At 37.9% G+C, this 71,153-nt stretch overlaps 7 protein-coding genes, 1 long non-coding RNA gene and 1 pseudogene across 11 annotated transcripts; 3 read left to right on the top strand and 6 right to left on the bottom strand.

Annotated features, from left to right (window-relative positions):
- The first annotated feature begins 4,272 nt into the window (after positions 1–4,272).
- On the top strand, positions 4,273–6,174 carry LOC143534389 (exocyst complex component EXO70A1-like). Its single transcript, XM_077028893.1, has one exon. It carries the CDS (start codon positions 4,341–4,343, stop codon positions 6,162–6,164), a length of 1,824 nt encoding a protein of 607 aa, XP_076885008.1. The 5' UTR covers positions 4,273–4,340; the 3' UTR covers positions 6,165–6,174.
- Positions 6,175–6,968: 794 nt separating this feature from the next.
- On the bottom strand, positions 6,969–9,042 carry LOC143534331 (sm-like protein LSM1B). Its single transcript, XM_077028842.1, has 5 exons — positions 8,974–9,042; positions 8,481–8,549; positions 8,265–8,380; positions 8,105–8,167; positions 6,969–7,158 (listed from the first exon to the last, which is right to left on the bottom strand). Exons 1-5 carry the CDS (start codon positions 9,032–9,034, stop codon positions 7,081–7,083), a joined length of 387 nt encoding a protein of 128 aa, XP_076884957.1. The 5' UTR covers positions 9,035–9,042; the 3' UTR covers positions 6,969–7,080.
- Positions 9,043–11,338: 2,296 nt separating this feature from the next.
- On the bottom strand, positions 11,339–13,709 carry LOC143534352 (protein DEEPER ROOTING 1-like). Its single transcript, XM_077028858.1, has 5 exons — positions 13,515–13,709; positions 13,342–13,417; positions 12,247–12,794; positions 11,468–11,642; positions 11,339–11,358 (listed from the first exon to the last, which is right to left on the bottom strand). The coding sequence occupies exons 1-5, from the start codon at positions 13,518–13,520 to the stop codon at positions 11,339–11,341; spliced, it is 825 nt and encodes a 274-aa protein (XP_076884973.1). The 5' UTR covers positions 13,521–13,709.
- Positions 13,710–30,986: 17,277 nt separating this feature from the next.
- LOC143534330 (uncharacterized) lies at positions 30,987–32,118 on the bottom strand. The gene is made up of 3 exons (XR_013135535.1): positions 31,988–32,118; positions 31,443–31,553; positions 30,987–31,139 (listed from the first exon to the last, which is right to left on the bottom strand). It is a non-coding gene; the product is annotated as an uncharacterized LOC143534330 (long non-coding RNA).
- A 4,197-nt stretch (positions 32,119–36,315) lies between these two features.
- LOC143534329 (uncharacterized) lies at positions 36,316–40,308 on the bottom strand. Of its 3 annotated transcripts, XM_077028838.1 has the most exons (11): positions 40,066–40,308; positions 39,738–39,950; positions 38,617–38,902; positions 38,243–38,513; positions 38,004–38,160; positions 37,847–37,924; positions 37,653–37,753; positions 37,372–37,539; positions 37,085–37,159; positions 36,868–36,975; positions 36,316–36,686 (listed from the first exon to the last, which is right to left on the bottom strand). In XM_077028838.1, exons 4-11 carry the CDS (start codon positions 38,342–38,344, stop codon positions 36,465–36,467), a joined length of 1,011 nt encoding a protein of 336 aa, XP_076884953.1. In that variant the 5' UTR covers positions 38,345–38,513; positions 38,617–38,902; positions 39,738–39,950; positions 40,066–40,308; the 3' UTR covers positions 36,316–36,464. The 3 variants fall into 3 exon arrangements, with proteins under 3 accessions (XP_076884953.1, XP_076884955.1, XP_076884954.1); XM_077028840.1 differs by lacking the exons at positions 39,738–39,950; positions 40,066–40,308 and having other exon boundaries at positions 38,617–38,733; positions 38,813–38,849; XM_077028839.1 differs by lacking the exons at positions 39,738–39,950; positions 40,066–40,308 and having other exon boundaries at positions 38,243–38,733; positions 38,813–38,845.
- Positions 40,309–50,900: 10,592 nt separating this feature from the next.
- Positions 50,901–52,388, bottom strand: LOC143534327 (small ribosomal subunit protein uS14z/uS14y/uS14x). 2 transcript variants are annotated; one of them, XM_077028837.1, is made up of 4 exons: positions 52,261–52,388; positions 51,191–51,290; positions 51,092–51,111; positions 50,901–51,050 (listed from the first exon to the last, which is right to left on the bottom strand). In XM_077028837.1, the coding sequence occupies exons 1-3, from the start codon at positions 52,320–52,322 to the stop codon at positions 51,103–51,105; spliced, it is 171 nt and encodes a 56-aa protein (XP_076884952.1). In that variant the 5' UTR covers positions 52,323–52,388; the 3' UTR covers positions 50,901–51,050; positions 51,092–51,102. The 2 variants fall into 2 exon arrangements, with proteins under 2 accessions (XP_076884952.1, XP_076884951.1); XM_077028836.1 differs by having other exon boundaries at positions 50,901–51,111.
- Positions 52,389–53,940: 1,552 nt separating this feature from the next.
- Positions 53,941–58,729, top strand: LOC143534388 (uncharacterized). The gene is made up of 7 exons (XM_077028891.1): positions 53,941–54,688; positions 54,783–54,980; positions 55,087–55,359; positions 56,522–56,624; positions 56,947–57,065; positions 57,429–57,605; positions 57,783–58,729. Exons 1-7 carry the CDS (start codon positions 54,377–54,379, stop codon positions 58,515–58,517), a joined length of 1,917 nt encoding a protein of 638 aa, XP_076885006.1. The 5' UTR covers positions 53,941–54,376; the 3' UTR covers positions 58,518–58,729.
- Positions 58,730–59,584: 855 nt separating this feature from the next.
- LOC143534351 (exocyst complex component EXO70B2-like) lies at positions 59,585–61,156 on the top strand. Its single transcript, XM_077028856.1, has one exon. It carries the CDS (start codon positions 59,585–59,587, stop codon positions 61,154–61,156), a length of 1,572 nt encoding a protein of 523 aa, XP_076884971.1.
- Positions 61,157–61,456: 300 nt separating this feature from the next.
- On the bottom strand, positions 61,457–64,167 carry LOC143534326 (putative disease resistance protein RGA3; annotated as a pseudogene).
- Positions 64,168–71,153: the final 6,986 nt, after the last annotated feature.

Here is a 71,153-nt window from a genome sequence, read left to right as displayed (position 1 = left end):
AAGAATTCCTGCTTCCACGCGCGAAGACTGCGCTCGGTGTCGCAAATCTTCAGACCCTTAATACGGGTCGTCAGGGTGTACCACCCTTGGATGCACCTCCAGGTATAGAAGGTCATCAGGCGGTCCACATGGGGCTCGATGCCCAAAATCCGGCACACCCACTCAAAATGGCGAATCTTGGCGATCGCCATGGGGTGCAGCTCGGTCAAATGAACACCGTGCCTCTCAAGGACACGGTAAACAAATTTTGTCAATGGGAATCTAAGATTCCCATAGACAAAAAATGCAGCATAAACCCCGATCTTGCCACTGGGGGCATCGTACACGGTCTGGTGGGATTCAGGAAACTCAGGCTCGAGATGATCGAGCATGAACTTCCTGACAACATACCGGTACTGATCGCCGGGCAGAGCACACTGGCACTCACCAGCAGTACCCCTGTCGTCAGCTATAGCTTCAGCATCACGAGAGGACATTTTTGCAGAAAGAAGAGTGATTTCGGGAAAATGCTTGCCTGAAAAAGGGGAGTATTTGCCGGAAATCACTAAGAAGAAGAAGAAGAGTGAAAAGTGTGAATTGCAAATAACCCTCTCCCTCTTTATATAGTAATCGCAATTAATGCGGTGAATTTAATGCGGAGGAGAGAGAAATCAAAGGTGCAATGAAACTATGACACGTGGCAAAAAGCAAGCTGGCAACAGCTGCTGAAAGGACGTGTGCCAGTAATTTCGCGGCCACGCGCCCGAAAAATCATGCCCACGCGCCTGAAAAAGCGACTGGAATGACCATGTTCTGTCACGTCACCATAACTTCCTGCACGTCCTGACACAGTCAGAAGAAACCGTCACACGACGTTTCAGATGTTTGGACTGTTCTTATCCTCACCAACCTTTCGAATTTCAAAATTCAAAATTCAAAAAGATTCAAAGGTAAGCGGGAAAATACCCCTTACCTTGGCAACCAAGTAACCATAAGACGGATGCGGGTACAGTGTTAAGGCAAAACCTTCCACATACCTAGCACCCGCAGGGAATTGAAGCCAAGAATACCCCGGCAACAAAGTAACTATAAGACGGGTGCGGATACAGTGTTAAGGCAAAACCCTTCACGTATCTAGCACCCGCAGGGAATTGACGCCAGGAGTACCTTGAAAGTAAAGTAACCGTAAGACGAGCGCGGGTACAGTGTTAAGGCAAAACCCTTCACATACCTAGCGCCCGGCAGGGAATTGAAACCAGGAAGGATCTTCTGGGCAATGCTTGTGGAAACGGAAATAACATCCCCGCATAGCGGGAACGTCGAGAAATACATTGTTTGAGGCTCCAGGATGGAATTGGTGGTTTAAACATAATTGATCACTATGTTCAAAACCACTAAAACCTCAAGGAGAATCCACACAAGTGAGACTCAACGCTCCTGACTTGCGAGAAGGTTACATACCTACCCGCATCATACCCAAAGATCAAGCAAAAAAATCGGGAATTTTTGCAAGTGACATTAGGAAACCCGCGGGAAGAATCCCCACGGAGAACCTTAAAACTAGAAACCCCTTTTCAAAACCCCTTGCTCAAAGTCCAAAAGTTCACCTCACTTTATTAAACATTCATGAGAAGAACATTGGACTGGGGGGACTTGAAGAGGTAGGTCCCAGCAGAGATCAGTTGGTCCCGCAAGACTCACCTTGAACAGGGACATCTGCGCAAAGGCCATCTGCTCCCGCAGGACCCACCATGCTCATAGGATCTTACGCGCAGTACACAAGCTGAACACGCAGGGAAAGCCTCCCAATGGTGAAGTACCCCGCCTGTTCCCGCAGTTGCGGATACAAGCCATCAGGGAAGGCTACCCGCAGACAGCAGGGCTATACGCACAAGACACTAGCTACTTCAGTAGTCACATGAAGGAATGAGCAAGGCGGGAACAATCCCGCCTAAATGAGCCAGTCTGATTCTGAAAGATCTTTTGTACCATACCTACCAAGGTATGGAAAGGACAGACGATCTGACCAGAACAGCCCATGAGCCAATCACAGGGTGACAGCTCATCGACAACAGGGCGAGGAGGAGCACCCTCTAGTACTGTTTGTCACTATTAGCCGCTGCCTCCTCACCAACCCTTACTGAGGAGCATGCGCGGCCTACAGTTGGTGGAATAGTGTTACTGTTGGCCGTAACCTATTCACCAACCAGCATGGCCTGCGTACAATCCACAGTAAGTAGGACGTGCATAAACTACAATTGGTGGAATAGTGCAGCCGACTTTGTTACTGTTGGCCGTAACCTACCCACCAACCAGTATGGCCTGTGCATAGTCCACTGTTGGTTGAACAGGAATACTATTCAGCCGGCTGTACCTTCTAGGAAACCTACCTTCGGCTATAAATACTCCAATATCTTGGAATGGTAAGATCATCTGCTATCCAGTTATCTAGCAATCTCTTAATATACACTTATATTCAGAGCAACCTAGTCTGATTCTCACGCCGGAGGGTGGTCACAAGGAGGAACCCCCCCCCCCCTTCTCAGTGACGAGCTTACGGTGTTTGTTTTGCAGGTCTCCTGAAGAACAGCCTTCTCAGCTAGACCTCATCCGTGGGAAACATTACTTAACCCCCAGATTATCTATAATCTGTACCGGGTCACTTAGTGTTTCTTAAAACTCGATGGAGTATAAATTAAGAAAGATAGAATGGCACATATGTATTGACAATTTGGCATTGGGTGGCTCGAATCGATTGTGGTATCATGTGTCAGGCAAAGTGCACGCATGGAGGCACGTGAATTCTGACTCTTACATGTTGACTTCTATTCACTCGACTCATTTCAATTGCTCCAAATTTTGTACCACTCATTCAATAATCATTATACCCTATGCAAACTAATTAATTTATTAATTAGGTTTTATTATTAGTATTGACAACTAATTTCGGCCTAATAGCCAGCACATACATCTTCATCACTCTCAAATGAATAAACAAACACGTCACATATACATTTATTAATTAGCAATATAGTTGAGATAGTAGTCTAGTACAAATTTCTCAAGTAGTTTCCAAATCAAATTTCAAATTTGTTTTTGTTTGTGTTACATGCTAAAATATATAAAATATAGAGATTAATCTGTCAAGGACATAATAATCAAGACAAGTATCAAAGTAAATACGTGAAACTAAATAGCTATTTAGATAAAAATAGTTAGTAATTTCAATGTTATTAAGCTACTATTTTGGGTAATTAGATTTACTTGAATAAACCAAAGAACCTTTAAGGTTATATGGGGTGAAACCCCTAGTCCATGAGAGTTTCAATTGAGGGTTGGGGCTGGCATCTTGTTGAAGGATGCATTGTGAGATTTAAACTCAATATCAATATTGTTTTAATATTGAGGATGCTTCTAAAACCTATGATGAAACCATGTCATCTTGTGATGTTGGTTTCTAGAAGAAAGCCATAGGTGATGAGATCGATGAATTCTATTATTCACAATGATACTTGAAAATTGATGGATCTTCCTCTCAAATGTAAACCTTTAGGTTATAAATGAATCATTAAGAAAAAGACATAAGTAGATGGTACACAGACAAATGATCATCAAAGTTATTGTACACACGTAACAAACTTGTGCATAAATAGAAAACACGTACATAAATAGTAAACTTATACATAAGTAACAAGTTTGTGCAATTGAAGTGAACGTCGAATGGCAAGAGAAACTTGTACTTTAGTTGCAGCTTTGTACTTCGGTAGCAACTTTGCACTTAGGTAGTAGTTGTCACTAATAGTGCTACTGGTGTAATATCGGCACAGCTACTCGTTGAACACACGTCACATTTCACTCAATAGTTGTATCAGTTTCACACCTATACAAGAAATATATCATAATATGAAAATCTAGAATCTCGTTCTTAGATAAAACCTTTGTATTCATATACTCGTACTTTAATAAAAAAAAAAAAAAACGAGATTATATGATAAAGAAAAAAGTATCCAAGTAATACGGGTTTCATAAATCTTACAAAAACTAACTTTGTTAAACAAAGATTGAAACATCTATATTTAAAAAGTTGTTAATGTTACCAAAATTTTATATTTGGTAAAAAGCATTATCTTTAGTCCAAACATAAGCAAGTTTGAAAAACAAAAGTCGTTGTATTTTGATGTCATAAATAGTAATAAAGTGATTGAAGAAAGTTGATTGGGCTATCAAACTAAACTTGTTCATACAAATACAAATCAATCAAACCTGTTTGTTATTAGTTATTACCTTCTTCCATCATCTCTTCATCCTTCATATTATTCATATTCATATTCATATTCAATTCAAACCCTTAATTAATTTACATGGAGCTGCCGGAGTACGATTACGAAACCGCCGAACAAACCATTCTCCGGTGGGACACCACAGCTTCCGAAGACGCCAGGACTCGTATGATCTTCGATTCCGACCGTCACGAGATCGATCTATACCTACAAGCCGTCGATCGAATCCACCTCTCCTTACAGTCAACCACCCTATCATCAGACTCCGAGTCAAACAAAGTCAACACCGAAGCCATTCGGATTGCCATGTCCAGGCTCGAAGACGAGTTCCGTCACATCCTTATTACCAGCTCCATCGACACCGACTCACTCACTGAGTCCATCCAGTTGACTCCGCGTAACAGCAACTCGTTCTCCGAGTTCTCAGTTTCTGAAGACGGTGACGGTGACGGTTCTGTTACAGTTTCCGGTGAGAGCAGTAGAGTGATATCTAGCTACAGATCTATGAGCAGTATTCGTGAAATAGATCTGATGACGTCAGACAGCATATCGGATCTACGCTCAATCGCTGAGCGTATGATTGCTAACGGTTGCTTCCGTGAGTGTGTTCAGGTGTACGGCGGTGTACGGAAGTCTACGGTGGGCGCGAGTTTTAAAAAATTAGGTATCGAGAAGTTAAGCATCGGTGATATCCAACGGATGGAGTGGGAGGCGTTAAATGCGAAGATCGGGAAGTGGATTCGCGCTGCGAAGCTTTGCGTTCGGGTGCTTTTCGCTAGCGAAAAGCGCCTCTCTGAGCAGATATTCGAAGGATTAAGTGATTCAAGTCAGCCTGCGGACGAGGCGTGTTTCATGGAGACGGTCAAAGGCCCTGCGGTCCAGCTGTTTAACTTCGCGGAAGCGATTAGTATTAGTCGACGCGCTCCCGAGAAGCTCTTTAAAATCCTCGACTTGCACGATACGTTGTTTGACTTGTTACCGGATATAGAAGCTGTGTTTGATGGATTGTCGGCTGAGTCGGTTAGGGTTCAGGCGGCGGAGATTATTTCGCGGCTGGCGGAGGCTGCGAGAGGTATGCTGAACGAGTTTGAGAATGCGGTTCTGCGTGAACCGTCGAGGGTTCCGGTCCCTGGAGGAACGATTCATCCGTTGACTAGGTATGTGATGAACTACATTAGCTTGATTTCGGATTATAAGCAGACGTTAGGTGAATTAATCGTGTCTAGACCGGTAACTGGTTCGAGATACTTGGATGATGTTAGTATTCCGGATATGGATTTTACGGACCATGAAGAGCAGTCACCATTAGCACTGCATTTAATCTGGATTATTGTGATTTTGCAATTCAATTTAGAAGGTAAATCCAAGCACTATAAGGACACATCATTAGCGCATTTGTTTGTCATGAACAACGTTCATTACATCGTTCAGAAGATTAAAGGCTCACCGGAGTTGAGGGAAATGATAGGCGATAGTTATCTGAGGAAGCTTACAGCGAAATTCAGACAAGCTGCAACGAGCTACCAACGGGCCACATGGGTCGGGGTGTTGTATTGTTTGAGAGACGAAGGATTACACGTGAGTGGAAGTTTTTCTTCTGGTGTTTCGAAGAGTGCGTTAAGAGAACGGTTTAAGGCCTTTAACGGAATGTTTGAAGAGGTTCATAGAACGCAAGCGTTATGGCTGATACCGGATACTCAACTTCGTGAGGAACTAAGGATTTCGATATCGGAACTGTTGATCCCGGCTTATCGATCGTTTCTTGGGAGATTCAGGACGCATATAGAGAGTGGACGGCACCCTGAGAATTATATCAAGTACTCGGTTGAAGATCTTGAGACCGCGCTCTTGGATTTCTTTGAAGGGTATGCTGTTTCGCAGCATTCAAGAAGAAGATCACAGTGATGGGATGGGATGGGATGGGATGGGATGGGATGGGATGGGATGGGATTTCATATGATTCATAGGACACCATTCTTTGATTTTAATTTAAATGTTTATTTATTGGTCTCTTGATGATGAAGCAAGCAAGCAAGTAATGTTGTTGTTAATCAATCTTCTTTGTTAAGATTTTGTTTGTATGGGAACTTTTGTACATGTTTTATTCTCTTATATTTGTTACATGAAAACCACTATTCTCATATCACAAACTTATAGAACTTTGGTTGACACACACACTCATACTAAATTGAGATTTTACTATCATTAGCAATACAGAATATGCGACACGTTGCAATTGGCCTTCTGGTTTATTGATATGGGAGTAATGTTGAGACTTTGAATATTTATGGTGTTCCTTATTGAACGTCAAAATCAGTATAAACAATTGACACTCCATCTCATATTGATAGTAGTTTCAAACGTGATTAAAATAAAAGAATATTGGTTCATAAAGTTGTTAATGTTAGTCATAAAGTGGCTCATAGCTTTGGTCCACAACTTAGGGATTTAAGAGTTGCACATGTTTGACCACATTAAATGGAATTGGTCAAATTGACATTGATTGCTTGACCTTCTCTTCCATGGCCATAAAGAGAAAAGGATAGACCAAACCTATCTTCTACTTTGGTCAAAATATCATCAATAGTCATAGCTATAGTGCTTTGAAGCCCAAAAAATTCAATGGAGTTGCTAAGCAAATTGCCCATGCTGAAAACAAAATCTGCATACTTTATTTAACATCCCAAATACAACATAAAATTAACCTTGAGAAAAACAAAAACTATGCAATTTAAACATGATCCACCACACCCAGGCCGCGATAATATTTGCGGAAGGAAGATATGGTATAACATTAATAAACAAACCAACATTTTTATAATCAATCCATGTCTAAGAATTCCATCCTTTTTCTCATTGTGCCCTTCAAATCTGTAGCCTCTCTTTCCACCTTCTGAGCCTGCCCAACACATGATATTATTAACGCCTCGATCACACAATCAATGCATATATAAGCAGTACAAGATCATATTGCTTCACATGGGTAAGAGTTCGAGCAGTTATATACTCCCCGGTAATGCTCACGAGCCTTATAAAGCTTCCGGTCATTTTATGTTCTTACCGTTTGTATATATATATGTATGAATATTTGCATAGCTACCATGCTTTCAATCGAGTCAAGTTCAGCACGAAAGTAGCCAACCTTGAAAGTATCGTATCGATTATTGCTAAACTTCACTAATGTTATTACTAATATTTTCCAATAGAGTTACCAAGTCAAGTTTGAAACTATCCGTTAACTGACCAAGCTTTGTAAATACAGGCCTGATAAAAATCGAGCTAAGATTCAAGCTCCCAGTATATTAATATTATAAACAAACTGAGCTTGACACTGTCAACTCTGGTCAACACTGCCAACAGCTTTAACTTCTTTGCTTGCTAGCTAGAAAATTGAAACACTACAACACAACAAATTATCTTGCTTTATTTTAATGATTTAATCACACTAAAATGAAACTATCACCCTTTTCTCATTGTATCGAAGAAAAAACTGTTTATTTTCATGGTATGACATGCTACGGAATTTATATTACCATGGTATCAAATAACAATCTACAGTAGGTAAAAAAGGTGACATCGCACACCACTATAATTAAATATAACTATTGTCACATCCTCGTTTTACCTGCTATAGAAGGTTATGTATAATGGTAAAAAAAACCAACATGTGTTACATCCCACAGAAATGAACATTTATCTTAAATACAATGAAAAAAAAGTGTAAGTTACGTTTTCGTGTAATCAACCATACTTAAGTTACCAACAAAGAAAGCTCATTCTACACGTGCTAAGAATATCCTACACTTATATGTAAATAATAGAAAGGTATAAAATGTATCAGTTACCCTTTTAATCTCAGCTTCAGAAACTCGAGTCATATGAGGTGGAAGTTCTTCCTTCTCTATTTCCTAAAGATTATATAAACAAAGCAGATTAATTAACAGAACCAATAACTCATTTATCAAAACAATTTTATAAAGACTAGAAGAATGACGGAGGTCGAACCAGCTCGCCAATTAGAACAACATTTTCGCCACGAATTACATATAAACCTAGTGGGATGTCACAATAAAGATCACCAACAATTACTCGCTCACAAGCACCTTCAATAACCGCATTGGCTGCAGGTGACCATCAAACAGCATTTTAAAGTTATAAAACCAAAATTATTATTACTAAAGAGTAAAGACTAAGCTTGATGATTAGGAAAAATTTCAGTACCAAACTGATCAAATGACCGAAGTATCCCCAATAGCTTCCTTCCATCTCGTAACAATACGAGAAGCTTCTCTGTATAGAAAGTGAATGTTCTCATAAAATTAATCGAGAACCCTATCATTAAACACCCGTGTTTGGGCCAGGTCCAATGGCGACATATTTTACAAAACAAACGCGTGCACACACTTGCGGCAGCTTATCATGTTACAAATGTAATGTAAGATGGAATACACACACCCTACACTGCACAATTGTCTCATAAGAGGCTTTATGTCATAAAAATATAATTTTTCTAATAACAGGATAATTCAACATTAATTTAATCTACACAAATACAAGTTATCAGTTCACAAGCAAAACAATAATTATGAAAGCAATATATATATATATATATATATATATATATATATATATCTTTGCATGCTAATTACAAACATAACATCTGCAAGATCCATAAACATACAACCACAAAAACATCTTAAAAAAAAAAGCTTACTGTCAAGATAGCTAGCAAGTGAAGTGGAGAGATAAATATCTTCTGGGCCTGCCCACGACATTGAATTCATATATTATATTTTCTGTCAAAATTGCAAACTCTAATTATTAAATCTATAAAACCAAACCAAACCAAACCAAACCAAACCAAACCAAACCAAACCCTAGATTGATTAACTCAACTCAACTAAAGTGTCCCCAAATCTGTGGGTGTTTGGAACATCAGATAGATGGCGTAATGTCACTTTGACCAAAACTTCAACTATAGTCATGTCATTTTACAGTTTTACCCTCATTGGTCCTTTGAATTATGGAGTACTTTATATGATTTTTTTTTTATTTTCTTAAATAATTGAAATTAGTTATAATGTAGTTAAACAAATGGTATTCACGTTTGATACTTGTGTTAAACGTGTTGTTTCTAACATTTTAAACCTATTAAGATACAAATTGTCAGCCCTGGTTATTTTGTAAGTAAAATACTATGAATAATTTACATCATTTGACCTATCGATGGTTTCCGGGTGTCAGTTTCAAGTAATAATTTTGTATTTAAACAAATAATGTGTTAAATACACATAGGGCTTTGGTTTGATCGTGCTAGGCTTAGGTCTCTTAGACTAAGCCTCAAACAAGCGTCATATATCTTTTTAGCAAAAGCAAACATGTAAGTTTATAAATAGGGAAACTTTATTGTAACAAAGGTGATAATTAGTCCATATGATTTGTCATTCACTCATGGATAAGTTTATTATGTTAACATAAAACCTTGAACTCGGTTTATTTGTGACTTGGGCCGTAAGCTTAGGCAGTCATATAGGGCTTATATACATGCTACTTAGGCCAGATCTTTGTCTGATTTTGGGCCTATACTTTAAACAAACACCATTTAATTGGGCCACGAGTAGGCTAATTGGGCTAACATCAAGTTAAGCCATTACGATCAACGGATCAATACAAGTTGCCTAAAAGGAAACCAATTTCCAAGTTTAATTATTCTTAACATTTTTATAGTTTAGTGTAGAGGTGCACACAGAAACCGGTTTCTAATCGGTTTATACCTGATTTCGTAACCGGTTTCTAAACGGTCCAATCCTAATTTAGTTACTAACCGGTTAACCAATTTATGCATCATTTAAGACATGCCTATTTTTCAATTTCTTGTGTGAAACCGTCTACTATGATAAAAAAAAAAAAACAAATACCAACGTAACATAGTTAATGTTAGTTTGTGTAGTTTTATTTAAATATCAAAACTTTTATACCTAAAATTTAACATAATCTTGCACTTATAAGGACTTAAACCCACAATCACAGTTATGAGGTCAAAAGCCTTACCATCGCACCAATTGACCGAAGTTTAGAAATTCAATGAAAGTATTATGATTTAGTTTTGATTTACAACGCACCAATTCTATATATGATTTAATTGGCATCCATAGGATCCTGATCTTGACCATATGATGGTAAGATCTCGATCTTGTTTGCCCTGAATTTATAAACTTCTATCAGTTACTTGACTAATTGTCAAAATAAAATTGAAAACCAAATGAACTAGCCAACAAAAAAAGACGGATCGATAAGAGTAAAAGATAGTGAAATGACTCTATTCTTCTTAATGACATTTTAACAAGCTAAATCGCTATAAGTTATATTGCATTGTTTGTATCATGTTTAAAACTTTGAATTTGTAACTACGAACAGGCTAAACATATGAAAAAAGACTCAACGTTTGAGTGATATGACGGTCCGTCTAATCTTTAATTGTAAAGACTAAAAGGATCCTGGTAAGGTTTTGATGTTAAGAGCCTTACCTTTTAGGTCTCAATGCATGCGAATTGCAAAGCATGCATCAACCTAAAATAGGTAATTTCGTCATGAACAAAACTGAGTGTTCCAATTCAGATGGTACTAGTTACATATAACGCGTTTAAGTTAACGTTACCTTTTCCCAAAATAGAAAGTTTAAAGATTTTACCATATGCCACTTGCATTAGAGATATTATTTTCAATGCCTAACCATTAATCCGGACATACATGCAGATTTAATCCAGAATATAACACTTACAACAAAGTATTTTGAACCCTTAACATGTTACATATTGCATCCAACCATAAAAAGTGGACAATAAAAAAAACAATGGTACTTGAAGCTATTATATGTCCCCCTGATTTAGATGAAATTATTAAATCCTTTGCAGCTAGAAAGGCATCGGTCCAATCGTCGCCATCTCCTCCTCGATCGATCACAAGCAAGTCAAGCTCAGTGTTGTTGGGAGACAAGTATACAAATAGTAGAATAATTGATCATATAATATAACATATGTGATTCATATCCATAAATCTCCAATTTCATGCTCATATAGTCATATCTCTAAGACAATATCTGAAAGTTAAACTTTGTAAAATAAGAAAATGCGGTTATGAATTATGAATGAAATACCTTTTAGTTTTTGGTAAGTCATAGGCTAGTAGTTAAATATATATGAACTTACATTCGGAATCGGTTTTGACCCATTTAGATCCATCATTTGCATCTTCATCATCCTTTTCTGTTGCTTTAGCTTTGCCCTTCTTGGCTGATTGGCGATTATCGGTTAGTTTCTTTGCAAATGATGCTCTAGAAGAATTTTGAGGGTTTATCTTATTCTTTAGAATTGCCCTTAGTAACTGCACTTAACAAATTAACCAGGATTAATTAACTGTACATAGCTTTAGTTTAAGCTATATTTTGGCTAACATTTTTTTACTCAAAATGGCTACTTGATTAAGCTCTTACAGTTCTCCATATTGGAAAAATTTTCATACCTTAGCTTTTATATTTACAAAATGTTGGCTAATATATAAATTGGATAAAAGTGTTCACAAGTTTTAGAAAACTAACTACCTTAATTTAACAAAAATATTGAGAAGGATACTTATTTTATTTCTCAATCCTTATATTTACTTTTCATTTTATTATTTATTCGTTTGAGACTTTCATATCAGAATATCATATCCCTTAATTAAATATAAATATTTTAGGGTTCTTTTTCTTGAAAAGTTGACTAACCTTTTATTATTTGTATATAAAGGTAAGCAACTTTATATTTTGTTTTTACTAATGTAGATAGCTAGCTAAGCCAACTATCAATTTTTCCTTTTTAAACTTCGGTAGCATTACCAAAAATAGTTTGCACTAAATTTACTAGTTACACTTGTTAGAAAAAAATGAAAGTTTTATCATTTTAAATCCTTTGATCTAAAAGGAAGGGTAATTTAAGTTAAAGTTTACCCTCTCCATTCTTGATTCTGGAAGTCGATCATGCAAACCAGGCATTGGTGGGAGTCCACTGCTACACACAAACATTTTCTTCAATAAAAATGAAACTGACTTCTTCCCAATTGCTTTCTTACTATTATTTTCCTTGCAAATATCTTTGCATCTCCCAAGTATCACTTTTATTGTCCTGTCAATCTCCTCTTTATCCTCCGGATTCGTGATAACCGTCGTTGAGAGCCGACGATCAACCTCTAAGCTCGATGGACAGTTAAGGAATCTATCCAATGGAAGATCAGTAGTAGTAGTTGTTTGATCTCCTTGTTTAGGTTTCTTGGATAATAGTTTTGTCAACTCTTTTTGCAGTTTTCCAATCTCTTCGGGTGTGAATTCAGATAGATCTGGAGATGATGTTGCCGTACCGTTAATATTATTTTCTGTACATTCGATTTCTTCTTCGGTTTCTGTTGGTAAATGATCATTGTTTCCAAATGTTCCGATTGCTAGAAACCCGCACGGCCAATCGTTAAATTCTTCTTTATGAGGGTCTTGCTTCATGTGATCTGCATGATATATATATTATGTTTAAATAGTTAAGAACAAAGTCCATTAATCTTAAAACAATGGATGCTTAAGGACAAACACTTGTGTAGATAAAAGGTATAATAATATTCACTAAAAATATAGGAAGACAAGAACACTTTGCATGCGTGCATTAAACAAACATATATAAAAACACTCCAACATTATTTCATATTTTAAGAAACTTGTCTTTGATCTTCAAGATCCAAATTAGCTGATTTCTACTTGAACTTTTGGAGATAAATTAACTCAATTAAAACCTTCAAGTGATCAAGAACTATATCAAATGCGCGCAATGAATTAAGAAAGTTGTACGTACGTATGTGCATCCGATCTTTAAAGAAAAATACATGATCTTGTAACTAAAAGCCTCCATAGTATATTTTTTTAAAGAAACATACTCATGCAAAGCTAGTTTTATTGATAGGGTATTGGATCTAACCTTTATGAAGTATTTTACATAAAGGTTATCAATATTAATCTCAATTACAACAAACTATTAGTTGAATACTAAATGGTTATACTTACGGGTAGACGAGGTGGCGGTTCCTGAGTTCTTATGCCCTTGTCCACCATTGAACTTGTTTTGCATCCAACCAAAGAACTGCATCCAACATACATAAGTCACACAACTCAACTTTGTTTTAAAAAAAATTATTCAATAATAGAAAAAGGAATTAACACCTCATATATTATCTTACCTTCATTTTGATACAAAAATGAAAGAGAGAGAGATAGAGAGAGAGAGAGTAGATTGGTTCTCAAGAGTGGAGTCTTGAGATGAGTGGAAGAAGACCCTAGAATAAGCCAATGAGAGTTGGGATCTTGGAATTAATAGATACAAGGAAAGCAGCTAGCACACAAACACAAACACTTTGATTAACTAAGTAGCTAGCTAGCTAGTAGTTGAATATTGTCTGCTGCTAAACCTTAAAGATTTAGCAACTTATTGGTAGAAATATATCACAATATAATCTCAGTGATCACTTACTCACTACCCCCTAATTGTGCATAAGAGTATATCAACTTTTCCTTATGTTTTAAAATAAGATCAGTTTGATGATAATCCCCATGCATATATATATATAAATGAATTAGTCCATATCATATATATATATATATATAATAATAATCCGTTGATGTTCCCTTGTAATAATACATGGCCAACAATGTCTAGTGCAGAGGTTGAAGTTGCACACGTAGCACTAGTTTACTCCATTGGATCCATCTTGGTACACTCTTCTGCTCCATCATGGACTTCTGTACTAATGCTAATAATATTACTGGCTACAATATTATTATTGTTATTTAAATTTCCTAGCTTCATAAACAGTGGTCAATTATGTACGTATGAATTTTATTCAGTTAAGTCCATACTCTTTTTCTATCTTTCCAGCGAAAACCACACATTATTATTTCATTTCTTTTCTCACTACAGAATATTGATAAACCATGCTATTTTCCCGACACCCATAACCAACCAAACGAAAGAGATTAAAATGATAAGACAAACACATTTTCTTTTATCACCTTTTTAGTACACTCATGCGAACAAGTGGCCTCAATATTTCTATAGTACTTCACTAATTTCTTAACATATCATTTACATGTGCCCATGAGGTGTTTAGTGACTTATGGAAGGGTTTTTGATTTGGTTATATTTTATTTTTAATGGGTTGAATGTTAATAACTTTCACAAGATTGTGTCGGGTTAATTGGGTCGATCGGGCCAGTTTAGAGTTATGAAATTTGGGTTAGTTAATTAAATCTATGATAGCTAATTAGCTAGATTAGTTGATAAACGTGGGGGTTTTATATATAGTTTAATTAGGAGTTTGCGTTTATCTCTAACTATACCGAGTCATGGTCTATATAATTTAATCGAAGTTGTGATTATCGTTAAATGTGTTTGTAATCAACTTTAGAGTTATATTTTTCTGGTTATAAGATTGAGAGTTATTCAATCCATATTCATCATTTTCGTTTTGGTGAGTCATATTAATTCGTTCTTAAAATTATTATTTTATTAATAAATTATACTATTTATGAAGTAATATTAATTTAACATACTAATTATTCATAATATTCAAAACTTTTACCTTTTATTTTTAGATTGAGAATGGATTGTTAAAAGGGAAAATCACCATAGTAGCCATGTTAGACTAAAAAATATATCAAAATAGCTATGGGATTTGCTATGGCCCAAAAGAAATGGTGACGCACGAGAGAATGGTGCATGAATTTAAGTTGGCGCAAGAGATTCTTGTCGCTGACTGATATTAGCACAAGAGATGATCATATCGCATGAATAGGAAAATAATGGTGCGGGAGGCATAGGAGATGAAGTCACGAAGGAGCAAAAAGTTAATGTTATTTTATAAATAAAAAAAGTCAAGATTAATTTAATAATTCTTTTGATTTATTGGGCAATTATGGTGATTTTGGGTCCTTAAAAACTTGAAATTATTTTTGTGGGGATGAAATTGTTATAAGATGCATCGTCATCAACATGTATATTTGTGAAGAAAAAAACACAACGAAATTTAGAGAGGGCCAGGTCTAAATCATATTGTTGGCACCTGTTTAAATGAATAGACAGAGCATGGATATGATTCATGGTGTGGAAGTGGAATTAATTAAGGTATATGAAGTCATTGATGTAAAAGATTGTCGTTATCAATAGTGAAAAATAGCGTTGTGACCAACATCAAATTACAAAACATATAATATAAGTACATGTCAATTAGTTATTGCACTGATTCCTCACTTCTATCCGCCAATAATTACACAACAAATATTACTGTTCACTTTGTCTAACAACATACGTGTATTGATGGCTAGTGAGGAGGTAGGTCCCAGCAGAGCCCAGTTGGACCCGCAAGACTCACCTTGAACAGGGACGTCTGCGCAATGACCAACTGCTCCCGCAGGACCCACCATGCTCAGAGAAAACCTTACGCGCAGTACGCCAGCTGTACCCGCAGGGAAAGCCTCCCAATGGTGAAGTACCCCGCCTGTTCCCGCAGTTGCGGATACAAGCCATCAGGGAAGGCTACCCGCACTAATAGCAAGGCTACACGCACAAGGCACTAGCTACTTCAGTAGTCACATGAAGGAATGAGCAAGGCGGGAATACTCCCGCCTAAATGAGCCAGTCCGTATGCTTCTGGAAGATCTTTTGTACTATACCTACTAAGGTATGGGCAGAACAGACGATCTGACCAGAACAGCCCATGAACCAATCACAGGGTGACAGCTCACCGACAACAGCACGAGGAGGAGCACCCTCTAGTACTGTTTGTCACTATTAGCCGCTGCCTACTCACCAACCCTTATTATGGGACGTGCGCAGCCTACAGTTGGTGGAACAGTGCATAGCCGGCAGTAAAGGAACAGTGTACAGCCGACCTTGTTACTGTCGGCCGTAGTCTATCCACCAACCAGGATGGCCTGTGCGTAGTCCACTGTTGGTAGAACAGGAATACTATTCAGCCGGCTGTACCTTCTAGGAAACCTACCTTCGGCTATAAATACTCCAACACCTTGGAATGGTAAGATCATCTGATATCTCAATCTTATCTAGCAATCTCTTAATATACTCTTATATTCAGAGCAACCTAGTCTGATTCTCACGCCGGAGGGTGGTCACAAGGAGGAACCCCCCCCCCCCCTTCTCAGTGACGAGCTTACGGTGTCTGTTTTGCAGGTCTCCTGAAGAACAACCTTCTCAGTGACGAGGCGGCTAGGTATTTGGCAGTCAAGGGTAAACTTTGACACCTCATCCAACTCTCACCCTCTTGTTGGCGGAAGAAATAACACACACCCTTCAAGCCAAAAACACAGGTGGACGCCACTCACCAAAATCGTCACGGAGATATTTGCCACTGAAAAGCTACCATGGCCAAAAGCTCCAATGATCCGGCAGCGACCTAATGCGGATCAGAGCAAATCCTGTGACTTCCACGGGACAAAAGGACATAGTACGGAAGAGTGTACATCCTTGAAGGATATTGTTGAAGCATTCGTCAAGGATGGAAGACTTGCACACCTGGTGGCATCAATCAAGAAGGGAGGAAGGAACGATAACCGGTACCGAGGCAACGGACGAAAGCCCGTTGACATCAGCATCAACATGGTTCATGGTAAGATCAGAGGAAGAAAAAGGCAAACGACAGAACCATGCGCGTGGAAGGAAGCTGAGGTGCGCTTCCCGCGAGTGCCAGGAGGACCCAGCAAAGAAGGCCCTATCGTCATCAAAAGCCAGCTGGGGCACTACATCACCTCTCGCACTCTTGCTGACAACGGCGCCTCGTCAACGGTGATGTACAGGCAGTTCTTCGACAAGCTAGATGACGAAGACAAGGAACGCCTGGAAACGATCTGCGCCTCGATGGAAGGGTTCGATGGCAGCACAAACACCCCCCTGGGTATCCTATCTTTCCCCGTCACTCTTACGGACGGGAATCACTCACGCACCGAAGACGTGGATTTTGTCGTAATGAGGAAGCCACACCACACATACGACATTCTCTTCGGAAGAGACGGGATGGCAAGATTCAACGCCGTGGTATCCTCAGTCCACGGCATGATGGGATGGCCAACAGCTGAGGGTGTAGCGATGATCACCGGCATTCCCCAGGTATGCATCGCATCTGTCTCATCTAAACCCAAACCAAAGATGGCTAAACCAACCATCACCGAACCAGAAAGATGGGCCTTCAACGGCAAATACCCTGACCAGGCCGTTTCCATTGGCCCAACAGTTGTTGATCCCACACGCACCTTACTCAAGCGCTTATTACAGAAAAACGCTGACATCTTCGCGTGGACACCAGCTGACATGACTGGTGTACCCCGAAGTAAGACAGAGCATAAGCTCAAATGCGATCCGGCTGTTACGCCAATCGTACAAAAGCGCAGAGTAATGGGGCCAGAACAAACTAACGCGTGTAGAACCCAAGTCAAGGAACTCCTTGACGCAGGCATCGTACGCGTTAGTAGATATCAAACATGGGTTGCAAATCTCGTTATGGTACCGAAGAATAACAAACAATGGCGCATGTGCATAGATTTCAAAGACTTGAACAAAGCATGCCCCAAAGATTGTTATCCGTTACCCGAAATTGATCTTAAGGTGGATTCGTTAGCACCGTTTCGCCTTAAATGCTTCCTGGACGCGTATAAGGGGTACCATCAAATCCACATGGCCGTTGATGATCAGGACAAAACCGCTTTTCGGACGCCCGATGGCACATTTTGTTACCAAATGATGCCATTCGGACTTAAGAATGCCGGGTCCACATACCAACGCCTGATGGATAACCAGTTTCATGCCCAAATTGGGAGGAACTTGGAAGTCTACATGGATGACTTGGTCATCAAAAGCCCTGACGCAGAAGCGATGTTGAAAGACATCGAAGAAACTTTCAACACGCTCAGGAAGATAAACATGAAGCTCAACCCGAGCAAGTGTGCCTTTGGAATGGAAGAAGGGAAGTTCTTAGGGGTCATCGTCACTAAAGATGGCTTCAGAGCGAACCCTGAAAAGGTCGAAGCCATTATCAAAATGGAATCACCTACTACCATCAAACAGGCTCAGACACTGAATGGACGACTAGTCGCACTTAATCGCTTTTTGGCAAACCACGCGGATAAGTCGTTTCCTTTCGTGTCAACGTTGAGAAACTGTTTAAAGAAAACGCACTTCCGCTGGACACCAGAAGCGGAAGCAGCTTTTCAGGAGATTCGGTCACGCTTGATCGAACTCCCAACGCTCACGGCACCAGAAGCGGGGGAGGGGTTAATCCTATACCTTTCCGCAACAGATAGAGCAACCGGGGCAGTCCTGCTAGTAGAGCGAAAAGGCATCCAGATGCCAATCTATTATGTCAGCCGTATCCTAATAGACATAGAAACCCGGTACTCTACCCTCGAAAAATTAGTCTTAGCACTTATACACGCTTCACGCAGGTTAAGACGATATTTCCAGGGTCACACAATCACCGTCCTCTCCAACTTCAAACTTGCAAACGTTCTAGGCAAACCCGAGTTATCGGGACGCCTAGCCAAATGGGCAATTGAGTTGGGGGAGTACGCGATAAAGTATAAGCCAAGACCAGCCATAAAAGGCCAGGTTTTGGCCGACTTTATTGCGGAAGTGCCTGCATCGCGGGAAAAAGAGTGCCAGGAAGAGGCTCAACCCTCTCCAGCACAAGACATCAATGATGTCTGGCGACTCTACACTGATGGAGCAGCCAGTAACGAGGGTTCAGGCGCAGGGCTGAAACTAACCAACCCAGCAGGCCAAGAATACACCTACGCTATTCGACTGGATTTTCCAAGTACGAATAACGAAGCCGAGTATGAAGCATTCTTGGCTGGGCTGAGAATTGCGCGTAAGATGGGAGTGAAATACTTGGAAGCCCACGTGGATTCCATGTTAGTAGCCAATCAAATCAACGGGACGTACACGGCCGTGAACGACACAATGGCCCTGTACCTCGCACAAGCGAAAACCCTTATGCGCGATTTCAACGACTGCAAAGTCATACACGTCAAGCGTAGTGAAAACAAATCTGCGGATGCGTTAAGCAAGCTTGCATCATTAGCCTTCACCCACTTGGGAAAGGACATCCGCATTGAACTCCTTGAGGCACCTTCGGTCCCGCACAAGGAAATTTGTGTCATCCAAACCGGCACAGAAACGTGGATGACACCAATAATAAAATACCTTGCGGCAGGTACACTACCAGAGTCAAAAACACAGGCAAGAAAACTACGCTGTAAAGCACTGAATTATCAACTCATCGATGACATCCTTTACATACGTAACTTTCTTGGCCCACTCTTAAGATGCGTGGACAACCAAGATGCTGACTACCTCCTAAGGGAAGTACACGAAGGCATCTGCGGAGTACACGCAGGTCCACGCGCTGTTGTAGCTAAACAACGCGGGATACTTTTGGCCGGGGATGCATACGGATGCGCTGGCATACATCAGAAAATGCAGGTCTTGCCAGCTCTACGCACCCAACACGCACCGCCCGAAGAATGAACTTGTCCCAGTCACCTCTTCATGGCCATTTCAGAAGTGGGCCATCGATGTGACAGGCCCATTTCCTACAGCAGCAGGAAATGTTCAGTTCCTAGTGGTAGCCATCGACTACTTCACCAAGTGGATAGAAGCAAAACCCTTAGCCCAAACAACCGCGAAACATATCAAAAAATTTATTTGGGAATTTATTATTTGTCGTTTTGGACTTCCACAGAATTTGGTGAGCGATAACGGCACCAACTTTGCTGACAAGAAGCTACAACAGTGGCTGAAAGAACTTCAAATCACCCACACCTTTACCTCAGTGGCACACCCGCAAGGTAATGGTGAGGTGGAAAGAGCAAATAAGAGCATCGTCGAAGGCATAAAGAAAAGACTCTTGGAACACAGATCCGGCTGGGTGGACGAGCTTCCGCACGTCCTTTGGGCAAACAGAACGCTGAAGAAGGCCAGTACGGGAGAAACCCCGTTTAGTCTCACTTATGGCACTGAAGCCATGGTCCCGGTCGAAATTGGTTTACCCTCACCAAGGGTCTTGATTCAGCCAGAAGACAATGATGCGGAAAGACGGTTAGACCTTATGCTAACCGAGGAACGCAGAGACTTAGCCGCAGTGCGTGAAGAGAACTACAAGCGACAAATGCAAAAGTACTACAACACGCGGGTAAAACTCTGCAACTTCAACGTAGGAGACTACATACTGCGTAACAACGAGGCTTCGAACCAAGAACGCCCAGGAAAGCTGGCCCCGGTCTGGGAAGGGCCATACATTATCAAAGAAGTTCTGGGAAAGGGCGCATACCGGCTCGAAAGGCTCGATGGCACTCCCATCCCAAGAACATGGAATGGAGCTCAATTACGCAAATGTTATATGTAGATCAATTCCAAACTTGTAAAGAAAAGGCCTAGAGCCACTTCTAATGGAAATGATTCTCCTTTCACAATGTGTTGATAGCCTTACCTTTATACTTATGAACTTCCCACACTGATGTGCCGGTATTCACCGCATAAATAGGGGAAGAAGTAAGTCGTTACGTGTGGAAGGCGGCAAAACCCGCATAAACACAACGGTAAAAATTTCAAGTTAAGGAAAACCTCCACGCAGGTCAGATGTAAGTAAAGTTTAGCTATCCTTGTAAGTGCAAGTGACGGTCTTACCCGCACAATCACGAACAAGGAGGCAAAACTTCAACCTATTATCTACCACGTCCAAAGGTTAACTTATTCTGAACACTTAGAAAATTTCAAAGGAAAAGATGAGGAAAACTTCCACGCAGGACAGATATAAGTAAAGTTAAGCCATCCTACTAAGTGTAAGTGACGGTCATACCCGCACAATCATGAAAGAGAAAGCGAAACAAACTTATAATTGGCCACGTTAAAAAGTTAACTTATCTAAGTACTAAAGAAATTGCTAAGTTAAATCAAAACATGCGTAAAATAAACAAGGCAAGGGATTAACACAATCTTTATTCCATCAAATTCAAATATTACAAAGATTGCTGGGTGCATACCCGCATACAAAAGAAGCTATACAAAAACAAAAATCTACGCTAATGGTGGAGAGGGATCTTCAGGATCATGCTTCAGGACCACTTCCACTTGGACCCGCACCATCAGTAGAGCGTGGCGGTTCAAGGAAAGCTTTAAGAATAGCTAGCCCATCATCAGCAGCAGCGACTTCGTTTACCTTCTCCACCACCGGATGCGGGAAGGCGGCATACTGATTCACTGCTTGGTCATAAACAGCTTCAGTATCCACGTTATACAAAGGGAAGTTGGAAGGCGGGATGCCTTTCTCAACAAACCCTAGACCAAGCAGGAAGCCGGCCTTTTCCCCATCCTCGTGAGAAGCGTTGAGGGCTGTGCTCATAGCATCGTCATAAGACGTGTCCGTGAAGACCCGATGCACAACCTACAAAAAGAAAAATACAAGTATCAAAACCTTTTCTATTTACAAAGAAAAGCGTAAAGACATGAAAAGCTTACCTGAGACAATGTTTCTCGAAGAAGCCATTCCTTGGCAACCAGAGCTTCTTGGAGGGCGGCTTGAGCTTGGGTACAAGCGCGTTCGGCTTCACTTTTATTGAGGTTGGCAAGCAACACTTCCTTTGCAGCAGCCTCTTCGACGCCCTTTAGCTTCCGCTCAGTGTGGTCAAGCACGCCCCTCTGGTCCAGGATCTCTTGGAGCTTCTTCGCGTCCTCCATCGCCAAGGCATCATGAGCCTGTTGGAGCGCCTCTAATCTAGCTTTAAGTTCCTCATTCTCGAGGCGTAGAGGCTCAGCAACAGCTTCAGCCTTGGTGGCCCTTTCAGTTGCGTTCCTAGCAGTTTCCTTAGCCAGCCGAAGCTGTTCGTTAACAGCTTGGGCAGCCTTGGAACGGGCCTCGAGACGGGCCTGAACCTCAATTTCAAGGGCCTTGAACGCCTTCTCCTTCTCCGCAGCCGCGGCGGAGAGCCTCCTATTCTCCTCCCGGACAGCCCGCGCCTGAGCTACTTCTTGAATGTGAGCTGCTTTTAACTTGTCGTTTTCACGACAAAGCAGCTCGACGCGCGGCTGCATCCGGGCCAGGAGAACCCGAAGCTCATTGGTTAACCTACCCTCCTAGTAGCTAGCCATGGCTTCCCCCAACGCACCACTGGGAGCTGCGTGACGAGCCCACTCCACGCACTCCACAGGTGTGCGAAGGGTTGTTCCTCGGCGGATGTTCCATCGTGGAACATACACTTCATTGGAATCCGACACTGCAAAAAACAAAAAGCAGTTAGGAAAAGATGATATAAAAAATAAATAAAAATTAGGCCAAAAGAACCCTACGTACCTGTAGGGTCAATAACAGGCCGATAGCCGCCAAACCCATCACCTGAACCTAAGGGAAATCCGTCCAAAAGGTCAGGTAGATGGGAAGGAGGCAGAGGTTGGCAAGAAGCCCCATGCATACCTGAAGGATCGGCCGTCATTGCCGATGACGGATGAGGCATGGTGAAGGCCGCCGCGGACGCCGCGGTCGCCGTTGCGGAATCGGCAGCAAAAGTAACCGCCGGCTCAGTGAAAGATGCTGTAAAAATGGCACTGACAGCCGGCGGTGATGTCATCACAGCTGGAACAGTTGGCTCAATGGAATGAGCAACTGAACCAGCGGAAGCAGGCGCAGCCGCCTGGGTCGTCGCCTCAGGTAGGCTGACCAAGCCTACCGTCATGGGCGGGGGGGTACTCCTCCCCGCTCCACCCTGGAATGCGTCAACATCCACGCCTGCACAAAGAAGAAGTATTAATGATGGAAATCTATGAAGTTAAAAATAAAGTTTGTACTTACGGGTTTTCTTGAGCCTAAAAGTGCGGACTGGCGGGGATGAACCCGATGGAGCCGGCCTCTTCACGCCGGTCACCGTTGTCATCCTGGGCTCTCCGGATGTGACAATCGTCGCAGCCTCCGGAGCAGTGGTCTTATCACCACCGGGGTTCCCCGCCACCTCCTCGCTCTCGGCCTCTGAGTCAGACCGAGGCACTGGATCGGCAGTGGAGGCCACCTTCTCCTTCCCCTTCCCGCCGGCAGCCTTCTTCTTCCGCACCAACGGAGGACCATCTGCGGATTCCTCATCAGAACATACGATTAGAGGAATTCCAGCAGAGGTTTCAACATTGAGGGGTCGAGGGTTGAATAGCGCCTTACCTGGCCGCCTGGCGCTCAGGATCTCGTGGCCTAGCGGGTGGACCTCCACGAACCGATCCGCCGTTTGTTCTAGGATGGGCAACTCGTTCTCGTCTAGAGCGCGAGTACCCATCCGAGCGGGACTGTCAGCCTCCCGCGGATACATGAGCGACTGCAAGTCGTTCCCCTCTGAAATAAACAGGAAAGAAGTTAGAAGAGATTCTAAATCAACAAAAAGAAACAGAGCATACCGTAAGGAACAGAGTTCGAACCGTATTCAAGGACGATTGGGATCTTTTGCGCATCCGCATCCTTCCACACCCGGCTCATCCCAAGCATAACCATCCCGGACTCCGCAAACCGGTAAACCGGAGATTGGACTCGGGATATCTTCGAGAACCATTCCGCCTCCTGGTAGTTGGAGGCGTGAAGGCTGGGAAGTGCTTGCCCATTCTTGAATTTCATGGCAAGGGGGATGGCGCGAGCGGAGATGTAGAAGAACTCCCGCTTCCACGAGCGAAGACTGCGCTCGGTTGCGCAAATCTTCAAACCCTTAATCCGGGTTATCAGCGTATACCACCCCTGGATGCACCTCCAAGAGTAGAAGGTCATCAGGCGGTCGACATAGGGCTCAATGCCCAGAATCCGGCACACCCACTCGAAGTGGCGAATCTTCGCGATCGCCATCGGGTGCACCTCGGTCAGGTGCACACCGTGCCTCTCCAGGACACGGTACACAAACTTTGTCAATGGGAACCTAAGATTCCCATAAACAAAGAATGCAGCATATACCCCGATCTTGCCTCTGGGGGCATCATACACCGTCTGATGGGGTTCAGGAAACTCAGGCTCGAGAGACTCGAGCATGAACTTCCTGACGATGTACTGATATAGATCGACAGGCAGAGCACACTGGCACTCGCCAGCAGTACTCTTGTCATCGGCAAACACCCCAGCCTCCTGGGCTGTAGATTCGAGATCACGAGAAGACATCTTGCAGATGAAAGAAGAAAACGATTTCAAGAGAATGCTCGACTGAAAGGTGAGTATTCGCCGGAAATCGTTTTGAAGATGAAGAGAAGAGTGAAACTGTGGATTACAAAGAACCCTCTCCCCCTTTATATACTAATCGCAATTAATGCGATGAATTTAATGCGGAGGAGAGAGAAATCGAAGGTGCAATGAAACTATGACACGTGGCAAAAAGCAAGCTGGCAACAGCTGTTGAAAGGACGCGTACCATTAATTTCGCGGCCACGCGCCCGAAAATCGCGCCCACGCGCCTGAAAAAGCGTCTGGAATGACCAGGTACTGTCACGTCACCATAACTTCCTGCACGTCCTGACACAGTCAGAAGAAACCGTCGCACGACGTTTCAGCAGTTTGGACTGCTCTTATCCTTTCACCAACTCTTCGAATTTCAAAAAAATTCAAAAAGATTCAAAAGTAAGCGGGAAAATACCCCTTACCTTGGCAACCAAGTAACCATAAGACGGGTGCGGGTACAGTGTCAAGGCAAAACCCTTCACATACTTAGCACCCGCAGGGAATTGACACCAGGAATACCTTGGAAGTAAAGTAACCGTAAGACGAGTGCGGGTACAGTGTCAAGGCAAAACCCTTCACATACTTAGCACTCTGCAGGGAATTCAAACCAAGAAGGATCTTCTGGGCCATGCTTGCGGAAACGGGAATAACATCCCCGCATGACGGGAACGTCGAGAACTATATTGTTTGAAACTCCAAGATGGAATTGGTGGTTTTAGCATAATTGATCACTATGTTGAAAACTACCAAAACCCCATGGAGAATCCACACAAGTGGGACTCAACGCTCCTGACTTGCCAGGAGGTTACCTTACGCGCAGTACGCAGCTGTACCCGAAGGGAAAGCCTCCCAATGGTGAAGTACCCCGCCTGTTCCCGCAGTTGCGGATACAAGCCATCAGGGAAGGCTACCCGCACTAATAGCAAGGCTACACGCACAAGGCACTAGCTACTTCAGTAGTCACATGAAGGAATGAGCAAGGCGGGAATACTCCCGCCTAAATGAGCCAGTCCGTATGCTTCTGGAAGATCTTTTGTACTATACCTACTAAGGTATGGGCAGAACAGACGATCTGACCAGAACAGCCCATGAACCAATCACAGGGTGACAGCTCACCGACAACAGCACGAGGAGGAGCACCCTCTAGTACTGTTTGTCACTATTAGCCGCTGCCTACTCACCAACCCTTACTATGGGACGTGCGCAGCCTACAGTTGGTGGAACAGTGCATAGCCGGCAGTAAAGGAACAGTGTACAGCCGACCTTGTTACTGTCGGCCGTAGTCTATCCACCAACCAGCATGGCCTGTGCGTAGTCCACTGTTGGTAGAACAGGAATACTATTCAGCCGGCTGTACCTTCTAGGAAACCTACCTTCGGCTATAAATACTCCAACACCTTGGAATGGTAAGGACATCATCTGATATCTCATTCTTATCTAGCAATCTAGTCTGATTCTCACGCCGGAGGGTGGTCACAAGGAGGAACCCCCCCCCCCTTCTCAGTGACGAGCTTACGGTGTCTGTTTTGCAGGTCACCTGAAGAATAACCTTCTCTGCTGGACCTCATCCTCGTGGGAAACATTACTTAACCCCCAGATTATCCGTAATCTGCCCCGGGTCACTTAGTGTTTCTTCAGCTAGCCTTTTTTTTTCTTTCTATTTTTCTTTATTTTTTACATGATTACAAACTACTATATTACAATAACAATTAAACCGTCGACATATCAAACAATTCGGAACCTATACTTACAACAAGAAAGTTGCTAATATTTGCTAATGTTAACTAGAATGTCCTACAAACACATTATCGACCATGTATACTTGGCATGCACTTTTAAGAAATATTTCAACACACGTCTTGTTTTAAATTTATAAATAAAATGATTTGTACGTTAACCATAAGGCTACACGATAGGGCAATAGGTAAATGTGTCTACTGTGGACTTAATATAGTATCAATAAAAAGAAAGTATCAATCCAAATCATTTTTGTTCATTTATTAAATGAGTGAATATAAATAAATTTCTTGCATTTCTTTACACAACTAGTTATAATTATAATATAACATAAATCCCATGTAGATTATGTATTAAAAGTCAAATTAAAACGTTTTTCATAGACATATATGATAATATATAGTAGGGGTTAATTATGGGCAAAATTCACAAATTGTGCGTTAGTAAGAGTTGATACGTGTCGTTAGCAAACAATCATGATCTTCTACCTCCAACAACACGTACAGCTCGTTGAGGATCAATGGTCTCCTTCTAAGAAAACCGTTCCGTAGTAACCGCATTTGGTGTAATTAACTAATTACTTTAAAGAAAATCAATATAAAATAACATGATTATATATATTGATATTTTTCATATTAAAGAAGCTTTATGATCATAAATTTATGTGTTTTCTTTCTGATGAAGTTTGGTACCTCGTTTTTCTAGTGAATAACCATTTTTTTCTACGGTGTTTAGGTACATTCTCGTCACTTGAGGCCCCGATAGAACAACGTTAGCCTTGTCATTGTGAGAGGGAATTTCTTTTCATAGCCAACCTCCAACATGAAAATAAGTATTCATATATGAGAGATCAAGGTAGTGTACATATAAAAGTGAGAGAGGCGTTCTAACCTTTTCCTTTGTGTTGGCAGAGTATATTACATGTTTAATTATGCCAAAACCCTGATGACACCTTTTGATTCAGACATGGTTTTGGGTATTTATACCTATTTTGAATGTTTCAAGTCTATAATATTTTCGTCGGGTTCGGGTTTCATTTTGGTTTATATGGTTCAGATTGAACATTAAAAATAGTTTTTACTCGATCAATAGATATAAAATGAAGTAAAGCCGATAATCTAACTAAAAGAAAGTTGTTATATGTGAACTGGCTTGGCTTGCATAATATAATTAGACTCCACGCTATGGGAGTGACACCCCCCCCCCCCGACCGGGGGGGGGGTTGCGAAGGGGGGCGGCTTCACAACGATGGGCGTCGTTCTCTCTCCATCTCTCACACATATACATATATATGTATATATAGGACGCTAAAGGGGCTTTTAAACCATAGCGGAACGTTATAAAGAAAAACTTCGTAGTCCCTTTTCTAACTGGCGATAACGTGGAGAGGCTATGATGGCCCACCATATGAATAGCCTTATTAGCATTAGTAGTTGTATGATGAAATATGAATAGACCAAGCCTTGGCTTATTGTCTATCCCATAAAGATTAGGTGGATAAACATGGAAAAGTAAGCCAGACCGGACCCACTTGCTTTAGACTTCTTCTATTACATTCTTCGAGCCTCTAGAATGGAAGTACACTCCCACTAACACTTATTTAATTACTTTTTACATTTACGGAAATAAACCCATGTGTGGGAAACAAGCATGAGAGATCTTGGGTCAACAAATGCATCGGCATCGGTTACTTAAACTTTCCATATTTGGAATGTTATCATTCCTTGCTTTCATCCATAAAGTGCCAACCACCGGAAATTGTGTAAGAAAATATATTCACCCCATAATCATATCATGCAACCACTCTGCTACAGTGTTATTATGCGTCATTTAAGTATGTACCTTGGTTTAGTTTACACAAAATTAGTATTAAACACAGCTCATATATATGACTTATTATAACATTAACATCTTGAAAAAACAAAATTACTTTTAGTTATTTGTTTTTTAATCTAGAAAGTAAAAGATAAATATAGAGCATGTAATTGGGAGTTTTTATCATATGGTACACTTTGATTATATATGGAATAAAAGAGAGTTGATATACATATTTTGATGTTTGTTTCAATAATTGAGTGGCTCTCCTTTTGTATATTAACCTAACTAGTTGCTTAAAATATGCGCACACGTCCTGATGGGGACACGGTGGGGAACTTGATCGGATGAGTTCGGTTTGTCTAACTTAATCAAACTTAAGAGATACCAATTAATAAATTTGTGAGGTTAATTGTGTAATTAATGAAATTTGGAGATTATTATATTAAAAACTTGTTGGGTTAATGATGTAAGTAATTGAAACCTAAGGAGTACAATATGTAATTACTTTGGCACATAATTCAAAACAACACTTTTAACATATAGTAAAACTAGTTGTTTACCCGTCCGGTGGACGGGAATATTAACTCAGGAATATGATAACATTAATTCAGTAACATATGCGGCGGTTTGGTTGTGGTCCAACGCATTTTAAGAGGTACGGGTTAACGGGAATAACAAATAGAATTGTATTACTTCATATCATATTTATATATATACTCTTTTTTATTTGAACTAAATGATTTAAATGAAAGGTATAGACCCTAATGTTGTTTAATGTATAAAAAATGTGATAAACGTAATAAGTAACATTTGTATTGCTTGTAAGCCATGTTTTAGTTATTAATGAAACTTTGTAAACAAATGACGCATCACCCGTAAAATGTTTAAACCTTAACATATAATATAGATTTGAAAACAATTACCATAGACATTTAGAAAAAACTTGACATACCAAACTTATAACATAGAGTTAAATAAAAAGAACATGCATACATTCTACTAATGCTATTATAAAAAGCATTCAAACTCAAACAACCCTGTTGCGGCTTAGGAGAGTAACTCTTGGAATCTTGGAATTTGCCAGGTGACTTGAAGCTGAACCACCGCTATCGTCTTCTTCATCCTCATCATCAGCGTTAGAAACATCAATAACCTGGTGCCATTTCTCATCCTCGGTGCTCAAAACATCAATTACCACATCCAGTTTCCAATGTGGACTAAAGTGTAGGCTGCACTCGATAATTTGAAGACTGGCATTGTTTTCCTATTATTAAAAAAAGAAACAGGATTTGAGGATTTCAAAAAATAAACGATTGATTTACTTGACATTGACTAAACTTATGAATACCTTAGTGTCGCCACAAAAAATCAAAGATTATAAAATATTATTTTGCATATGATATTGTCAAGAAAACTGAACTCGCTTAACACTCTCATTAGCTCAGTTAACAATTTCATTAGCTGTTTTTTTCACCCTTACAAAAAGTTAACCCATTTGGATTTTGCATGTATTTAAAACAGAGTCGTACCAAACCGAACATATGGCTTTAATTGTTAATAAATTTTATGTAATATAGTAATATATATACCAAACCAGAAAACTAACCGACACGTTTGAGGTACAGGCTTTGTTGATATTCCTTGGCTTTTTTGTAGATGTTTTAAACTTGCGAAGTGCAATCACACGATTAAATTTGAAACATACAGCTAATCAACTGAGGAAGACACTTTCTAGGACTACACCATTACCCTGTGTGGAAAGTAAAACACAATTGAATACCACATTTACTTACAAAGAGAGAAATTGCATATATCTCAAATCTTACTAATGTAACCACATAAAACCTATGGCAAGTGTAAACTCTGAAAAAACAGCTCATATAAAAACCACTTAACAATCACAGTAAATACAAGATATAAATCCTTTTATCATGTAACAAAGCAATTGCATAACATAGAAAATCACAGGCCTAAAAATCGTTTTGGGATCGAGAGCGATGACGGGAAGAGTTGTTATCCCAATTGTTATGTTAACTGCAATCAGCCCATCCTTTTCAAGTAAATGTTAAGCAGTTTGGAATGCCCTGATTGAACACATATTTGGGTCGGTGTTATAATGTAGCTGCAACATATACCTTTTTTCACATTTAAATCCACACATCAATTTCAATAAATTATTATGACATCTCTATCAAGTAAATCCAACGTTGAACACAAAAGTATCATCATCCATTTCCTTACCTTTCAGTATCTGAGTAAAAAATCAAGATTATTTAATGTTTCCAAAGGTAACCAAACATGGAAGTCAAGTCAACTTTTTATAACGAAAAAATAAAGAAAAGAAAACCACCTTTTGAAGAACACGAAGTTTTTCACAAGCAAGCGACTGAAGGGTTCTCCATAGTTCCTAGTCCTTGCTTCTTAATCGTAAAATACTTGCACAAATAGCTATATCAAATAGGAATTGTCTTTATATGATTTCCAATGAGATCATAAAAGAAGTAAGTTGGAAGGAATCCACCGGCTAAACGGAGTTGCCCGGAGAATGAACTCCGGGAAGGTCGAATAAAAAAGAAAATCAAAATGAATAGAATATGATAAAATATGAGAAAAGAAAGTAGTCAAAATAAAAATGATTACTTCACTACCGCATATTCTTCCACCATATTTGCTTGGTTGAAAAGAGGTTAAATGAGCACATTGATTTTCAAACTATCCCAACATGTGACTCATGTATTATCCCAACAAAATAGAAATGAGCACATTGATTAGAAGATTTATAATCTCTTAACTTTCAAGCTAGTATTGCATAAAAGATTTGTAAAAGAATTTAATCATACCTTAACCTGTCTATAAAGTGGAGGAGTAATGAACTTGAACTTTGGAGCTTTAGCATGAAGCTTATCATCTTCTCCTTTTGCTCCACTTCATTAATTCAGACATACATATATTGCCATTACCTTTGTTCTTGAAGGATGTTGTTGAAGCTGTAACAGTTGTTGTTGAAGCCTTCTTTCCCTAAATTAGGTATCCAATTAGCCCTACTTTCGTCAACAAAGATCGAAACCAAATTCACACAAATCAATCGCACAATATATCATACTGCAAAAAAACTAACAAACACAAACTAAACCTATAACAACTAAACCAAAATATGAATTGTTATCTGAACACCCTATAAAAGTCAGGCGTCTAAATGTTATCAGATTATTACACAAGAACCTTTTTATTTTATGGATTAAAATCATAAACTATTAGATGAAAACTATGAAATATTTAGAGAAATTGATGTACGAACACACGATATATGGCGTATGATACCTATACACGTCGATTATGGATTCAAAGAAGTGAATCGAGCAAGTCACCGGTAAAAAGTGCTTGAGTCCCTTGCTTCACTACCGCATTTTCTTCCACCATATTTGCTTTTCCCTGCAATTAGTAACTCGACTTATCAAAAATTATGAATAACACAGATATAGCATCAAATACGCAATGCTTATGAAGAGAAGAACTGAATATGATTATATGAGATCCTAACATTATTAACAACTTCAACTCACAATTACAACAAGATAATCAGTAAATTTTAGAAACTAATCAACTAATTTAAAATAAAATCAATGAAAACTACCAACTACTCATCATTCTTGAATCTATGAATAACTTACAATCAAATTAATATAGAAAATCTCACCTACACATTTTCACAAACACTTGGTGGGCAGACTTTTTAAAACCAAATATATATTAAATTCTATGCATAACTCAACTTCCCGTTTACAAAATCAAAAACCCTCTATTAAGATTTAATCGAGCAGAAAAAAGTAATGTGTGGCTATGAATCAACAGATTTTTAACAATACCTTGGTTTTGAACAGATGGTTCCAGAGTCTGATGGTGGTTCTGCCAATTCATGTAGGGTTGTTTGTGTTGTCGAATTCCATTGATCTTAATTGTGTTTGTTGATAGTGTGCATGTCGTGAATTGGATTTTCTTGATAATCCGAAAATCAGACATTGATGGAAGAAAATTATCCAATGATATATGAACTGACCATAACTGCAGGAGCCTACGTGGGAGGGTAGAAACTGACAGGAGCCTACGTGGGAGGGTAAAATTGGACCATGAAAACCGTTACATCAATATCAATGGCCATCAGGTATTTTCTATGGCTCAGATTGAAGTTCACTCTTCTCTGGCCATATAATATATAATTACTTTTACGGTTATAAATAAAAAAACAAGTCTATAGTCCAACGCCATATTACAATTCACGAAGAGTACAAGATAAAAACTAAAAATATGAAGACTTGTTGAAAATTTGTTGTAACATGTCAAAATTTTAAAGTAAGTATTTATTCACGAGTGGGTTATTGGTTACCCCTGCATATTTTTCGAAAGTGCAAGTTCATTGCAAGACGACACAAGCGACCTCTAATATAAGCAGAAAAGAAAGGCGGGCCCTCGGGATCCGTGAATGCTACATGGTGCAAATGAAGACCCATATTTGCCATATTCTTTTAAATGTATAGGTTTACTGTTCATAATTATCATGCATCCAAGCACTTGCTCTTTTTTGGGCATAAATGATCTAAATCCCCATGATCCACACAAGGCAAAACTATATACATGTGAAAGAAATATAGTGATACAATAACATGTTAACTGTCAAGAATCAAGATTAAGTTCCAAGACAACATTTTATAGTTTTGCATACTTTTGTGCCTATGTTTATAAGGTAGACTGGTTCTCATAGAACAAAGAAAAACATGGGTGAATATACATAACTGTCGAAACATGAAATGAATCTGACCTGATCCATGACGATGTTCCCACGGATTTTCGAGATGAACGAACCACGTCTTGATCTTCTTCTCCGGTTGCTTGAGATCTGCGATGGCTTTTCGGGGGTGTGGAGGTGACTGCTAAGAAATCTCGAGGATCTCTTGTTTACAGACACAAAAATAGTATGATGGTGGCTCTTATTGAGAGCAACAACCAACCCTTAATAAGGAGGTGGAGATCTCCTTAAATAGGGAGCCTCATGGCCACCATCATGGTACCCTAATGGGCCTAGCCCAGTTAGGGTTACCTCCACAAAACCCCCTCAGCCCAATAACATTGTATTAGTCCATATAATAAAATAAGCCAAACATGATAAATTTAGGGTCGTAAAACCGGGTTTAGTACCATACCCCTACAAGCCCCCCAAGTCCAGTGTTGCTCCTAGGCGTGCAAGCGTTTAGGTGGAGCGCTGGACTTCGTAAGGTGTGTTAGGATATGAGGCGGCTTTTTCCCTTTTCTTCGGCCTTGTCTTTATTGTCTTTGAGTTTTGAGAGGTTTTCTCCATGATGGTGACATGTTGTGATCCTTATGATAATAATGGTGCACTGGCATGAATAAGATATAGCACGCATCATAACAATAGTGGCGCGGGGCCTGATAAAAGATAGAGCGCGCATCTTGATAATAATGTAATGCAATTTGCGCGCGAGGTAGCTTACGAGCTATAAAAATAATGAAGCTTGCGCGCGAGGCGACTTACGAGCTATAAAAATAATGAAGCTTGCGCGCGAGGCGACTTACTACGAGCTATAAAAATAATGAAGCTTGCGCGCGAGGCGACTTACGAGCTATAAAAATAATGAAGCATGCGCGAGTTGCGGCTTATGAGCTATAATATGATGATAATGACTGGCCCACCAGGGCCTCTTCTACGCAGGATGACTATCCCAACTTGTTTTCGAAATAATAATGGAGGCACAAACGGCCAGATAATAATAATAATGTCATAGGTGCTTGTGCGACTCGTAGCCGAACCTGCAAAAACATATCAACTAAAAGTGGATATATTACAAGGTTCCCATCCTCGGGCAAATTATGAGGTGTGCCCAACCTACGTTGGCGTGTGGCCGTTTGGGATATTATTAGGTTCCCGCCCTAAGATTCGGATGTCTTCCATCGCGATAGTGTAGTGGTGGTATACCACGATAGTCCCCTAGTTCATTGAACTTGTAATATAAACTTGTTAATAAAGTTTTAATCACAAACGTGTATCGATAGTCCCCCAGTTCATTGCTGCTAAATAAGGTTGTCCTTATCCTGATTTGGATTAGACTATTGTCTCATTTGTTGTGTCGCTTACGCGTAGGTTTTGGCTTTGTGTCATGCGCAGATGTTTCATGCGCTTGCGCATAGGCTTTGTGTCATGCGCAGATGTTTCATGCGCTTGCGCATAGGCTTTGTGTCATGCACCACGCGCAGATGTTTCATGCGCTTGCGCATAGGCTTTGTGTCATGCGCAGATGTTTCATGCGCTTGCGCATAGGCTGTGTCGTACACCACGCGCAGATGTTTCATGCGCTGATGTGATATGCGTGAGCATGTGATGCGTAAGCATATGTAATATGCGTGAGCATATGTGATGCGTGAGCATATGTGATGCATGAGCATATGTGATATGCGCCACGCGCAGATGTGATATGCGTGGCGTGCAAGAGGTTAGTTGGAGTTCTGGACTTATTAGGGGTGCTTCGGGTTATAAGAGGTTTAATTATGATGGCGTGTTGAGCGGAGCGGAGCCGCGTTCGGGCTTGTATTTGGCGCGAAGCCGTATGGGTTTATGAGGATTCGCAACCTTTAAGTTTGGCGCGCGGCCGATGGCCGTATGGGTTTATGAGGATTCCCAACCTTTAAGTTTGGCGCGCGGCCTTATGGGTTTATGAGGATTCCCAACCTTTAAGTTTGGCGCGCGGCCTTATGGGTTTATGAGGATTCCCAACCTTTAAGTTTGGCGCGCGGCCTTATGGGTTTATGAGGATTCCCAACCTTTAAGTTTGGCGCGTGGCCTTATGGGTTTATGAGGATTCCCAACCTTTAAGTTTGGCGCGTGGCCTTATGGGTTTATGAGGATTCCCAACCTTTAAGTTTGGCGCGTGGCCTTATGGGTTTATGAGGATTCCCAACCTTTAAGTTTGGCGCGTGGCCTTATGGGTTTATGAGGATTCCCAAACAAAGTTTGGCGCGTGGCCTTATGGGTTTATGAGGATTCCCAACCAAAGTTTGGCACGTAGCCGGGAGCGCGCATGCATGGCGGAGTTGAGCGCGCATGCATGGCGGAGTGTAATCGCCGGGAGCGCGCATGCAACCCGCTATGGCGGAGAGTAATCGCCGGGAGCGCTCATGCGACCCGCTGTGGCGGAGAGTAATCGCCGGGAGCGCGCATGCAGAATCTGAAGCTGACCCCCAAGGCTTTGATTGCGCCTTGCGGGGAGCTTTGCTTGCTGAAGCTGTTTGTGAAGATGCTCCAAAGATATATTCATAGATTTAGAGATTTTGAATATCCACATCAGGCAGGTTTTATGTAAAAAACCAACAGATGTGAGAGGATTTAAAGGTCTATGAATATGAAAACGTGACTATTGCTCAAACGAACCCAGATCTGAAAAAACCATAACTAGATCTGGTATATTTCACTTAGAAAAGCACAGATCTAAAGGTTTTCCCCAAAGTTTGGTGGTATTTCTCCTTGCATATTTCTAGATCCGGAAATATTTTTAGATCTGCGGTTTTTTGGACTTCCATAGAACAGATCTGAAAGAATAAATCATAGACTCTAGAGTATTTGATGAACAGATCGGAGGACCGAGACGAAAATCGAAGGTAGCTCGTTGCCGTCCCACGGATGGCGCCAATGTCGAAACATGAAATGAATCTGACCTGATCCATGACGATGTTCCCACGGATTTTCGAGATGAACGAACCACGTCTTAATCTTCTTCTCCGGTTGCTTGAGATCTGCGATGGCTTTTCGGGGGTGTGGAGGTGACTGCTAAGAAATCTCGAGGATCTCTTGTTTACAGACACAAAAATAGTATGATGGTGGCTCTTATTGAGAGCAACAACCAACCCTTAATAAGGAGGTGGAGATCTCCTTATATAGGGAGCCTCATGGCCATCATCATGGTACCCTAATGGGCCTAGCCCAGTTAGGGTTTACCTCCACAAAACCCCCTCAGCCCAATAACATTGTATTAGTCCATATAATAAAATAAGCCAAACATGATAAATTTAGGGTCGTAAAACCGGGTTTAGTACCATACCCCTACAAGCCCCCCAAGTCCAGTGTTGCTCCTAGGCGTGCAAGCGTTTAGGTGGAGCGCGGGACTTCGGGGGGCTTGTAGCACATATATATAATTTCAGTTTCTCTATATCTTTACCTATAACCTATCTCTTAACACAAATCACTACAACAATCACACAATTCACAACAGCAATCGAGGCATTGAAAACAAGCAAGGGCGGTACATAGTTGTGTGAGAACAATGGCACATTGATCATTCATTCTAGAGCATGTGCGGATGAAACACACGCAACAACATCGATCAAGAAACATGCCCCAACAAGAGGAAGCCGCGCTTGCATCACTATTCCTGCAGGCTCGCTTAATTCTAAATCTTGGATTCCTGGAGGTAGATTATCAATCGTTGCCTTCAAGTTACCAAATCCAACACTTATATTCCGTAGGTACAACGTCTTGTGATTCTCTAACTTTGAACACTTCTGCAATTCAATTTATATTCAATAAATTATAAGACTTACCAATTAGTCCTGCCTTTGACAAATACCAGGTTTTGACTTCAGAAGTAAAAGTATGAACTATTAGCTGCTTTTCCATTACTCGAATTAGGATTATAGTTTAGTTAATTACATTATTACATTATGTATACATGTAAGGATGTACCTCTTCTGGTAGAACTGAAACGAGGGTTAGCTTTATTTTGTCGCTTTGAACTAGAACCATGCGGGTATATTCGGAAGGAACTCCCATTTGTAGGCTCATATTTGCAATCTGTGACCGATAAAACAGTTTAATTAACTTAAATGAACATATGATGATAACCACAAATGCCCCTAAACATTTGCAATGAAATTTTAACGGAATATAATTAAAAATAAACCTTTTCCTCCATCTGTGTATTTTGCTCTAACCATGCACGCGCTGTGAGTGCATCAATCACCCTTCTTGCACAGACCTGGATGGGATATTTGAAAGATTTAATTAGTCGTAGAAGAGTATTTCAATGAACCCGACCTTTTTCGTTCACCATGACAAAATCCATCTAAAAATTTAAAATTTCATATATGTACCCTTCTGAATTTCATAATATATACACCAAATTTTCCTTTTTAGAAAGCTAAAAATGAAGTACTGATATATATATATCAAATTAATGTAATACATTACCCTGTCTAAAGGTATGCCCTTTGCTTTCTTCACTTTGACATCAATTACACAAGTGCTCATATCAGCCCGGAAGCCTCTAGCTATAACAGTATCAGGGAAATCCCCATGGTATCGACCGAACACAATCAACGGACTTCCAAACAAATCTGGAATACGAAACGGATACAACTGCAATGATTATAATAAAAATTATCAGATATCATGAATGAGTTGACCGCACCATATGTATAGTTAGCATCAAAATATTATAAATATAACATATGACGTATCACGCAATGTACCTCAGTTGAATCAAGATTTTGTAAGGCGTCAAGGGTTACATTTGTGAGTATGGGAGATAAAGCGTTATTAAACATTCGTGGTAATAGGTCACTAATTAAATCTGGTCAAAAAAAATTATTTGACATTAGTACTATATATGTGTGTACAAAGACAACTTTGATTAATTAAGATAATGGTACTAGACAGAACTGACCTGCATCATATGCAGCATCATAGCATCCCCTTCCCATATGTGCAAGCATTTGCAAAAAATAATGATTGCAGTATGAACCTGCGAATCTTGAAACCGTAAATAAGAAGCCACAATGTACACCCGCATAACATTAAGCTCTAAGAAGTAAAGGCCTCACCTATGCCAAACGTGCAAATTCGAGGACCATTACGTCCTCCATCCATTAACTTATCTTTAATTATATTACAAATATCTTTTTCATCTTCAACGGCACCGTCAATAACTAGGAAAATGAGAGGAAAATGTTCGCCCGTTTTACCAACCATTTCCAACGCCTGGATATTAAGATCATTAAAAACAATCGTTCATATTAAAATAAGATTGGAAGTTTGGAACACATCAAGACATGAAAAATACCTTTTGCAAGGGATTAAGAAGGTTTGTACCGCCTTCAGCAATAAGTTTAGTGTTCATCCATCTAGTGGCATTTGTGATTGCTTCGTTCGTTGCTAATTCCATTGATGATGAGAATAACTGAATATCTCCATTGAACGCTATAATGTTAAAAAAAATCTTCTTGATTAAGCTCTGAAAGGCAACCGATCACCGCGTCTTTTGATTTCTCAAGAGGGTCATCTTGCATGCTTGTGCTTATGTCTAGTAGAAACACCACTTCCCTTTTCAAAGGCTATGCAAATGCAAATTAACCAAAAAAATGAGGTTAGTTATAGGGTGTTCGGGATCGTTTTTAACACCTTATTGTATTTTTTTAAACATGTATTTCCACTAACCTTAATATTTTTGTTTCTCCCAGGAAAAAGATAAAAGCAAAACATATCTCTCTGATCAGAATCCTGTAGAGATGGAGACTGAAGTAGTACACCACCAAAGATATCATCGTCGCAGACCTACAAAGAAATGTTAGTTACTAAAACATATTTGCATATTTACTCGTTTCGACAGAGCTGAAAGATATGAGTCTCTTACAGAGAAAGAGAAATAGAAGTCTTGAGTAGACCATTTCTGGACATCTGCTTCGTATGAGAAGCCTAATTCGCCAGCCTGTCGTCTAGTTTCCTTTCAAGCGAAACGAGAGAAGTATAGTATCAGGAGACATTAGGCACAAACTAGAAATTAATATGATATAGAATAGGGCAAACTACATGAAACACGAGCGACTATGCACTATTTGTCGAATTTAACAAACAAATTAAATTTAGACACAAACTAGAAACCAACTAATGCTTTGTTACTAGTATTACCAACCAACCTCCTTTTATCAGTTTATTGATGATGTGTCATTTGTTAAAAGGTATTTAAAAATAACTATTGGATGTACTACAAGATTCCACATGGCATATACATATACACTAAAATGACAAATAAGACTAGACCAGCAATTCTTCTGAACCTTGCAAAAGAAAAAAGAAATTGTCCACAAGCAGTTGAACATGTCGCTTGTTGCTTTAATAGAAAATAAAATGTGATTTGACTGTTAAAATCAATAAACAAAATGTGTTCAAAATACCACTTAAGTTGCAAACATTATTTAGTTCAAATGATTAATTTGTGATATTTTTCATACATACAGAACAAATATATAGAGAGAGAGATCAAATAAGTTGATGGCCGGAAAAACTTCAGGGACTAGTGGAGCCAAGTTTGAAAGCTGGAGGGTTGTATGTGTCAAGGAAAAAAAGTTGAATAGAGCATTTCAATTCTAATTTGTTTTGTCTAAGATTAAGATCTCAAGTGTTCTTGAGCACCAAATCCTAATTATGAACTTTTAAGTAAGAAGCATGTGATTCAGCTCTTTTTTGACCAAATGTAAACATGCATGGTTTCTGTTTAGTACAGTTTGTCCTAAAAAGTGCTTAGCTAAAGTTTCAAACTTTACATTTAAATAATATACCTTTAAAGGATGAGTAGCAAAATTGCACATGATCTCTTTATCAATACCAGAGTTCACATTCAACAACACTTTTTCCTTCATAGCACTTCCCTTAACTACTGGCACAACATAAACCGGAAAAGTGAAAGGAACACTAAGACGGAACTTGTTGTCTTGGTACACCAGTTTCTGAGACCATCTAACATTAACATGGATGTATGATCCTCCATCAACCTTGTAAAAAATAAGCATCAAAAAGTAAGCAAATTGATCTTAAAAAAAAAAAAAACAAAAAAAAACAAAATGTTGAAATGTTGAATCATAATAATAAGTTGTTGGGAAAAAAAACCTGAAAAATCTTGTACATGTATGTGTTGCCTTTCATTAGGTAACCATTATTTGTCTTGCTTGATTTTTCTATATCCTTTTCAGATTGTGGATTTGTGAACTGAGTAGAATATGATCTTCTAGGAGTCTCCACCTCAATACCTAGAACTGAACCCTGTTAGCCAAACCATGTTCTTTTCAGAACTAACTAAAATTTAAAATATTTAATTGTAAATTGTGAAACCGTTTTAAATTGAATGATCACATACACAATACACAACAAAGAACAATTCAATTCAATTGTATTAAATTAGGTATTCCTAATTACTACAATTAGAATTTATTTAGTCCTACTTTTGTACATAATTATTCCTAACTTGCATAACCAGTATGATGCCTATTCAACTAGGAGTCTTGGAGTGTAAACAAGCCTAGCCTAGCCGAGCTCGGCTTGTGAGTAGTTTTTCAAGCTTGAGCTCAGCTCGTTTCAAGCTCTATTTCTAAAGGTTAAGCCCAGCTAGTAATTGTTAAAACTCGAACTCGACTCATTTGTTAATTATATGTATTTATTTATACTTATTATTATTTTTATATATTATATATATCAAGTAAGAGTGACTTGCGATTCTCATCCCCATGGTTTGTTCAAATTTGTTATTTTCATCCCTATGGTTTCATTCTCATTGCAATTTTTATCCTTTTCGTTAACATATTTTGGACTCAAGTAGTAGATATTGCAAACTACAAGGATGAAAAACGCAACGAATACGAAACCTTATAGACGGAAATTGCAACGTAAATTAAATCTTAGGGACGAAAATAACAAATTTTAAACTTTTGGTCTGAAATAGCAAATTTAAACAAATCACATGGACAAAAACTACAATACTCTCTACATATATTATTTACTTATATTATTCAGAACTTTATACATAATAATAAGTTAATAACTATATAAATTTATATATTGATATATTATAATTATATAAATATTAGGCTTACGACCTTACTTGAGCTCGACAAGTGAAGCTCGGGCTCGTTTAGTAAAAAACAACCTTATTTTTAAGCTCGAACTCATTTAAGCTCAGCTTAGTTTAAAATCAAAGCTTTTAACAAACCACTCTCGAGTAGCTCACAAGATTCAACTCAAATGACGTCGTTAATATTCTATATATTATTTCAAAATCACCATAAATAGAAGTTAATTAATTAATTAATAAATTAATTACCTGGTCACCCACAGTGCACTCACTGCAACAAGTATGGCCACCATAGAAGGGATTACTGGTACAATGATGAGCCAACTGTCACGGTTGCTACAGAAAATGAGGGTAACCAAGAAGATGATGAAAAACTATTCATGGCCACAACATATGCTGAATCACGTGGTAATGATGTACACCTTTGGTTCTTGGACTCAGGGGCATCTAATCAAATGACAGGAGCCAAAGATTGCTTCTCTCAACTTGATGAAAACTTCAAAGTCAGCGTGAAGCTGGGTGACAAATAGGAAGTAGTCGTTCAAGGAAAAGGAACAATCAAGATCACAACCCCAAATGGTAACACTAATTTCTTGATGATGTCTATTTTGCACCTCAAGTGGGTTATAATATGTTAAGTGTAGGACAATTGATGAAAATGTATATTCCCTATTGTTTGATGATGATTAGTGTGTCACTACTAACAAAACCACAGGATGTATATTAATAAGAGTACCAGTGTAAGTGTTGAACAACAATATGTTTCTTCTGGACGCATCCAAGGAAGGAACTAATCACTATAATAACACCGGCACTCTCATTGATGAAGTCTCAAAGTTATGGCACATGAGATATGGGCATTATCATTTTCAAAGCCTAAAACTTTTACATGATAAACAAATGGTGTTTGGACTGCCAAATATTCAATTGGTAGAAAAGTGTGAAGTGTGTGTGATAGGCAAACAATCTAAGGAATCCTTTTCTTTCAAATCATGGATAGTTACTAAAAAACTTGAATTGGTTCACTCATATGTATGTTGACCAATGCAAGTCCCAAGTCTAGGTGGTAGTCATTTCTATGTTCTTTTTATTGATGACTACACAAGGATGTGTTGGGTGCACTTTATCTCCAACAAATCAGAAGTGTTTTCAAAATTTAAGCTCTTCAAACTTATGGTCGAAAAGGAAAGTGATTGTTCTATAAAGGTTTTACGGTCTAATAGGGGTGGGGGGAATACACCTCTAATGAGTTCAATAAGTTTTTTGAAGCACATGGTATAAAGAGGGAACTCACTGTGCCTTACACACCTGCACAATGGTGTTGTTGAAAGAAAAAATCACACTGTTATGGGAATGTCAAGAAGCATGCTCAAGAGTATGAGTGTTCCTAATTACTTTTGGGCTGAGAGTGTTACCATTGTCGTGTATCTCACCAATTTAGCTACTATAAAAGCTGTGAGAAACAAAACACCACATGAGGCATGGAATAATAGAAAACCTTCTATTAACCACCTCAAAGTGTTTGGCTGTGTGACTTATGCTCTAATACTCTCTCAGTTTAGAAGAAAACTTGATGATAAATCATAAAAGTGTATATTCATAGGCTATTCAACCCAAAGTAAAGGTTATAGATTGTATAATCCTGTTACTCAAAAGTTTATAACCAGGAGAGACGTGAAGTTTTTTGAGAAAGAAAAGTGGGAATGGAACGATCAACCTCAATCCAAAAACTTGGCAGCCAACTTCACTGATCCATTTCCAATACTCATTAATGACCCTGCTCAAATACACAACAACCATGACAATCCTACATCAAATTCACCTATGCTCCACAATAACCCAAATCCAATCACACCAAGCACTAACCCTTCATCTACAACTACTCACAACTCAATTCACTCACCAACTAACACTAATGCTTCACCATCTTTGTCTGATGTCCCAGAATCACAGCGAGACAACACCTATACCCCGTCATATCCTCCTAAAACTAGAGGGTTGAATGAAATCTATGACAATGCCATGGAAGTTAATGTTGATCAAGATTTCTACAATTGTCAGTTTTCTTTGAATGCCACTGATCCCATACACTTTGAAGAAGCAGCTAGTAAAGAAGAATGGCAACATGCCATGATAGGAGAATTAGAAGCCATCAAAAGAAATATGACCTGGGAGTAGGTGAAAATCCTACCTGGAAAGAACCTAGTGGGCCTGAAGTGGCTATACAAGACTAAATTGGGTGTTGATGGGTCTGTCCTACGTCATATAGCAAGGCTAGTTGCAAAGGGGTACTCTCAACAACAAGGAATAGACTATCAGGTAACATTTGCTCTTGTTGCTCGTTTTGAAACTATCAGAATTGTATTAAGTGTTGCAGCTCAAATGGATTGGTTCATACACTAACTAGATGCCAATTCAGCCTTCTTAAATGGTTACTTGACTGAGGAGATATATGTTGAACAACCCCAAAGTTTTTTGGTGGCAGGAAAAGAAGATCATGTATACCGTCTAAAAAAGGCCCTCTATGGCCTCAAGTAGGCCCCAAGGGCTTGCTATGGAAAAATATATGGTTATTTTGAGAAAAATGGGTACTATAGAAGTGATAATGAGCCTACATTATATGTCAACAATAATGGTAATCACAAGGTCATTTATGTTTGCTTGTATGTGGATGATATAATTTGCACAAGTCCATGTTTGAAATGACTGATCTGGGTCTGTTAAAGTTCTTCTTGGGTCTAGAGGTATATCAGTCCAAAAAAGGTGTGTTTCTAAGACAAGAGAAATATGCAAGAAGTCTTCTTGACAAGTTCGGGATGACCACATGCAATACTGAAGAAACTCCAATGAATACACATGAGAAGTTGTCTATAGAAGATCAAGCTGATAAAGTGAATGAAGTAACATATAGAAGTCTTGTGGGCGGTCTAATTTATCTAACACACACCAAACCAGATCTTGCATATGTTGTAAGTGTGGTAGCCAGATTCATGCAGTCACCCTAAAAAATTCACCTTGCTATAGCCCGGAGAATACTAAGGTATGTAGCAGGAACTCTTTCTTATGGTCTGTGGTATGAGAAGGGAGTCAAGGTAGAGTTGATTGGGTATACAGATAGTGACTGGGCAGCATGTGCAGATGATAGGAAAAGTGTTTCCGCTAATGTATTTACTCTTGGTAGTGGTGCAATATCATCATCATCATCATCATCATCGTACTCAGTATATCCCACCAATAGCAATGCTATGGTAGGGTCTGAGGAGGGTAAGATGTAGACAGCCTTACCTCTATCCCATATGGATAGAGAGGCTGCTTCCGGTGAGACCCCCGGCTCGATAGTAGTTTTGCATCAAGCCTTGGACATAAGGCACATAGCACTCAATCATCGGGACACCGGCTGATCGGTGCATGTGCCCTTGTCTTTCGGCTATCAACGCCACCACATGATGCCTGATTAACCTTCCGCCACTTTTAACTTTATTTTCACGAGATTAGTAAAATAACGTCAAAATTAGTGCAATTTTACTTTTGCCCACCCGAGGGTTCACACATATATACATTATATGCGCGCACCGCAAGCAGGGCGTGTAGTGGTGCAATATCATGGAGTTCAAAGAAGCAGTCAATAGTTGCTCTATCAAGCACAAAGGCTGAGTATATTGCTTCTACCACTTCTACTTGTCAGGCTATATGGTTGAGAAGAGTCCTAAATGATCTAGGGTTTCCTCAAAATCAAGCAACTGTGATGTTATGTGACAATAAGTCTGCCATAAATCTAAGTAAAAATCCTATCATGCACAGAGCATATTGAGTTAAAACATCATTTTATCAGGGAAATGGTCAAACAAGGGCAAGTGAGACTAGAACACTGTAACACGAATGACCAGTTGGCTGATGTTCTAACCAAGGCTGTGACTCGAGAAAATTTGTTTACTTCATGCATTGGCTTGGAATAATGGATCATGGATCAAGGGAGGGTGATGAAAAATGATCTATGCACGTTTTTATTTTACAAGGCTTTGTAACGTTAAGTTTGTTTTTTCATTTGAATAAGTCTGTTGTAAACTCGGTCTTCTAATTGAGTTCGATTCCTAAGGGTAGATCTATTATGTATCTCTTTATTGGGCAAATATCATAAAAAACCAACATACTTTCTGTTTTTTCACACAAAAATCCCTCAACAATTTTTTGCACGTAAAAGTCCCTGCACATGTTAAATTTGAACAAAGAAGTGACGTAACTTTTAAAAACAATGAAATTGATTTTTTTTTCTTGTATATTTGATTTTTCCTCAAGTGTGTGTGAATATATAATTTCTTTCAACACTATAGTTAATGTTATATATGTATATAACTACAAAGAATTAAACAACTCCACTGTCTCCACCTAATTTTCTAATCCATCTATCAAAATTGCTACATCCAACACTTAAAATCCTTGTGTAGCAAATAATAATAATAATAATAACAATGTAATAACTATGTTAAAGATGAATATGTGATGAATTTAAGCCAACATACTTACTATTAGTTAGATGAAATAGTACTAAATAATTTATACAAATCTGAACGCAAAAACATATATAAGATTGTTTAAGTTGTCTGATACAATTTTAATCGTGGTTAATTAAAAATATTTGTGAATAGAAAAATGTTTTTTTGGCTATATCTTCCCAAGAATCCATTATACAAGGAACACGTCCTACTCACGTAGTATAAAGTTTAGGAAAAAACATTTAAAGCTTCAAAAAATCAATCTCACATTGTTTTTAAAAGTTACATCACTTCTTTGTTCAAATTTAACATGTGCAGGGACTTTAACGTGCAAAAAATTATTGAGGGACTTTTGTGCGAAAAAACAGAAAGTATGTTGGTTTTTTATGGCATTTTCCCCTATCTTTATTTAAGAGAGTTTTCTTTTCATTCGTATGTATGCAATCCTGCTTCAGTTTATTGATAATTAAAAAAAGCCTTGTTCAATCTCTTGTTTAGTTTGTTATTCTGTTTCTAATACCTTCAATTATATATGATATGTTATCAAGCGGAAGTATTGCCATGAAACTTCAATCTTAAACACATGAAATTTATTTAGTTTGTATAAAAAAGGTCATATGTATTAATTCGAGTAAAAAACAATTAATACCTGGTGACGGTGCTGAAACTGGCGGTGAAGAAGATGGTGGTGGCGATATGCCAGGAGTACTAACGTTGAAAAAACTGTAAATTTGGTACCTGAAATTACACGTACGTGCAACAGTTCTCCCTCCAGTCGCCCCGCCATGCCCCCTAATGGTAAACTGATTAACAGCCCGTTCCAAACAATCGCTGCACTGTTCCTCCGATAAGTCTGGAGTACACTGCATAAGCCCATAAATTGTTGAGAAATCCGGGCCCGTTGTGTTCCCACTAGCAAACTTCCTTAGTAAATCTCCAGTCTCAGCTTGCTTAACAACGGTCTCAGATCCCTGTTAAACAGATCCTTATCTGTCGCGTTTTGGGTGTTCCACATATACCAAGGATACATCATGGGAGCGTCTGGGTATCCCAATACAGTCTGGTCGGAGTATACTATTGCTTCCTTTTGATTCGGGCAGAGTAGTTGCAAGTTAACAATGGAGTCATTCAGACACATATCTGGATTAATGTCACCTCGACAAAGTTGGCCACTAGAGAAGTTGAAGAAACCAAAGCCCGAGTTTGTGGAAGGAAGGGTGGAGAGGGCGGTGATGAGGTTTCTATGGTATGTACTGTTTCTTGTATAATAAGCACCAGAAGTGCCTCCACAGTAAGATGTCAGGAAGGCGGGTGGTTGAGCGCGGGTGATGGTATTGGTTAAATATATGAAACTAAGGGGGTGTTTGGTACAGAGAATTGGGGGGTGAGAAATGGAAATGGAAACAATTCTCTTGTTTGTTTACGAAAGAAAGAGGTGAGAAATGGTAGCTGGAGATGTCGGGTTTTGGTGGCAGCTGGAGATGCATGGTAAGGAATACAATTGTAGCTAGTTGGGTGGACAATACTTATGGTCTGCGGTATGCAATGAATGGCCACACGTTAATTATCGCAATAAGTTTAAAAGAGTTGAGATATGTATCTTGAATTCTTGACTGATAGATCCACCATACATATATATATGGTCCTGCGTGTACTGTTAAGTATCTTCACAAAGTTTTGACAACTTAACGTACTATAAGGTAGACGTGCACAAAAAAACCGGTTCCGGAACCTAACTGGTGGAACCGAACCGGAACCGGTTCCAGTTCCAACCCGGTTGGTACAATATCCGGTTTGGGTATTTTTGTACCCGAAAATCGTACCCGGTTCTCCTATTTGTATGTCACTATCAGTTCCAACCCGGTTCCTACCCGGTTCTTAATTGTAACCGATTCGGTTCGTACCCGGAAAAACCGGTTCCGGCGGGTTTTTTTTTAAGAGTCAAACAAAAGTCAAACTAGCCGTTGGAACCGGTTCCAACGGTAATATAGCCGTTGGAACCGGTTTTTAGACACCAATTAGCCGTTGGAACCGGTTCCAACGGTAATATAGCCGTTGAAACCGGTTTTTGATGCCCAAACCTATATATAACTTGTTTTCCACCACTTGTTTCACCATCAAACTCAAAAACAAACTAAAATACTACTCCTTTAGCAAACCCGTTCCGTTACCCGACCATCCAACTAAATATTATTATGGCACCCATCAAAAAAACTAACAAGAAGGCTAAGAAGAGTGTTTTTGTTGCCCCCGTTCCTATTACGGAGGACCCAAGGGTTGTTACGGTAGTCAACCATAACCGCAACGAAGACATATGGAAGAATTGGGATTTGATTGTGGATGACGAAGGTTATCAAAAGGCTCGTTGCAAACTATGTGGTTCACTATTAAAGCACGATTCCAACTCTACTTTGAGAAAGCACATCGAGAAGCCATATTGCAAGGCGTTGAAAGGGATTGGCGCGACCGATCAAATTGACTTGGGTAAAGATGGTACACTATTTCGTTACAACACGACTCAAGTTCAAGATAGAATGGCAAAGTTCGTTATTCAACGAGGTTTGCCGTTTAACCACTTTGATGACCCGGATTTGACGTCGTTGATTCGAGAAACTCTACAACCGCGATACACACATGTAAGTCGTACTACCTTAAGACGTCATTGTATCAGGTTGTGGGAGTGTGCTAAAAAAGAGTTAATCGAGTCTTTTCATTCTTTATAAGCCATGGTTAGTTTAACTACCGATGTTTGGTCGGCACCACACGGGTTGCCCGAATCATACTTATGTGTCACCGCTCATTGGGTTGATCCGGTGACATGGCAACTGATGAAACGAACCATAGCTTTTGAAAACTTCCCGTACCCACATACTGCTGAAAAATTGTTTGACTTGCTTGATGAAGTTATAACGACTTACAATTTGAGAAATAAAATATTTTCGATTTCGTTTGACAACGCATCAAACAATACTAAGGCGGCCGAAAAAATTATCATTAAATATTCACCACCTTGTTTCGGGGATTTTTTTCATGTTCGATGTGTTGCACATATCATCAACTTGGTTGTTTAAAAAGGTCTTGAGAATGAAAACATTTGTGACGATTTAAAATTCTTTAGACTTATGTTACAAGATGTCTTCAAAAGTGGTAAAAGAAGACATCTTGTATATAAGAACTATTGCAAGTCGGTTGAAAGAAAGTATTTGGGGCCGAATTGGGACGTTCCAACCCGTTGGAACTCAACTTGTCATATGTTAAAGTGTGCTTTTGCCCAACGCCAAACTTTACAAGCTTTTCATAACAATCTTGTTGAAGAACGCGAGGCCGATATGTTTCCGGAAAGTGTTTGGGTCCAAGTCGGTTATTTGTTGGAGTATCTTGACGTGTTCAAAAAGTCAACAACAAAATTATCGGGAGTCTATTACCCTACTAGTTGTTGGGTTTTGCAAGAATTGTACTATATGTCTTGTGTTTTTAAAAGCTTTGCGGAGAAGAACAAACTCTTCAAGAATATTGTTGCGGTGATGAAAGAAAAGTTCATAAAATATTTTGAAAACATACCGCCGGTCTTTACTTGTGCCGCCGCATTAAACCCCTATTGGAATGTTAATGGGGTTGAGACAACGATTGAGGAAATATTTGACAACTTAGGTATGCACGAGATCGACCCGAAGTTGTCGACGGAAGCGAAGGAAAAGTTCAACAAAAACCTTCAAGACCTTTATGACCATTATTTTCAAATGTATGGTCCATGCACGAGATCGTCTTTTGTGAAAAAAACAACAACTAGTAGGCCGTGCAATGACCCACTTATAAACTTGATGAATGGGATTCGTGAATCGGCATCTAAGAGGCAAAGAGGAAACATACCAACTAGCGAACTTGGTCGATATAGTGGAGCAAACTATGTTGAGGGCGCAACGGTCGACGAAATTCGCAATATTGATTTGTTGGCTTGGTGGAAAGGTAAACAAAACGAATTTCTCATTCTATCCGCCATGGCTCGTAATTTGCTTGCCGTACAAGCCTCAACGGTTGCTTCCGAATCGGTTTTTCTCTTAGTGGGAGGGTGTTATCTATGCGAAGAACAAAATTAACTCCCGAGTCTCTAGAGGTTTGCATTTGCCTAAAGGACCATTTGGATGCGGTGGATCGTGTACAACACAAGGCGAACTTTGAAGACGAAATACCAATAGAGCGTCATATTCATGATGAGGAGGCGGAGGATGGGGTTTCTTCCGATAACGAAGACGAGGGTGAAGACGAGAATGAAGACGAAGAAGAGTTGTAATTATTTGTTTTGGTAAAATTATTTGTAACTTGTTCAACTAATATTTAGTTTTGGTTTGTTTTATTATAATTACTTTTGTTACTCATGATTAATTTTTTGTTACTTTTTTAATAACGACGAACATTTTATTTATTTAAAAAATAACTATTACAAACATTATTAAAACATAAACGATACTAAACATAACAACTAAAACTTAAAAAACAAAGTCCGTCGTTTTAATCCGGGAATACTTATTTTTGGGTTGTAGAGCCGGACGACTCTCCCACTTCCGTTTTTTTAGCATCCAAACTTCTTTTCTCTCGACAATACTTATTCGTATGTTTTCGTAATGTCGAGTTGGACCCTGCTTTAAGAAACTTCGAGCAATATTTGCAACGTGCCATCTCATGTGAGTCGGTCATGAGACACAAATCGTAATGAACCCAAACATCGAGGCATCTTGTTGTTTCGATCACCATAACAACGTCATCATTAGTTGTCATTTGTTGTCGGTTTAAGGTTAATTGTGGTTTGGAGTGTGTTTTATAGTTTTGGAAGTGGTTTAACAAGTACACAAATAAACCTTGCTATTTATAGTTAAAAAATAACCTATTTATAGTTAAAAAACCGGTTCCAACGGTCAAAAACGGCTATATAGCCGTTGGAACCGGTTCCTAACGGCTATAATTTTTGAATTTCAAAAAAAACCGGTGGAACCGATTTTTACGTAAAAACCGGTTCGGGTTCATACCCTACCCGGTTCCTAAAAGTTAGCATATCTGGGCATCGGTTCGGGTCGGGAACCGAACCGGTTCTTGACTGGAACCGGTGCCATTTACAACCCGGTGTGAAAAAAACCGGTTCCGAACCGGTTCGGGTTTTTAACAATACCCGATTTGTGCACGTCTACCATAAGGCGTAGACTAAGATGATAGAAGCCCTTATGGCTGTATATGTATATGGAACATTATGGAGTGGTCCACATGGCGGGTTCGGGAGATTTCAAGAGACGGACAACCGATTTTTATCACTTAGATTTGGGTAAAATTGTCAAATAAACAACCTTCATCAACAAGTACATCACAGCATAATAAAAGTTTAAATCATTAAGTGTCAAAACATATCTAAAATTGAAGTGCATAATCAAGTAACAAAAATAGTAAACACTTTCAGTTTGTCATACATAAACCATAAACAAAAGTAAAAACATAACAAAAACCATTTCGCATCAACAATGCTAACAAGATCTTGATATCATCTTTTAATTGAAAATTACTAACACGAACTCAGACACATCTTCTTCGGTGGTGAAATCAACGATACTGCAATGAAAAATAAACAGATTAACAAAATTTAGTTCAAACTAATAAAAAAACCAGAGTGCAAAAAAAAACAAATAACCTTGATGAAACCAATCTCCTTTGCATTACTGTGGAAGCACTGCCTGCAGCACATAAGCCCGTACTTCCTGATCAGCCCATGAGAGTTACCACATACCCGGCTGCAACAGAAGAATCACAAGTCAAACCATGGCGAGCTACTCAAGATAAACTCGCAAATAAGCTCGAATTAAATTAAACTTAAACGAGCTCAATCCCAAAATTAAACTTGTTTGATAAACGAGCCCGAACTTCACTTATCGAGCTTGACCCGGCTCTCAAGCCTAAAACGAGCCTATTTCTTGTATAATTTTAATTTAAAATAAATATCGCATATATAATTATAAAATATATTCAAAAAACAATTATAAAACTATAAAAAACTAACAAATAGTTAACGTGCCGTGCCCAAGCTGAGTTCGAGAAACTACACTACTCCTGAGCCAGCTCAAGCATGAAAATTTTAGCTCGAAACGACCTGAGCTCAAGCTCAATTTAAGTTAAACAAGTCAAGATCAAGCCTAGTAGAGCTCAAGCTCGGCTTGTTTACACAACTAAATATAATAATTATTAATTATTATAATCATTTAATAAAAAATATTGCAATAAAACTTTATGATAAAAAGTACTAAATAATATATCATATGTTAGATAAAAACTAAAATTAATAAAAAGTACTAAATAGTAAACGTGCCGTGCCCGAGCTGAGCTCGAGAAACTACTCACGAGCCAGTTCGAGCATTATAAATATAGCTCGAAACAAGCAGAGCTCAAGCCGTCTATAAGTTAAACAAGCCGAGCTGGAGCCTAGTAAAGCTCAAGGTCAGCTCGTCTACTCCACTACTCGAAACATAAAATCAATAGACAGTAGATAAATCCAGTTATAACATAATTTAGCATATAAACAAATAGCTTGTAAGCAGCAGAATTAAAAACATATAAGAATGTAATAAATCTATCCAATAACATAACTTATAGTCATCTAATTAACCATAGGTCATGCTTATTATAAACTTATAGATAAATTATGCTAACAACTGTTTATAAACTTGCGACCAAATCTACGAGTGTTTACAGGATCTGTGAACGAACCAGGTACGAGATCCAGGGCCGTAAGTTTTGGGGTGGGAGTTCCAGATGTTCGAGTGACCCATGCTGGCTGGCACTTCGACTATGGAGGCGATGAGCTCTGAAACTGAAACTTAATGAATTGAAAACCCATTGTCTTTTATATTTGTTTTTAGCCCAAGGCCCAATGGTTATTATAACTAACACGACACCTCTGAATGCTAAATGAAGATCGAATCAAACATTTTTCAATCGATATTTTCAAGCATTATTTATTTCTTTTTCATGTTTAAAATTTCAATAACAAGTGTGAAGGTTGTAAGTAGTATATTTTGTAAACAAATTAGTAGTGTTTAGATAAATGTGTAATACGTTGTAAATTTGTTTTATGATTATGGAAGGAATATGACAAACCAAAGAAAGAAAGGGACATTGAAATCATATCATAAAACAAGAAAAATGGTAACCTAAAAACCGCTCTCTTACTCGTGTAACAATATGGAAACAACCTAAACTCCTAAAGAAAACACTATTTAATAGAGTGTAAGGGTAGGAGGGGTTTTCACCAACATGAGATAGACGAAAAGATACCAAAAATCGATCCATTCTGTATGTATTCCGACCATATTAAACATATTCTTTTAAGCACACTCTTTTTTATTTGATTAAGCCTAATATGACTCTCCCATACCCTTTCCTATTTTAAATCAAGTTCTTTTTATAAACAACCAACTAATATAGTCTGACAACCCTAGGTAACATACTGGTAAAAGGTGACCCCATACACTATATAGCCCAAACCCATCATCTTCTATTCTGGGTCACCTGAAGATCCACTATGGTAAACTCAATTGGTATAGTATTCGAACTTATGCCCTTGCAATCTCTAGCTCAAGCATGGACATAACTTAGTTGGTCCCAATGGTGGCCCTGACCCCCTTCATTTTATACATATTGAGTTCGGCCCCTAGACGTATATGACTAGTTGTGAGGTATACTCATTGGCATTTGTAAGTCAGTGGACCCTAATTCCTAGCATATAGAATACTAGAGTATCACAAAGCATCCACTTAAAATGAAACATGATATTGAAAACCAGGGATAGTGTAAAATTGGTAGAGGTAGAGTTAATGCATATTTGTATTCTGGGTCAATATTTCTATGAAACATGATATTCAAACACACGGATAGCATTTACAAGTTACAACTCAGGCAAAGTATTTGACCGTGTGTCTAGAAACTATCTGACTGACTCACTGACCACCTCATATTCTCGTTTTCACACACATACATACATACACACGGATAGCATTTACAAGTTACAACTCAGGCAAAGTATTTGACCGTGTGTCTAGAAACTATCTGACTGACTCACTGACCACCTCATGTTCTCGTTTTCACACACATACATACATACATACATACATACATCCACGATCCCTTCATATTATTATTATTATTATTATTATTATTATTATTATAGCCTAGGTCGGCTTCTTTTTCTTCCAAAAGATTATTGCTTCTTTGGCAACTTCATCAACACGTCCCGATTCACTCTTCATCATCAACTCTTGTTTCATTCATTCATTCATTCGTATTCTCAGTCAGGTTTGTAACCATTAATTATTATTTGTTTAAAATTATTACTTTACTTGTGTTCTTATAAAACTGTCTTCGTGAAAGGAATTCGTTTCTTGTAGTAAAGGCATTTCATTTCTTCGTTTACAATATTATTAGCTTTTCCCAATTCTACAAATGTTAAATTAGCTATCTTTTGTCAAGATTATTATTATTATTCTTATTCTTATTCTTATTATTATTATTATTATTAATTTCATTATTTTAAGCTAAAAACTTTGTATATATATATAAACAAGTAATGTTCAAATCGAAATTGAAGGCACACTGGCAATCAGCTCCTAAAACCTAAAGCATCGTTTTTAGTAGGATCGGATTTGCTATTCAAAAGTGGGTTGCTGCGCAGCTGGTTGCTTGATTACCTGCCACTTTATTGTAATCTTTTTGGCAATTAATTGTTTGGTTATAGTAAAAAAAAAGAGCTTTTCAGTTTGAAGAATAATATTTTCAGTTTTTAATATTATCTTTTGTTTTCTGGAACGGATATTGTGTTAATAATCTCATGGCAACAGCAACTATGGCGACTGCAGCCGGTGCGGCTGCTCTCTTGTACTATACTTTAAATAAGAAACTGCAAACACCTGTTACAGCTGAAGATGATGATGAAAATGATAATGTAAATGAAAGTCTTGTGCAAAATCACGGTCCTTTGGGAGTCGAACGAGTTTCAAATAGGTTAATTCAGGCGCCTGCGACGTGGTTGGAAACTATTTCAACGTTGTCCGAGACGCTTCGGTTTACGTATTCAGAAATTCTTGGGAAGTGGCCGATTGGAGACTTGGCTTTTGGAATTAGTTACTTGTTAAAACGACAGGTTCGTTAATGATTATGTTGAAAGTTTAACATAACCAGGCTTGCTGTATTTATTGCTAGCTGTTGATCTATGATGTTTGTAACGTATTCTTCAGGGGAATTTGCATGTCAGTAGTGTATTTGGTGGCAAAGACAGCCTGCAGCTTGCGGGACCCGAGATAGTTTCCAAGCTTAGATATTTGTTGTACTTGTTGACTCTTTGCTGGCACTTTTCGAAAAAAACGTTTCCTGTTTTTTTAGAAGAAACCGGTTTTTCGACTGAAGACGTTCTTATTCAGGAACCTAAAGCGGGAGTAAGTTGTGTCTACGCGCCAAAAAATGATTTTTTGCCGTTTGTTAGTGATCCTTATTATTAATAAATTTGACACGTTAATTACATTTATTTGTTTCTCGTTGCAGATTTTGAAACCGGCTTTTACAATATTAGTCAACCACAAGACAAAAACGTTTCTTTTATTGATTCGCGGAACTCATAGCATTAAGGACACACTAACCGTTGCAACTGGAGCAGTTGTACCATTTCACCATACGGTTGTACATGAAGGTGGAGTTAGTGATGTAATTTTGGGTTATGCTCACTGTGGAATGGTTGCAGCTGCTCGATGGATTGCCAAGCTGGCAACTCCCGTTCTTCTAAAAGCACTTCAAAGTAATCCTGATTATAAGTTACAGGTATTCAGCATAACTTTACTTTAGTAGTTTTTTTCATCTTATCTATACTATATATAATACACCAAACAAGGGCAAATTAAGACACTCATTTTTAAGTAATTTACAACACTTAAAGCATGAGGTACATGTGTTAGTAAGGGTAAACTTGTCTTTTAAACACAATCTATTCAACTTACAAGTTTGGTCCCTCATCTTAAACCATATTATGTTTTTAATTTAAGTTGTAAACTAACTTCCCACCCATGATTTTTAAACGACTATAGCCTTTTCAAACGTTAATATTTTTATAAAAAAATTACACCATAAAAACGAGCATTTTATTCTCTTTAATTTGGATATGATATTGTTATAATTTTTTTCATTTTAAATAAATTAATATGTTACGTAGGGGTGTTCAGTGTCGGTTTTGATGGTTTTTAAGTTAAACTTGTGAGTCCAACTGTTAATACTGATTTTTTTGTCGTCCAAAACCAAACTCAACCATTGAAAGTTGAAACCGAATCGTTACTAACGGCCTGGTTCCAGTTTGGTTTCACAGTTTAAACTTTAATAATAAATTTAGTTTAAAATAATTATTAATATAAATGTACCATCAATTTTAACTAAACACCTACTTGAGAGGATCATGAATAAAAAATGATAATTTTAGCCACATAAATGGTAAATATTAATGGAAGATCAAGGACGTGAAATAATAACAACAAAGATCACAAAATGAATCATACTGCAATTATGTTAATTTGAAGTTGTATAGCCAAGTTATTTGTAATAAAAAGATTATGTTCAATTAAATTTTAACTATATTTAATATATATTACAAAACATATCTAATAATTAATAATAAAAAAACATTAAAATGCGGTCAACATTTACAGTCTGGTCTGGTTTCATATGGCCGGTTGCCACTATAAACCGCGAACCAACCGTTCACTACGTTTTGAAAATTTTGAAACCGACCAACAAACCGAAAGTAAAAAAAGAAAAAGAAAAAAGAAGTTAAACCAATGACCGGTTTAAACGATTTCAAGGTTTTAACCGAACCATAAACACTTATATTTGTTACGTGATTAACAAGTTCAAACACCCGCTGCATCGCGCGGGCACCCGTCTAGTATATGGTTTATGCATATTTAATTTTTGAAAGAGTTAATATCTGATGCAGATAGTTGGACACTCGTTGGGCGGTGGAACTGCTGCACTTCTAACTTATGTGCTACGGGAGCAGAAAGAATTTTCTACAACTACTTGTGTTACATTTGCCCCAGGTTCATAATCGTTTATTTTCTCCAATTTCTGAACTATTATTTTCTTCATTTTGATCATATTTCGGTTAGTTGTAATTTTTTTAGCATTCTGTAAATAAGCTGTTGGAGGTAATTTGTCCACACCAGATCACCAATTTAATTTATCTTGACTATTTTACCCTCAAAAGTCAAATGGTAAAGAGGAGTGAGGAAAAATGGTGTTAGGGTAAAATTGTCAAAATAAAAGTGTGTACAAATTTCCTCCTATAAACTCTATTTATCCCAATTATTCACGTTGTCTGGTTATTTAGCGTCGTTATGATTCAGATCTTAATATTTTTAGGTGCGTGTATGACTTGGGAGCTAGCCGATTCGGGTAATGAATTTATTACATCTGTCATTAATGGAGCTGATCTGGTCCCTACATTTTCAGCTGCTTCAGTTGATGATTTACGGGCCGAGGTAAATTTAGTCATTTTGAATACTAAGGATTGTAGATTTGATCTTAGGATGCTCTTTTATACGTAAAAATCCTGGATTGCTTTGGATTATTATTGTTATTTTGATAATATCATGGGCAAGAACGCTCTTTTAACACATTGGTATTCATTCTTTTAATCGTATTTAATGCGTTTCATTTATTTGAAAAACGGCATAAAGAGCGTTTGTTGGTCAACACAATTCTTTTCGATCCATACTAAAAGCTGACCTTTTTTGACCAAAGTTGTTGATCCATTTCCTGACCCACCCGCTGCGCCAATTATGCTATTTAAAGTCAGTGTATTTAGAGCTTTTATGCAGCTTCTAACTATGTTTTATGTGTAGGTTACCGCATCAGCTTGGCTAAACGATCTGAGGACTCAGATTGAACACACGAGGATTCTTAAAACCTTTTATCGATCTGCAACAGCTTTGGGCTCTCGACTTCCATCAATTGCAAGTGCTAAAGCAAAAGTTGCTGGTGCTGGCCAAATTCTCCGTCCTGTATCTAGTGGTACACAGGTAAGCCCCCATGTCCCGTTTTTACTGGGTTGATAGTCGTGCCCGAATGGGTTGACCAAAATGTTTTTTTTTTGGTATTGGTCAATGGATCTTGGTTTGATTTGGTTGACCCGAAACACATCTTTTAAAAAGACAACCTTTGTTTAAAGTTAAAGCTGCATATGCTTGTGGTTTTAGGTTGTGATGAGGAGAGCCCAAAGCATGGCTCAAGCTGCATGGACCCGCCCATCTATCGACATATCATCATGGTCATGCATGGGGCCCCGCCGCCGACCCGTGGCTGGAACTTCAAATCCTCAGGAATCATCGTCTTCCAACGCCGAAGCCGAAAGCATCTCAACAGCTCTCGACTGCCCCGTATCTTCATCTGAAGCTACAACCGCATGGCAATCCGACGATCCTCACGACGACGAGGCCAATGCTGACGTGGCAGGCACTCACGAAGACAGAATGACCGAGTTTGAATTACGGGAACAACTCGAACACGAGCTGTATGACCATGAAGGCCGGGAGGAAGCTGACGTGGAAAAGGAAATGAGGGAAGAAGAGGAAGCGGTGGCTCTCGCCGAGGGTGGGAAAAACCCGACACCTGAAACGAAAGAAGCGCATAGGTTTTTTCCAGCTGGTAAGATTATGCATATTGTCACGATTCCTCAAGTTGTGAAAAGTGGGACCGATGACGAGGCGTCTTCAAGTGAAAGCGACAACGAGGAACAGGATCGCGTGGTGGAAGAGAAAGTGGGATTATTTTTAACTCCACGATCGTTGTACAGTAAAATCAGGTTATCGCGTAGTATGATTGCGGATCATTTTATGCCTGTGTATAGAAGACAGATTGAGAAACTGATTCAGGAACTCGATACATCATTAAAGAGCCGTAGTAGCTCGGGCGAAATAGAACATGTGTTGTAGCAAAATTATGTTCATCTTACAGTGTTGTGTTTATAGGGGAACCAATGTTTTGTTACTTTTAGTATTTTAGTAGTTTTTAGTTTTTATTCGATTTTAAGTGATTTTCCTTTGTTATTTAGCATTTACAATTTCGATATAGGAGCAGAACATGAATGCTTAGTTTTATATAAGTTACTTGATTATTTTACCCAATTCACTTGGCACAATTTATAAAGTTATAAACCGAAAGAAATTGAAATTAAAGATGAAAGAAATGTTATTTCTGTTCCTCACTTTTGTCATTTCCGTTCAAAAGGTTTTTTCAGCCATTTTCGTCCTCGTGATTTTATTTTCTTGTAATTTCAGTTCAAAACTTATCACTATCTCAGTTAGTTTTAGTCTGTTAAGTTAGTATGAAATGATAAAAATACCCTTTAAATTAAATATAGTAAGTTATTGTTTTCGTCTCTATGTTATGCTCGCTTTTGTCATCTCTGTCCAAAATAAGTTTTTTTTAGCCATTTTCGTTCTCATGATTTCTAAAAGTTGTCATTTTCATCCACTTTATTAACACTGGTAGCCCTTTTTAGTTAAGATAGTATAAATTGACAAGAATATCCTTACTTATAATAAATTGTATATATTGTCGGGACTCGTATGCGTGTTTTAACAAAAACCAGTTAACTGAACGGAAAAAAATTTAAATCACAACTCATCCACTTTTGCACACACAAAAAAAGAATATTTTTATTATTTAATTAAATTACAACACACTTTTCAAAGTGTATTTACTTAAAATTTCTGGTGGTAACGTGACAAAATATTATTTTTTATCTCTCTTTAATTATTCCAAGTTGTCTTAAAAGACGGTGAGTAACTTGCTTGGCTGACATAAGCCAAAAAGTCTTGATTACTAAAAGTAGAATTTCTTAGAAACAGCAGAAAGCTTAAGTCAACTCAAGACACAGCCACACCTGTCTGTCTAAACACACCATCAAATTCTTAACATCTTGCTCTTTATAATAATAATAATAATAATTCTCATACATCAAAACATATCTTCAATCACACATCAAATCCAAACCACAATGACACTTGATTCAGCAATCAAACTCATTTCACAGTACAGTCCCACATCCAACAACAAGTCATACATCTTCTCAAGCACACGCCACGAAATCGATCAGTTCTTACAAGCCGTCGACACAATCCAATCCTCGATCGGTTCTGGAACCGCATACGATCAAACTAGAGCGAAATCCATGATTCAAACCGCCATGAGTATACTTGCAGATGAGATGCACAACATATTAAAGATGAATAACAAGTCAACTGATCATAATCTGGATTCCAGCACTACAATGACAGACACCGGTTCCAACAGTTACGTGGACGATTATCAATATGCTAGCGCATTGAATGTGACGGTTATCGATGATCTTCGAAGTATTGTTACCAGAATGAACACTGCAGGATGTATTCTAGAATGTAAAGAGGCATACATTAGTAGTCGAAAACAATGCATTGGTTCGAGTTATCAAAAGCTCGATATTCGGAAATTAAGCAACGAAGACGCTAGGAAAATGGATTGGAACGAGCTGGAGTCGATAATCAAAGCTTGGATGAAATCCGCAAAGATCTGTTTCAGAAAAATATTCGTGTATGAGAAACAATTGTGCGAGAAAGTATTTGGAGATCTCGGTGATGATGTGGATAATGATTGTTTCCAGAAGATCACCAACGTTTACGCGAATCAATTACTCAAAATTGTGACAAATCTAAGCGGTATTAAGATAGCTTCCGAGAGGCTGTTTGGAATATTAGAACTCTACAAGACATTTTCGGATCTTATACCGGAAATGTGTGAATCAATTAGAACTGATGCAGATCAGATAGTTATTAAACTCGCAGGCGCTGCTAATATGATTGTTGAGAAGTTTGAGAAGGATCTGCTTATTGCAGACGTGTCTCAGCTCGTTCCCGTTGATAAGATTCATAGTTTGTGCAAGTATGTGATGGATTACGTGTTCAAGCTCGGTCAAAACAAGCAAACACTAATGGAATTGAATCTATCTAAGCCTCCAGTGACGGAGGATGTTGAGATGGACTTCGTGATATTGGATCCGCAAATGCAAAACAAGTTGCCGTATCATGTGATGTGGATCATATTGTGCTTGATGTCCAAATTGGAGGATGAAGCAAAAGTATATAGAAATGGTGTTGATATTAACTTTTATTTAATGAACAGATTCTTTTACGTTGTTAACAAGATTAATGGAATGCCAGAAGTGAAGGAAATGATCAGAGATGAGTGGTTTGAGAAGGTGTCTGCGAAGTTTGATCAAGCGAAAGCCGAGTATTTGAGGTTGACTTTTGCAAAAGTCTTGAGCATTCTTAAGAATGAGGGTGATAATCCATTGCAGAGGAGATTAAGAAGTTTTAATAGCGAGTTCGAGAAGCTCCAAATCAGTCTTGGAAAACTAAGAGTGCCCGATTTTCAGCTTTTGAAGGATATTCGCGCGTCTATAGAGGAAATGTTGGTTCTACCATATTCTTTATTTCTTGAAAAATTAAACGTGTCACCGCGTTTAAAGATTGATTTAAAATTTTCTGTTGAACAACTTAAAAGTGCTATCCTAGGTTTCTTTCCTAGTACCTAACACACTTGAGTCTGCTTTTAGTTAAGCCGAAAATATGTGTTTCATAATAAATGTCTTAGCCTTTTGACTGGTATTTTAATTTCATTTAAGCCTCTAGTTAGTATGTCGTTTACTTTCACCGAACTAAATGATTCGTTTAGTAGATAACCTATAAACAGAGGCTCATTTGTAACATCTATAATAACTTTGATCCATAATAATAAAACAAGATTGAAATGATTGAAAACGTCTTATTTCACATTTAAAATAATCTGTATGAAATACAAACATTTAAAAGTATTTAAAAACACAATAACAAACAACATTTACTGAATCCGCACAGTTGAGATGTGTGACACCATTTCCATGTTCTCTCCTATTTCGTTTCGGTACCTTTGCCCCAAGAAGGCACATTTACGAATGCGCAGTTTCTTGATCGGTAAGGCTAAAACCTCTTGTGGTATTGACTGTAACTTGTCACAATGTGAAAGATTCAGGTAACGAATGCAAGGCATGACAATAATATTATTCATCAAATTCATATTCCATACTTTCCAAACTTCCATATGCGAGAATTTGAGTTTCTCCAACTTCGGAAATGCAGCTGTAGATGTTGATCCAACAAACTCGGAGCCGACATGTGTAATAGACTTAAAACCTTCAACATGAAGTACCTTGAGGAATGGCAGTTTCCCAAAAGGCGGCAAACCGATGCAATTAGTCCATTCGTTTAATCTAATCTTCTTTAAGTTGGTTAGATCAACTATCCAATTGGGAAACCTTTGACCACCATACTTATCTATTCTTAAAACTTCCAAATTTGAATTCTGTTTAAGACCATCAATCACACTCCACGCAAATCCGCAATTAATATGCAAATTAGAAACATGCACCTTCTTTTCAAGTTCAGCTTCCTTAGCCTCACTTGCATCTGTCTGTTCCAATCCCTCAATTACAAGACGACCCCGAAGATGATTCAAGTTCTTAAGATAACGAAAACTACACGCTGCATCATCACCGTTGCCTATAACAAACTTACTCAATGTCCGAAGAGATGTTAGCTTCGCAACCCCTTTTGACAATGTTAGTAAGCTTCTAGTTTCATCAAACTCAAGATGTCTTAACTTTTCAAGCTTACCTATGCTTTGAGGTAGTCTCGTTAGATGATAACAAGCGAATAGTTTCAAAGTTTGTAGATTTGGTAAATCGCAAACTGTTTCGGGTAACTCGTGAAATGGATTATGTGATAAGTTAAGGTAACACAAGCTTTTCAACTTGTTTATATCATTCGGAATCACCAACAACATGTTCCTACTCAAATCTAATGTTTTCAGATACTTGAAGTTGTTGAAAAAGTTTTGCGGGAGTGTAACGCAATCAGTACCAACCATCTCTGGACAATCATGGAACGATTGAATCGAAAATGAGTAAAGCTTTTCTAACTGTTTATGAGGAATGGGAAATGCAGTGTCGTCCTCGAGTGCGACTGTTAAATGGCGAGTTTCTTCTACTTCACTAGGCATTTTCGTTACCGTTAAGCATTCGTCTTCCATTAGATAACTTGCAACATCATGAACCATGTCATGCATTTTAAACCTTAAAATGGTTCCACTATCTTTGTCTCTTTCGGGTTCTTGAAACAAAGACCGTCTAACCAAACTATTCAAGTATCCACGACCCGTTATTTCCATCTCAACGGTTTGATCATAGCCAAGATATCCTTGGCCCATCCACATTTGGATCAAGTTAGCCGCGTCTATCTTCGTACCTTTCGGGAAATTAGTACAATAACAAAAACATCTTTTCATGACTGATGGCAAGTTGTAGTAACTCAACATTAAAGGGTTCGAAACACGATCGCCTAACTCCAATCGCCAAATCTTGTCGTTTAATACATGTTCCCATTCCTCTTTACTATCTTTTAAATCCATCAAACCCCCAACAGCTTCTAAAGCAAGAGGCAGACCACCGCACTTATCCGACACTTTCCTCCCAATCTCGTTTAACTTTTCAAAAAACTCTTCGCTTTTACACGCAAACGCAAACCTTTTGAAAACGGTCCAAGAATCCTCATCCGATAAGACTCTTAAAGGGTACATAAAAGTATCCTTAATCGCATTAATACGCCTTCCAACTTCTTCATTTCGGCTTGTGATCACAATCTTGCTACCGGACGCACCTTCATTAAGTACTCCTAATAATAACGGCTTCCATATATTAATATCCTCTTCCCATACATCATCTACCACCAATATGAACCTTTTTTGATTAACCAAACCGCGTATTTGGTTGATTGGCGTTCGTAAACCGCTAACCCACACCTTGACTTCAAACCGGTTTTGTACCTCAACACTATTGAATATCACTTGTGAAAGTGAAATTGGTGACCCATTTCACTTGTTAACTTACTCAATATACATTCTTTTTCGTCATCTCGACTGTATATCATTGACGGGTCGGTGTATGAAGTAGTAACATTATCATTATGAGGTTCAACAAGACCAACTTCTTCTTCATTTTGGCTAGAAGAATTTGAATCAAATTCAAACCGGAATGCATTCTTTCTAGCATCGATTAAAACTAACGTTCGATTAATGTTTCGGATTTTACTAGCTACTTTCATAAGATAAGTCATTTGTTTAGAGTAAAAACAAGGGAACACAAATGCTAGACACGTCTTATTAGTTAAACTAGACCTTGATGTGTTACCGTTGACTTGAACAACAGCCATGTTCCAATCATTCAACGTGTCGTCGATATCGTAGGATGCGAGTTTAAGATCTTTCAGCCATGCTTTAATATGTTGATCCTCAATCTCTTTGTTTTCTGCATCATGGAGTGTGGATTGGATGAGTTTAAGTGTCTTGATGAGTTTGTTACTCTTGGCTTCAACGTTGACAAGTTGATTGAACTGGTCTTGAACATGTTGGAATAGAATTGAAGTAGCTTTGGTTATGAGTATTCTGACAAGATCTTCAGCCATTGTTGATTGTTTTGATGTTTGAAGGTATGAGTTTAAACGGAGAATGAATGAATGAATGAATGATAGATCAGAAATGGCAGGTAATTAAGAGGAAACGATGATCGTTTACTTTGAGGAAGTCGTTGACAAATTTGACTTGGTCCACGCACCTTTTATTTTTATTTTATTTTATTTAAAAAAAAAATAAAATAACATATATATACCCTTATACAATAACTAATATATATATATATACACCCTCATTCATTATTAACAATAATAAATGACCATTTTGTCGTTATTTTTCTTAAAATTTTAGCTTTCATATATGCCAATTTTTTTAACGAATAGACCATTCAACCTATTTCCATTACATAATGTGCCTATACCTCATGTAATCCTTTTATCACATTGAATGGTTTACATTGTAATTCTTTTATTGCATCTAATCAAACCATGGTAATATGGTGATTTTTAAATTGTTTTTAATGAATTGGGTATATATATGATATATTAATAACTTTATAAATACATAAATGATATTTTTAGTTTTGCGAGAGTATATATGATATTTTCAATATTTGTAAGGATATATATGAAATTGTTCATTTTTATATTTTTTATTTATTTTTTCTAATAGAATCTTGTTGGTACAGGCAAGTAAGAGATAAATGCTCCGCTCATGAGCAATTTTTTAAGCTTGAGCTCAACTTGTTTATATATTAATTATTTTACTTATATGGATACTTAGTTTTATATATTTCTAATTATAGTTCTTATACATATATATGACATTATAGAAATTATTTACTTATTTTATCACATATTTGAATTATATTAATAAAGTTATTATAAATATATATATATATAATAATTAAATAAAAACTATCTATAATATATATAATACATCAAACAAGGGTAAATTAAGACACTTGATTTTAAGAGTTTTACAAGTATTAATACATAAAGTACATGTGTAATTAGGGGTATACTTGTCTTTTAAACACAAATAACCCAACTTACAAGTTTGCCCCCTCATCTTTAACTATATTCTTTTTTCAAATTCAATTTATAACCAACTTCTCACCCACGATTTTTAAACGACAATAAGTTTTTCATACGTTAATATTTTTGTAAAAATATTGCACCATAAAAACGAGTATTTTATTCTCTTTAATTTGAGTATATTATTGTTATAAATTTTTCCATTAAAAAGGTTAATATGTTACGTAGGGATGTTCAATGCCGGTTTTGATTGTTTTTAAGTTATATGCTTGTGAGTCCAACTGTTAGTACCCATCTTTTGTCTTCCAAAACCAAAACTAAACCATTGAAAATTGAAACAAAACTGTTATTAACGGTCTGGTTCTGGTTTGTTTTGGTTTAACAGTTTAAGCTTTGATAATAAAATTTGTTTAAGATGATTACTAATTCAACCGTATCATTAATTCCAACCAAGCCAAAATATGATACTTGAAATGATAAAGGTGGTAAAAAACAACCGACTGAAGGTAAAAAAACTCAGCGGTGAAATCAAATCGATGACCGGTTCAAGGTTTTAAACCGAACCATGAACACTCATAAATGTTACATGATTAATAGGGTTCGCGTTTAAACACCCGCTGCATCGCGCGGGCACTCGTCTAGTATTAATAATAGGCTCATCAGATTCGAGAGCCAGTTTGAGGTCGAAATATAAAGCTTAGGCTTATGCTTGTTTATTAAACAATCTTATTTTTAAGCTCTAACTCAAGCTTGAGCTCGTCTAAGCATGTCTCGATTCAAGCTTTTAGATAGCCGATCTCGAGTAGTTCACGACTTACGCTTATTGATAGGTGAATCAGACTATAAACCATCTCCATGATCACTGAAAAAGAACCAAACGATAAAAATGAGTAGTCCAATATAATGTTACTATTAAATATTAACTAGTGGTTGACCCGGCGCGTTGCGCCGGGTTTGGTTGTGCAGGAACTGCTTTTGCGTCAATGATCTGTAGTTGTTTAAGAATACATGCTTTAAGATGAACTGATACAAGAATGTGAACTGTGAAAGTTTTAGGAGCCAAGCTTGTTGCGTATTGGCTTACTCGAGCTTGAAGTTGGTTTGATTCAGACTGTTTTGTAAATCTCAAACTCGGTTTAATTCGTGCTCTATAACCTCAAGTCCTTTTTTATGGCTTAAGAGACTATTTTTTTGTTAATAATTTATGAAACTACAATCGAGAAGTGGAACGGATTTATTTAGGATGGTCAAACAGACCACTTCCTCAGTAAAAATCGTTCATGACCCGAGGTGAGGTGTTCTATTGTCTTAAATGTAGTTCATAAACCATCATGAAAACTACATTTACTTGATGCCCCGCCCAAGAGAAGCAAGTTGAACGGAATCTATAGGCGGGAAGCGAAAGGTAATTACCCGAGACACGATCTTGTGAGATACATAGGGGTCGGAAGGAAGTAAAGGTTGATATAAAGCAAGCCTAATCTGACCCAAGACACTAAAAAAAACCATTAAACGGGTCAAAATCGATTTATACTTTATCGTCACTTTTTATTCCCTACATCTCATACACACATAATTTCTTTTGAAACATAACATACTAAATAAAAGTAAAAGATTATATATCCATCCACGACCCGTTGTCATTTGGTTAGTCACGTATTTACTTTGACCGGTTATGACAATAATACACTTTGCCGAAAATCGCAGTTTTATTAACGGAACACGCATAATATCATATCAAACCATTTCAGAAAATTCTACAAAAATTCCATAAAACAACCTATGATGTTAACTAACTTCCTACTAAAAATCGTGTCGAAATAAATTTATTAAGATTCCGAAATGGCACTCGCAAGTGGGCTGACTTGGGTGCTGAAAATCCTTATTTTTCTAATGAACAATTCACAAAACGACCACATACAATTTCAGAAAAATCTACAAAAATTACATAAACTCCATTATGATATTAAGTAACATCTGACCAAAATTCGTAAAAAATAAAATGATTTAAGGCCCCAAAACGACACCCGCGAGTAGGCTGACCTGGGTGCGGTCAACAAGCATAAATTAGTTTTACAAACTTTTTTGGTCATCCTAACTGAACTCATTTGACTTGAAACCTTTTATAGGGCGTAGACCAATGTTTGAAGAATGCCGAATTCAAATTTCAGGAAAAATCCAAAATAGTTTCGCCACACGTACAAATTATGATCAACCCGACACAAATTAAGTCGATATTGGTTTGGTTTGTTACGACATCTGCTTTAAAGTCAAAAAAAGTAAAACAAAAGGATAACAAACTTAAAAGCATTTATGGATGAAATTTTGACGTTTTACATTTTGTTATTACATATTGTGATCTGTAATTACCGAAAAGTGTCCATGAGAGAGAGCTCTAGTTTAAAACACAAGAAAAAAAAGATAAAAAAACATGCAAGAAGCAGGGATCGAACTCTGGTCAGCGAGGAAAGAAGTGGACTAAAAAGAAACGCTATGACCAACTTACCAAGGAACAATCTCGTTTTGTCTTCCATTTATATATCTGAAATACATTAACAAAAAGGTTACTAAAATTGTTGTGGCACCGACTTCTCAATATTTATCTTATGTTATAATATATGATTCCAATATGTCACACATGTGCATGTTTAAACTAGACTTATTATATTATGGTTTGTTATATGTCAAGATAATTATCATTAAAATATATGATAATTTTGATTAAAACCTCAAGTAATCATATCTATATCTATATCTATATTACATTATAATAGAGATAGGCAACCTTTCCTCTTCCAAAACATGAGACGCCGTAATATTTATGAGGGCTTCACACCGGTCGATTTCAATACTTTTGTTTCCAGCGACTTCAATTCATTCCGACGACTACATTCATTGCAATTAACCATCTTCAACTGTTACAATCCATCTCAATTACGTTTCTCCTCCAGTGACATTAATTTCTCTTCAATCCTTCCGTTTGATTTCTCTTCAATTACTTCAAATGTCTTCCCAATGTTATTTCTCACCATAAAACTATCATTCTGCCTCCATTGCATGAATCCCCAATCGCCACTTCCACCTTCGAAAGACCGTTTGCTTAACAAAGTCAATGGTGTTAGAACAAAGAATGCATCCTTATCAGCAATGGCGAATCCAAAGACAACATCTGGTTTGCATAATTTGCATAATTAGGGTTTGTGGTGATATATATTTATTTGGGTTCCAATGAATGATCATATCAATTGATGTTCAATTATGGTGTATTGTTTCCGCGATATTGGAATTTTTCTCTGCAAACACTTTAATTTAATTCCAATATTTTGATTACATAGTTTGCTGCTTATGAGGAATAAACATACTAGAGAGCTTGCTGTCAGAGGGGAAAAGGTGAGCTAATTAGTTTATAATATTCTTTTGAATTTTTATTGATGATCAAAATATATGAATCTTGGTTCTTTTGAATATATGACAATGTTCAAAGAGAAATCATCAATCACATGTCTTTTGAGACATTTTCTATAGTGAATCTTGTGTTTGACAAGTCTATATACATATATTTTATTAATTCAAAAAATAAGACACAGGTTAATTTGCTAAAAGGAAGTCTGCATTTTCTTTTGCATTTATTTTTAATTTGTTATAATATCATAGCACTAATAATATTAAACAAAAAGAAGACTTATTCATCTTGAATGTTGAATCAGATTTGACCCTTTGCGTGTGCAAAGATCTTTATAAGAAAGTTCATGCAATGATCAATAAATTTGCTGAGCGCGGATTAACATCTTTGGGTGTTGCCTGCCAGACAGGTTTGTAGGTTTGTATTAATATGTTTTTAATGTATGCCAGTGTAAGTATAAATGTTTTGTTTCGTACCTTATTTTTTGTAACTTTATACCAGTGTGAGCATATATAAGCATAAGCATAAAAATATATAAGCATGAACATATATAAACATAAGCATAAGCATAAGAATATATAAACATAAGCATAAGAATATATAAGCTTATGAGCATAAGCATATATAAACATAAGCATAAATATATATAAGCATAAGCATAAGAATATATAAGCATAAACATATATAAACATAAGCATAAGCATAATAAGGATGAGTATCATTACAGAACTGTTAAATTATTTAAGAACTTGAAGGAACCCTTGAAAACTAACGTTTTTTATAAAAAATTTTGTATGTTAACGTTCTTTGAGAGTAGTTTTATCATTTTCTATATCTATATCTACGATTACAATTTTGAAAATTAGTTTTTATACATATCTATGTTTTGTTTTACACCTATGTAAATTTGTTAGTACATAAATTTTACATATATGTAAACTTGTAATTAATATATGTAATCAAATTTTTTTTATATAAAATATGATAAAACTATTCTAAAATAATGTTAATATATAAAAAAAATTAAAAAATTGTTTGGTTTTTAAGGGTTCCTAAGAGTTCTTAACTTTTTTAAAGTTCTTAAATGATACCAACCCAGCATAATAATATATAAGCATAAGCATATATAAACATAAGCATAAGAATATATATGCTAACAGGCAGAGTGCAAGTATAGATACTTCACCGGGATATTGTGAAATCGTATCAACTAAAAACTCAGATGCGGATTTCTCTATTTTCTTTGATTTTGGAGCTGGTAGATTTAAGACTCCTAATCCATGAATAAAATCTTGTATCTCTGGCTCTCCACCCTGTAAATGTAAAATAAATATAAAATCATTTTTATATCAAATCATAATTTAGACATAGAATACATGATTAATTTCATAATAAGTTCGAAAAATTCATATATACCTAGCCGAAACTTTAAATATCATAAATAACTAAATACCCAACATCAACGAATTTTTACTTAATGACCATGCTACCCCTTCCCATTGTATTTTTTTAAACCCTATTTTGGAACATTAACCACTCGAATATTAAAAAAAATTATAAAAAAACCTAAACCGTATAGTAACATTCTTACCTTCCCGAGAATGACATCATCTCACCATGACCCGCGAAAAATATCCACATTGCTGAAACAAAAAGCATAAGAATATATAAGCATAAAGCATAAGAAAATATAAACATAAGCAAAAGAATATATAAGCATAAGCATATATAAACATAAGCATAAGCATAAGAATACATAAGCATAAGCATAAGAATATATAAGCATAAGCATTAAAATAAATAAGGATAAGCATAACATAAGCATAAGCATAAGAATATATAAGCATACGCATTAAAATATATAAGCATAAGCATATATAAACATAAGCATAAGCGTTAAAATATATAAGCATAAGCATATATAAACATAAGCAAAGCATATATAAACATAAGCATAAGAATATATAAGCATAAGTATAATAACCCGAACTTTAGTATTATATAGCAATATTAATAATAATAAATTTGGATATACTAAAATAGTAAATGTCGAATAATCGAGTCACTTATCGGAAGAAGTGTTGTTCCGTAAAATCGATAAAACATAAATGGCGGATATATAATCATCAAACATTTCAGATATAAAAATCACTTTTACTAACTTGTTATAGTGGGTTTGTGTTTCGTGAGATTAATATCTAATATTTCAAAGTTAATAAATATTTAAACTAAAAGGAAAATATCATCTCATGAGAACCGATCTTGATCTGTTGGTTCAATAATATATTTGGATCAAAGTTTCAAAATTTCCACCCTTATCCGCTACCAACTAACCATCGAAATTCAAAAGAATCTGGATAAAAAAAGATATGCATCCAGCTATATATATATATATATATATATATATATATATATATCAACCCACGAACCCACTGAAAATTCTATACTTAGGAGATACCATCATAATCCGCCACCTCTGCCTCAGTTGGAGCTACCGCCGCCTTCTGTCGCCTTTCGAACGCCAATCACATCCATCGCCGCAACCACCGGTCACAACCTCTATAGCCGTCGCGTACCGTCGCTGTTTCCCACTATCCGACGTCTTGTTCCGCCTGTTCAGTCACCGTTACACACCCGTGTTCTCTCAC

Source organism: Bidens hawaiensis, unplaced genomic scaffold (genome assembly GCF_021521415.1).
Source record: "Bidens hawaiensis isolate Kalapana, Puna unplaced genomic scaffold, B.hawaiensis_p1.1 tig00010132_1, whole genome shotgun sequence".
NCBI classification, from domain to species: domain Eukaryota; kingdom Viridiplantae; phylum Streptophyta; class Magnoliopsida; order Asterales; family Asteraceae; genus Bidens; species Bidens hawaiensis.
This window is presented reverse-complemented; position numbering and strand designations above follow the sequence as displayed.

What these genes read in the sequence shown, in the direction of transcription:
- LOC143534389 (XM_077028893.1), top strand. Translation starts at nt 4,341, where the DNA reads ATGGAGCTGCCGGAGTACGATTACGAAACCGCCGAACAAACCATTCTC.
- LOC143534331 (XM_077028842.1), bottom strand. Translation starts at nt 9,034, where the DNA reads ATGTCGTGGGCAGGCCCAGAAGATATTTATCTCTCCACTTCACTTGCT. An exon ending in TCGGTCATTTGATCAGTTTG is followed by an intron (nt 8,381 to 8,480) that starts GTACTGAAATTT and finishes GGTCACCTGCAG; the next exon opens with CCAATGCGGTTATTGAAGGT. An exon ending in TTGTTCTAATTGGCGAGCTG is followed by an intron (nt 8,168 to 8,264) that starts GTTCGACCTCCG and finishes TATAATCTTTAG; the next exon opens with GAAATAGAGAAGGAAGAACT.
- LOC143534352 (XM_077028858.1), bottom strand. An exon ending in CAGAATCAAGAATGGAGAGG is followed by an intron (nt 11,643 to 12,246) that starts GTAAACTTTAAC and finishes TGTTAAGTGCAG; the next exon opens with TTACTAAGGGCAATTCTAAA. An exon ending in GGTCAAAACCGATTCCGAAT is followed by an intron (nt 11,359 to 11,467) that starts GTAAGTTCATAT and finishes TTTAACTTTCAG; the next exon opens with ATATTGTCTTAGAGATATGA.
- LOC143534329 (XM_077028838.1), bottom strand. Translation starts at nt 38,344, where the DNA reads ATGGAATTAGCAACGAACGAAGCAATCACAAATGCCACTAGATGGATG. An exon ending in TTCTTAATCCCTTGCAAAAG is followed by an intron (nt 38,161 to 38,242) that starts GTATTTTTCATG and finishes CTTAATATCCAG; the next exon opens with GCGTTGGAAATGGTTGGTAA. An exon ending in AGGGCATACCTTTAGACAGG is followed by an intron (nt 37,160 to 37,371) that starts GTAATGTATTAC and finishes TATCCCATCCAG; the next exon opens with GTCTGTGCAAGAAGGGTGAT.
- LOC143534327 (XM_077028836.1), bottom strand. Translation starts at nt 52,322, where the DNA reads ATGGGTCACTCGAACATCTGGAACTCCCACCCCAAAACTTACGGCCCT. An exon ending in GGCCCTGGATCTCGTACCTG is followed by an intron (nt 51,291 to 52,260) that starts GTTCGTTCACAG and finishes CTTCTGTTGCAG; the next exon opens with CCGGGTATGTGGTAACTCTC.
- LOC143534388 (XM_077028891.1), top strand. Translation starts at nt 54,377, where the DNA reads ATGGCAACAGCAACTATGGCGACTGCAGCCGGTGCGGCTGCTCTCTTG. An exon ending in TTGTGTTACATTTGCCCCAG is followed by an intron (nt 56,625 to 56,946) that starts GTTCATAATCGT and finishes TAATATTTTTAG; the next exon opens with GTGCGTGTATGACTTGGGAG. An exon ending in CTGTATCTAGTGGTACACAG is followed by an intron (nt 57,606 to 57,782) that starts GTAAGCCCCCAT and finishes TTGTGGTTTTAG; the next exon opens with GTTGTGATGAGGAGAGCCCA.
- LOC143534351 (XM_077028856.1), top strand. Translation starts at nt 59,585, where the DNA reads ATGACACTTGATTCAGCAATCAAACTCATTTCACAGTACAGTCCCACA.